This window comes from Gossypium raimondii, chromosome 12 (assembly GCF_025698545.1).
Source record: "Gossypium raimondii isolate GPD5lz chromosome 12, ASM2569854v1, whole genome shotgun sequence".
Lineage (NCBI taxonomy): Eukaryota > Viridiplantae > Streptophyta > Magnoliopsida > Malvales > Malvaceae > Gossypium > Gossypium raimondii.
Genome location: NC_068576.1, coordinates 45,288,835 through 45,355,265, shown reverse-complemented (window position 1 = coordinate 45,355,265; position 66,431 = coordinate 45,288,835). Strand labels below are relative to the sequence as shown.

The window sequence follows — 66,431 nt, the reverse complement described above, 5'->3', positions numbered from 1 at the left end:
TACTCTAAACAACAACTGTTCTAAATAAGAATTGTTACTTCGGAAGAAATACGCTTGGAAGCACAATTTCCTGAAATATAATAGTATGTATTTCAAGGAAGAAATAAAATGTTAGTAACTAAAATTGAGTATCTACAAAGGGCTTGGTTAATTGAAGTGGGATATCCACCACTACACTAGGAACCTAAGACAGGTTAGTGGACGTACTAGCAACAGTCGAATTTTTTGTTCCAATGGCCTAACTGACTTCCATTTGATTGTAATAATTGACCCATTGCTTGTAATGTTGTTGAGTGGGATAGAAATATTAGGATTGAAAAATAGATTTGTATAAGAAAATTAAGCATGTTTAAAATATAAGCTTAACTTAGCTTGTAACATTAAAGGTCCAAGCTTGACACAATTCGACTCGATCTACTTTTAAATATAATCATATTTTTTATATTTTATGTAATTTATATCATATAAAATAAATATATGATAATATATAATAATATGACATAAGCATTAAAAATAGGTTCTCTATGTTTAAAATTTCATAAAAAAAATATTGAATTAGTAAATATTAAATTATAGTATAGTATAAGTTAAATTTTTATTAAAAATTATGAAAATGAATGTGTATAAATGGAAATTGGGCTACCTATTTATATATGAATAAATTTAGATAAAATTTGAAGTTTATATTTTAAGTCGGACCAAACATATAATGATCAAGTACAAAATTGATTTGGCATGACCCATGAACATAACTACCCATATATTGCTTTCACTGAAGCTGAATAAAACTATGGTTGCCATCATTTATCTTTCTTTGGAATAGATCTATTGAACTTCTGGACTATATATTGTCCTATATGTATATTGTTATACCATAACACGAGCTAGACACATAGCACTTTTAGAAAGTGCTAGCTAGACACCTGAGAGCAAATCTTTATTTATCATCCGACAAGTTGTCCTCAATTGACTGACTTTTTGGATCGACTACCCATAGTAAGCCACCAGTTGATAAAAGAGGCAACTCCTTTCAGGAACGACTAGAACCCACATAAATGTAACAACCTCGTACTACCTGAAGGAATAATAGGATTGCCCCACTATACACATCCCTCATGTATTCTATGATGGCAGCCTCCTTTGTAACAACTTACTACGTCACACTAGCAGACAAAAGACCTCTCTTACAAATACTCTCCCAAATAATGAGAAAGGGATACTTTGGCCCCTTAAGCAATTACCCTTTGCAACCTAGCTTCCTTAGCTCTCATAGTCTTCTCCCTATCCTCTTGTCTTTCTTCAACTCTTTGCTTATTTAGGTGAATTAGTCTTCTTCAGACCACCACAACCTTCTCTTTATCTTGCCCCTTGTAGTTTGAATCAACAAATATCATTATTAGCTAATTTAACTGAATTTCTCTTCTTCTTTTTCTGGAGAAAAATTGAAATTCAATTTTTAAATATTTAAAATGATGGCATCACTATGGCGAAAAAAATTCATGGCGGTACGAAGATATGGTAATTAAGGCAATACGAAAATATGATCCGTTCCTAAAATATAGTACCTTCATTCAACACATTATCAACTGCTTTATTTATAGTAGCATTAGCTAATCATAAAATACACAGTCATAAAACGCTAATAAAATTAGAATTTAATAGACAATTGAAGGATGTATATTTAAGTTTAAAAGGACCAATCATTAAAGATGAAAAAAGTACATTCGAAAATAATGATGTATTTGTCTTTAGAGAGTTGTGTTAATGGCGAAAACAACATAAAATCAAGTTTCATCATTTTATTTTATGTTTTGGAGGCAGAGGATTGTAAATCTTAAGCAATCTTGCAATTATTATCAAAGAGATTGTAGTGATAGTGAATAAAAGAAATTAATTTGTAAATTTGTAAGTATGCATTGTTGTAATACGTAAAGCCTAATGTAATTTCTTTCACTTAATCAGCCTTTCTGCTGTGTTGTTTATTTATAGCATAAAATACAAATATAACATTGACAAAAGCAAATCATGATTGGCAGTCAAATATCGAAGATTTGCTTTGTGAAATGCATTAAACATTTTGTTTTTAATATTCAAGGAAGTTTAACTAAATCATAATCTAAAAAGGAAAAAGAAATTAAAAGGTGCCAGTTAATAATTCCAAAGGAAAAAAAGGGTTACTTCAAATAAAATAAAGGTCATTGTTTGCTGGTAGTAAATATTTCTTTTATCTTGGGAAAGTCAAATCCCGAACCTCTAACTCTTAAACACATGACCATGCAAGGTGCGCTCTTGACTTCTCCCCCATATTCTAAAATTCCAAAATTCCTCAATCACCATTCTTCTTAATTTAATTACCTTCCCTTTTCTGCACCCACAAAACATGCACTATTCAAATTTATGTACTTCATATCTCCAAATCTATTTACATAAGCATGTATAGAAAACTGCAAGGTAAAGAACTATGCTAACATACCTTGGTACCTAAACCATGAAGGCTGTGCCAGTTCATGCATTCTCGCATGATAGAGAAGCTTTTATCCTTTCAACCGTACATGCAATCAAATTGTTAACTGTCGCAACCGATCCAAGAGATAGTTTTGCAGTAGGAACTGAGTCCACCAAAATCTGAAACGCAACAGTTAGAAGTGATCCACCAGAGCTGCCACCCGCATCAGCCATGCCGCTTCCAGTGCTCCCACTACTCCCATCCGGAAGAATAGCGAAACCCGATGGAAGAAGGGCGACATAGTCAGGGTCGCCACCGTTTAGAACCACATTCATTGCAACAATGTCGACAGGAGCATAGATTACAAATGAAGCTGTTGGATCAGTGCAACTCTCTTGTAATATCAGCATGTTGGTTTGGCTTGAATTTGCACTCTGCATGTAATCATTTGATATGTTTTCAAGATTCATATATTATTCAAAGTGAATTTGGACAAACTAATCAAAGAAATGGACCTACATTGACTCGAAGTAGTGAAACACAATTGCCTGTATCCCTGCCATTAGCAATGTGAGCCATTTCTTGGGCAACTCCACCATTAGAAAGAATATCCCACTGTATCCAGACGAAACCAACATGTAATTTTATTTAATGGTTCTAAATTCGAATACCAAATTAAAAGACAAAGAACAAATATGATGTTAACTATCATACAAGGTTTCCATATTCGAATGCCTAAAATAAGACAAGTCAGATAAAAACTATGCAAGCCAAACAAGAAACACAAACAAATTGAGTTAAATTTGTGTCTTTCAATATCAATCATGGAATATGAAGCTGCATTGGAATACCTCATTTCGAGAATTCTCATCTCTGAGGAAATCGAATACCCTCTTGGGTGAAACTGGAAGCCAGAAGGAAGTAGCAGCACTTAGCACAATCCCAGGAGGTCTGCCTGGATCATCCACACTCTTTCTGGTCATTACCCTTACATCATCCGCCCCAGTTCCCGATAATGTCGTCCATGTGTGAGCTGTCGAGGCACCCACTCCGGCACAGAAACTGATCACCATTCGCTCGGCTAGCTTCAGCATGCTCTTCCTCCCATCTTGGTTTGTTATGACTGACCAAAATATCACAATATTAACAACTAGCATTTAATATTTGTACTTAAGAGAAGTGAAATTTCAGTGTATAATTAAAAGACAAGAGATGTAGGATTAGTATTTACCCCCAGCATCACCAGTAGGAATGTTAGTAGCCATGAGACTTGCAAGCCTCTCACACTGTCGATCCAAAGTAGCAATCCAACGTTTGGCTCCGAAAGCATGGCCCGAACTTACTAGCTGCTTGTAAAGATTGTGAACACCTCGATCGTCAATTTCAACATGTTCAATCCATGTAACCTGTTTCGCATAAAAGCCATTGATTGAGAGCTATGATGATGAATACAGCACTTTATTATTATTAAGAATCAATTAAAAATGATTGTTTATAACCTTTGAGTACCCATTGGGCATTTCTTGAATTAAACATCCAGATGGTCTTCGTCGGCATCTCATTGCTGGATTAGGGCGTATATTATCCAATGAAACATCAACCACAGCCCATGTTCCCTCTGCATCATGTTTGCAGTATCTTACATAATAACTCTCTCGGGTTGGAACAAGAGGTGAAGGAACTTGGAATTCAGCTGTCATCTGTGAAATTAAATATCATTAAAAAACTGTCACGAAAATGGAATAAATTGGCATTTGGCAAAGTAAAATATTGAATATTTACCACTTGTAGGGCTCCGTTATAGTTCCCTGCAATCCCTGTTGATAGGACATCCAAAGTGGAAGCCTTTGAAACTATTGCCGAGAACACAGTAGACCACTGGTGCTGAATTTCAATTCAGAAACCCAGACATTAGGGCTTAGAAATGCTTTCCGGCATGTTAGAATTCTAGGGTATTGATGGGTTCATATTATAAAAAGCTTACCACATCCATGAGAATCTCAACGAGGCTAATGTGGTTCATGATAACAACACAAGTTTCTTTTGAAGCTTCGCCTTTGAAGCCGGTAGGCTTTGGTCCAATTCCTCTAGGAAAAGTCCTAATATACTCCTCTTCATTAAGCACGGAGGTTGAGCCATCAAGACTGGTCATCCACAATGGTTCACCCACTTGAGCCATTTTAACTAGTTCCTCCATAGCTGCAACGGCAAGCTCAATAATCATTGGCTTATCAGCCTCCGCAGGCGCATTTATCGACCTAAGAAGTTCCCCAGCACCATACATCTCTCCGGAGCCAGTTTGTGAACCGAAATCAAGTGGTCGAGGAGTCATAGGAGAAGAGAGAAGAGGATAACTCACCACTGGCTTCCCAACATACTTTGCAGCTATTGCTGATATACGATCAATCTGGAATGGTGCTCAAAAACAAATACTAGTAAGTATATTTCAATATATACACACACAGAGTGAGAGTAATAATTTCATACCTCTTCTCTTAACCGAGCATTTTCAAGCCTGAGATGATGTTCATCAAAGGACATTTGTCCTACAGCAGTTGGACCACCACAATTCGGGCATGAAGCGGTGCTAAGAGCTTCCCTATATCTCATGTTATCAGCCCTTAGCTTTTCGTTCTCGGCTCGAAGTTGCGAGTTCTCTTGCCGTTCATGCTGGGTCTGCAGAACAAAAGTATTGACGTGTGAAGACAACATGGGCTAAGCTAGCTTGAGTTTCCATTGGGGAAAACCCAGAAATTATAACTATTCATCAAGCTATTTCAGGGCCTTAAAGAATGGTAAATCTCAAACCAAAAAGGCTTAATCTAAAAGGGCAAACGAAACATGTGTTTATATACCTTCATTTGGGTGCGCTTGTTTTGGAACCAAAATTTAACTTGCAATGGTTCTAACCCTAATACACGCCCAAGTTCCTTCCTTTGCTTGTCATCTGGGTGCGGGCACTCTTTGAAAAACCTATTAGCAAGGTACAAATTTGGCCAAAAATAAGCTTTTGTTGTTGTTGAATAAAAAAGTGTTTAAATTACATGGGTTTTTTTTAGCTTACGCCTCCATTTCTTGAATCTGATGCTGGGTATGTCGATGGTAACGCTTCTTTTTGTTAGGACGAGTATCTTGATCATCATCCCCAGACACACCTTCATGATTTTCGCTGCCAGATTTGAGTGCACTGTCGAATTCTTCATCTCTCATTCGAGCAATTTCACTTTCAGAAGTGTTTTGGGTCATCTCAAAAGGGTGGAGCTGACCTTCCATCATGTTGTTATTAGGCTGCTGGAACATATTATATCTACAGATCTTTAAGATTCCGAAGCTTATGGTTTTTCAATCTAAACAAACATAATGGAAAACTTTCCCACTCAAAGATTAAGCGAAAACGAACCCCAAATATGGAAAAGTGAAAGGAAAACCATTTGAGTGCTGGATTTGAGGTAAAAAGTATACAAAATTTTTATGAGATAGTGCTTGTTTATGTTGGTAAAATGAGTAAATAAGAAGCACTGGAGCTAAGTTCAGAGTATATTAAGCTTTTCTCAAATACCGAGGAGGATTTTGCTTCTAATAGTCTAAGAAGATCCTCAAAAAGACCAAATTACTTGGAAACAAGTTCCAAACAGTGGATTAGGAGATAAAGATACGCGGTTTAGTTTAGAGTGTGAAAAAGAAATGGAAATTTGAGAAAATACCCATTAAACTATTAAGGTCAATGATTGTGAAAAAGAGGAAAAAGCTGGAAAATATTAATCACAAAATGAAAACTGAAAAAGACTAAAGTAAAACAAACAAGATCATCCCTTTAGAAAGCATAGATTAGATTTAAAAGGGAAGATATATAGTTCTAACCTGACCAAGGGTAAGTCCTGAGATAGTTCCGAAGCCACCAACATTCCCGTTTCCACTGATCATTGACGGCATGTTTCTCGTCGGAACCATTACACCGGCCGGCATAGTCCAGAAACAATATTTATTCACTTATAGGTAGCTTCTTCACACTTCTTAAAACTGTGTTTTGATTTAAGTGAGAGAGACTACGTTCTCTTTAGATTCTCAAGCAGTGAGAGACAAAGTTGACTCTGGTGTGTTTTTTCTTTTGGCTCCTTGGGATTTATATATAGTATATATTTATCCTCGAAGATTCTTATGTGCTGATGTACGAAGCGAGACAGAATCTACAATAATAATAATAAAAGCTAAATGATGACAAATTCGAGACAGTCCTTGCAAGACAAAAATCGGGTTAAAAGCCCCTCAAAATGAAAAAATATATAATATTTATAGATTACGTCCCGACGACGATCTAAGGGAATCCAACTATGCCTTGTCTGTCTACATATCTCTCAAAACCAGCTTCTTCTTCCCTTTCTGTCTTGGGATTTTGCCTGCATCGTTTGGGAATAAAAAAACGTAAGATAGAAAAAAAATTGAAAAAGGTAACCAAAAAACTTGGTTTCAGAGAAACTTTGACCTAACAAAGGAAACTCCCCAGGAAGAAGAGGAAGTGGTTGGCAGTTGTGGCTGGAGTTGAGGTTTAATGGTATAAGAAGTAGGTGGTGAGGTGAAGCAGGAAAGTGATATAGATATAGACAAAAAGCAGGAGTAGGAGATGGAGTTGGAGAAGGATGGAAGAGGGGGAGATAAAAGGGGGAAGAGATGAAGAAATTTGTGGTAGCAAAGAGTTATTGCAGAGCGTATTGCGAGGGTGCAATTGCATTTAATGGAGGGTAAGGTGTAAATGCTAGTGAGAGAGAAAGAAAGAGAATTTGGCCTTTAAAGCTTACTCTTTCTTTTCCCCCGCTTAGACGAGATTTTCTTGTTTGGTGCAACGAATAACGGCTACCAAACTTGGTTTATTTTTTCATCCCTACCTTCAATTTTAAGTGAAATCTATTGAATTAAGAGTCAAAGCACATTAGCATATATTCATCTTCAATTACATTATCTCATGGCTACATATGTATAACATGAAATATTAGTTTAGAAATATTGTCATCTACCCAAACCTTACTTTATTATTATAATAACATGGGAATGGTTTTAATGATTTTTCAATCTATACTGTAATTCAAGCCTTCGGTATAGTTTCAATGTTACATGCATCATGGTGAAGAATAACTTTGATTTGAGGAGTAAAGATAAATGTTTGAACATGGAAAAACATGAAAAGGAAAAAGGAAATGTTAAGCAGTCCTAATCACACTAGTTAAGGTAATATTTAAAAGAAATACAATTGAATAGATAACCTTTTCTTGAAATTCATAGAATAACGTATTAAAGGATAAGTAAATAATGATTATAGACATAAGCAAACCCTAAAAGTTCGACATGCTGTCTTAATTTATCATATATATATAAAATAAAGTGTTGGGTTTGGCTTGTAGAATATTCCATTTAAGTTGTTTACTTGCTGTATTTGTCTAGAAACCATTGACTATGCCAACAAACTTGTATTTAGACTTTGATATTTTCCAAACCAAGAATTGGGTCGAGAGATGAAATGAGCAGAAAGCAAATAAGGCAAGGAATAAGGTTAGGTGGGTGAGTCTTATGCCGCAAAAAACTTTCCATTTTCTAAAAATTATTGCTGAAACACACAACAATTTCCTCAGTTTATTAAAATTACATGATCAGTCTTTGCGAGGATAGTTGCAACTTGGGTATAATCTTTTAAGCTTTGTAGGTGGGCCTTTGCAAGTTTCAACTTCCACCATTCAACCCAACAAAAATAAATTAAAATTGCATTTTTATATTCTAATAATTCCACTGTCATACTTCATAAATACTTTGTGTTGTATGTTGAACTTTATAAATTATATATATGTGTGTGCGCTTTGCATCTTCACATTAAATGCCTCTGAGCCACATTGCCTCTGCAATGCCGAAGGTTCATTTACTGCTTTCATGCCTCCCTTGCACACCTCCTTATATTCCATATCTACCACTATTTTTTTTTTAACTTTTTTCTTTTCATTTCTACCTATATTAATATTTAAGTTATTTATTGAATTGGTGTTTGGAGCCAACTAAACATTAATTCGATTAAAAAAATTACGAAAATATCTTTTCATAATTAAAATAAATTATATTATTCAAGGTACAACCAAAAGTTTATTTTAATACTTTTTATATATACATTTTCATTTTAATATGCATATTTTATTACTTCAATCGATTGTATACGTATTAATATATTTATATTTTACCCAACATTTTACTCAAGCTCACCCAAATTTAAAATGCTAAACTCAATCCGTTCAGATTAATTTTTTAGATTATTTTATGCAAAAACAAATATAAAAATATAATCTATCAAATACACTAAAAATTAAAATTATATTAAAAAAATCTTTATACTTAAACAAAACTAAAATAGTTGCAACTTAGCAATATAAAATAAGAGTTGTACAATAACCAAACAATAACAACAAAATAGTAGCAATATAATAACAAAATGGTAGCAAAACAACAAAATAGCAATGACAAAACAGCAAAACAACTTATTTGGATTGGGTCGGGCCTGGGCAAAAAAACCTACCCAAGGTTCAACCTATTTAGAAAAATGAGTCTTATTTTTTTGTCTAAATTTATTTTTCGGGCCTATAATTTTACCTAAACCCTCCCACTTTTTATGCAAACCTTCAAGTTTGGGTAGGTAGCCCGATTCATGATCAGGTCTAGCCTTAACTTTTATGTTGTAATCAATAAATAAATGATGCAAATTCTATGAGAACCAAGGGCGAAGCTAGAAATTTTTTTGGGACAAAATTAAATTGTATATTTTTATGATAGTAAAAATACAATTTCACCATTTTAATAACCTATATTTTATAATTTTTAAATGATTAAATCAAAATTTTTATCATTTTAAGGGCCAAAGTGTAAATTTACCATTACAAATTTAAAATTTTATAAATCATAGAAAGACCTAAATGAAAATTTGTTTATTTTAGAGGGATGAGACCCCTACCAGCCCGCTGGCTTCACCATTGATAAGAACAATTTAGGGTGTGTTTAGCATCACTTCTAAGAAGCATTTTTGGAAAAAAGTAATTTTGAGACAAAATCATTTGCTATTTTTTGAGAAAAAAAATATGTTTCTCCTAAGCCAAAAAGTGGCCAAAAACATATTTTTAAAAAATTAAAAATTTTAACTTATCCCCAATTTTTTTTTGAAAAGCACTATTAAAAAGTATTACTAAACTAAAACACGTTCTATCATATTGAAAATTTTATATTCGAACCGAGTGAGTCAAATAAAACAATATAATAAATTCTTAAATAATTTTATATTCCAATAATCTAAATAAAAAAAAACTTTTTAAAAATAATACAGTGCAATATACTAATGTCGATTGTGAAAGCCACGCGCCATCTCTTATCGGAAGTAGCATTTGTTCGCGTTGATGGCGAGTGCGTGTTGTGCGCGTGTGGGATTAGTATGGGTCTATTCTATTGACGTAAATGGGTTGGTAAAAGTCAAAACGCTGCGCTTCACTAGTCGAAAAAAAGGCTAAAAGGAAGGGGGAATGATTTCTATGTTTTCATGATGTTTGCCACAGAGAAAATAGTAAAACTTGGAGGCAGCGTTCAGTGTTTTAAAACTTGCTGCCAGTGTCAAACTATTTACATTACCACTCCTAAACTTTTTTTTCCAATATTATATAATGTAATATTACAAACCTATAAATAGGAGGATGTGCTTCAATGTACTTGAATTTACGTTCTCTTACATTGACAATAATATTTATGCCTATCGAACTAGGACTCAATCAACCAAAATTAATTAATTTAAATGCTAATGAATGTGTAATTAAAAATTTAATAATAAAAAATATATTATGTAAATGTTAATGTAATAATATAATAAATAATAAAACGTATTTTTTATAAACTCGATTTTTTAAAATTTATGCTTTTATACAGATTATAGATAATTCATTACCAACTAAACTGGTTCAAATTTTAAGACATAAGACAAATATGGTTTTTTTAAATAATTGTTATTTTGTCTACCATTACAAATTCAAGAAAGGAGACCAATTACCAAAAATTAGACTTTGGATCATGTTAACACACAACAACTTTATAACTTCAAGTGCAACTATTTAGGCAAGACAAATATAATTATTTCATATTTAAGGTAAGGAAACTAAATTAAAACTAGAAGGCAACCAATACAAATGTGACAGATGGTGTATTCTTATTGGATATCATACATTTTGTTTTTTTTTTTTTTTTGGTAAAATGAGAAAATTTATAGTTCAAATACAAAAGAATCATCAACTCTAGACATGTGGGAAAATGGAGAGACGAGGAAAGCAAGAGATTAATTATAAAAAAAAAAAAGTCCGACAATGTGAGGATGATCCTCTCCAAATATCAGAGATGAAGCCACCGATTCACCTATGGAAGAATCGATGTCATTTAAAGACAAACTCCTTGGCTAAAGAAGTGATACTACTAACGTTGAAAAGAACCAATGGATATGTTCATACAAAAATCGTAGATAATCTATTTCTCGGAAAGAATCCATACTTTCATAGCTAAAAGTTTGTCTCAACTGATAATCATCAAGTTACTTGGTAGGAAAATAGGCCTTAATGCTCTGTTAAATAAGATTGATGCACAGCGATCCATAAATCTTATGGATCTTGACAACAATGAGTACCAGTGAAAACTACAGTTGGCGGATGATTAGGCAAAATTTCTAAAGGTCTATAGGTTATTTATGGACAGTATTAATAATACAAGCATGGGCACCATTGTTTTCCACGTTACAAGATTATTACCCTCACAATGTAGTTGTTGGACACGATTATTGAGGTCTTCCAAGGGCCATGTACAAGAAACGTATTTTGACGGCGATTGGAGATGTGTAGTAGGTTTAGAAAAAATTCATCTCGGATGGGCCACTACAAAGTTTCAACTCTTTGCCATTAAATCTGTGGTTAATGGAAAACTTGCAAGCTAGGGGCAACCAAAAGGTGTAGGATACGTTTAGAATTATATGTTGGTATGTATGGGAACATAGGAATTGGATAGTCTTTAAAGGGAGTCACTTCTCATCGGAAGCAATCGTGATCAAGGGTGTAGCCTTAGCAAGAGCTACGGAGACTGCATTCAGCAAACAACAACTCCATAGCCATCGGATTGGTTTTTGCAGGAACGTTGGTTTGTGTTGAATCATTCAAGTTGAGTTATGGGCACTCCTGGTTGGGATATAGCTCGGAAGATCATTGTAGAGAGTGATAAAGCTAATGATAATGGCCTTGCAATGTTGAGACATATTAAGCAACTTTGTTTGCGACAAATTGAGTGTTCACTTTAGGCTTGTTTATAGGAAGGCAAACCTTGTGGCAGACTTCACGGCCAAATACAAATTCAGGAACAACTATGGGCTGATGCAGTTCAATCAATTGTTAAATGGAATGGGGGAAATCCTTACAAGGGATCGGCTTGGAATTTCTCAAACTAGGAGTGTTGCCCTTATTAAAAAAGCTAATATGGAAATTGAGATACAGTTAAAGGATGAATTTACTAATAAAACTTTGAAAAAAAAATAATATTATAATACAATCATGACATGTAAAAAGTGCACTTAATTACTATATGAACCAATTGAGATGAGAAAAAGGGGTAAAAGTTCATTTATTGTATTGTTTGCTCTGCATATAACTGTATGTCTGGGAAGTATGAACACTCAACCGGTGCTGAGCTGAAAAAGTAAACATAAAACAAGTAGGGCCATTGAGTATCGGTGCAGCATCGATGATGGGGTCAAGTTTGTTGGTTTTAAGATCATGCAGCTGCAGCAGTGGCAGGAGGATTGTATTGGGGCATCGGGCCTCATGCGGCATTGACCTTCCCAACCACCCTAACCATAACTCATTATCATATGCACTTTCACCTGGCTAATTTTATTTTATTTTTGTCCATTTTAATTACAAAATAATGAAAACATTAATTATGTATTGAAGTACTAATAAATTAAATATATTTTAAATTTTTTCATAAAAATATTAAAATATATAAGAAAAATAAAGAAATAAAGAAAAAACTAATCTCAAAAGTAATATATAATTAAATTAAAACTATGGTTAAATATTTAATATGTATTTACATAAAAAATTATTTAGAATAACAAAAGCTAAAAGAGAAGGATAAAATATTTGGCATAATAATTTATTTTATTCTTTTAGCCTTACAAAAAAAATGTTAGTCATTCATTTAATTTTCATCTTTTTAGCCTTTAAATTTGTGTTTTTTTATCAAATCATTCCAAAATAGATGGTTGAATTGATAAAACAATAGAGGCTAAAATGAAAACAAAATAATAATTGTAAATTTGGTCACTATACCTAAAATTAATAGATAAAAGAGAAAGTCCCTGAAATTGATTGTATTCCCAAATTAATTATGAACAAATTGGTGTATTTAATTGGTGGATGATTCATCACTTTTTTTAATAAAAAATCACTTTGTTTATTTGTGGGAGGCAGACAATTATTGAGTATTTTGATTTATGCTCTATCAAGTAACAACTTGAGCTTTTAATGAAGAAAATGACTTGTTTTTTATTGATGTTTTATGTTTATAAAAAAAGAAAGAAAGAAAGAGAACACCAATTTATTAAAATATATATTTTGTTAATGTTTATTATTGTACAAAAATCTGGTTTTAGTTTTAAGGAACACTATACCATTAGTTAAAAGACTAAAAAATCTCACGTTATCTAGGAACAAAAGAGAAAAGGATTAAGAATCTATATAAACCCATATAACACGTTTCTTAGGAAAATAAGGAAAATGTGATTTCCGATTTATTTAAAGACATGTGTCACCAAATTTCAAATCTTTTATTTGATAATATTTGGTTTCTTCTAAGCTTGCTTATAGACTGGGTCATTTGCCTATGCTTAAAGGGTCGCTCGAAAAATAGAGAGCTTGAAAAATGGACTTAGGTCAATTTTAAGGCTTGTTTTCTACATGGGTCAAGCTTTGGATAATATTTTTTTATCTAACCTGGCTCGAATATATTATATTATAAAAAATATTATATTAATTATATATGTTAAATAATAATTATGTATTTATATTTATATTTATATTAAATCACTAATCCAATAACAATTAAATCTATTACCCAAAACCTAAAATAAACTTACCCAATTAAATAATACAACCCAAAATATAAAATTTTAAAAAATATATTTATTTATGTTTTTTATATAATAAAACATTTATTATATTTATGATAGTGTTTTTAATATAAATTTTAATTTGATCTAGATACTTTGCATGGGTCCGATAAAAATATCTCTAATTTCTTCTAATTCTTCTTTAAATATATTTTTATTATTTATAAGCATTTTTTCATTTATATATAAACTTTATAATTTTATTAGAATATTTGGTTAACTAAATTTAATTAATAAAAATATTTATGATTTTTATAAATAAGAATTCTGATTACGCCAAAACACCTCTTTTTTTTTTTAAGTTTTGAAGTACCTTTATTAAATATTTTATATAATAACACATAAACAATTAAAATTTCTATTGATTTATTTAATAACTAAAATAAATTTATTTTCATTAAATAGAAAGGAAAAAAGAAAATATATTATTTTAATTTTAAAAATCAAATTTTAATTATAATGTATTTTCATAACTCAATAAATATTAAGAATTATTTTTATAATATTTAAATTATCAAAACAATTGATATATTTTACTTATGGTTATTAATTATTATTTTGAATAATGTTATAGTGCATTAACTATATAAAGGAACACATAATATCACGTGTAACCTATGTGGTAGTAGAAACTACTGATATATAAAAACATAAGTTTTGAGAAACTTTTCGAATACCTTTTCTTTTTATCATATTACTAATTTGGCATCTAAAATAATTATAATTTAATTTAACGTAAAATAAAGACAAAATTTTAATTAAAAAAGGTTGACATAAACAATTTGGATTTATTAGTAAATTAAAAATGGTGTAAATATTTATTAAAAATATTTTTAATTTAAATTCATGTAAAATTGAGTTTTTAAAGTTGAATTGAATTCTATATATATAGAATTGATAATGGGTTAGGCTATTTACTTAGGCTCGAAGACTCGCCTGAAAAGTGGAAGAGTTTGGACAAAAATATAAGCCCGAAATATAGATTTAGACAAAAAAATAAGGTTTGTTTTCTAAACAGGTCAGGCTGAGTGTAGGATTTTTTTTGTGCGGACTGAATTAGCTATTTCTATGTTGTTTTGCTGCTATTTCACGGGTAGGATTTTAATGTATTTTCAATTTGTTGGGAAATATTTATTTTAAAATTTTTAATTTTTTTATATAAAAAATAATCTAAAAAAAATTAATACTAGCAGGCCAAGCCGGGTTCAGGTTTAGCATTTTTAATTTGGATCAGACTTGGAGTAGAATTTTAAGCCCATTTTTCGAGCCGAACTGAGCTCAGGCTTAAAAAATGGGGCTAAACTTTTGCATGACTCAGCTCAAACTATGATCAGGTTTATATACAAAATCTAATTTAAATTTATTAATTAGTAAATAAGTGATTGTGATAATTTAATTTGTAATTATTAACTAGATGTAAAATTGTGACAAAATTTATGGTTTTAAACTCAATTAAAAGGATTGATGAAATATTGAGATTTGACTTTTACATAATTCCAAGCATAAAATAGAGGAAATGATTTTATCACATAATGAACCAATTAAGTTAAGTTTAGCTCAATAAAAAACATCCCAATTAAGTTACAACTAATAAAAATTGACTGTAAAAATAATAGAGATGGTTAGAGTTAATAAATTATAATTTATTTAAAAAATGATGGAGTATTAGAGTAATGGTTCTTTAAAGAGGTAATATCGAATTATAGTTGAACAACAATGATGACACCAGAGAGATGAAAGATTATATTAATTAATGATGAGGTAATAAAATATTATGCTCTGTGTGTGTATTTTTTTTAAAATTTAGTTCAGAATTGCTACATTATGTACTAACTTAATGTTTAATTCTTAATTTTAGTTAAAATTTTATTGATATTTGGGCTTCAGCCCAACTGAGGAAGCAAACATAGGCTCCTCTTCAACTTTTTATCCATAAATGAGAAGGAATTCCTCAATTTTCGTAAGTTAAAATATAAAATATTTATAATTAACTTACTTTTTATCACTCACCCTTAATTTCTCATTAATTACACTCATTTTACTCACCCAACTTTAATAAATTTTCATTTTCGTTATTTATTTTCTATTTTAGAGCTAATTTGTTTTTTTTTAAATTTAGTTTTGCTAAAGAATTAAGTTATTCATATGCCGAGATGAAACACAAGTTTTTCACCTATAACTCAATTCCATGTAAAAATTCAAGTTTTTCCCAAGCCTTTTAGAATTGAACTGATGGTCAAACTAGTCAACCCATCGGTTTGTCGTTTGAACAGTTTGATTAAATAAATTATTAAAATATTAATAAAAATAAAAACAAATATATTAAAAATTGGTTTAATCGGGTTTTTTTTAGCTTGGTTGAACTAGTTTGTACCGATTCTCAATTCAATTGGTCTAAAGACTTTCTCTAGATCGATATCCCAGATAATTCTCAATCCAACCAAAAGTCCAATCTAATTCAGATAACCGTGATTTTTGCTAGTAAAAAAAACCCAAGTAATCCCTTGTAAAACCCTAGGTATTTCTCTCTTTTTTTTTTTTTACTAAAAAATTAAAAAATTAAAAACATAAATTGATTTTTCCTAAAATAATCCAAGTTTTTTCTATTAAAACCTCGATAATTTCCTATAAAACCTCACATTTTTCTCTTTTATTATAAAAAATTAGAATAAAAAAGGGACAAATTGGCTTTTCCAAAAAACTTTCCAGTAAAAACTAAACTTTTTTCCTATAAGACCTAGGTAATTCTTCTTAAATACCTACGTTTTTCTTTCCCTTTATTGAGAAACTTTCCTTTATTGAGAAAAAAATAAACTAATTTCAAAAGGAAAAAAATTAAACGAAACTAAAAAGATAAAATGATTTTTTAACCCATATTTTCTTTGTAAAATTCCATGTTTTTCCTTACTAAAAAATTAAAATGAATTCTTAGAAAAGAAATTCAAAAGATAGAATGAGTAACAAAATAACAATTTCTGAAGTTGAGGGATTGAAATGAGTGTATCTAATCGCAAATTAATGGTGAGTTACTAAAATGATACAAGCATGTATGTAACGGTAGTGTCTAAATTACAAAGTTTTTATTTTCAGTGCTCAAAATGAAAACTTATGAATGTTAGGTGACCAACTGTGTAGTGTAATTTTTTTATTACCAAAAGCCTATTTATTTTCTAATTTTGGGTGCTAAGTTTAGTTTTTTTGGTTATTTATTTATTTATACAATTTGAAGTAAGGATGGGGTGATAGAGTTTAAACTCATGTCAAACGGGTGTATGGTAAGAATTTTAACCACCACTCCATACAAGTTTAAATTACTACAGCATGAATATCTTGTATCCAAGTTGGGAGTTTGAAATATTTGTAACTCACCAACTCGAGGGGGAGTGTAAAAGATTAGTTAGTAACTTGTAATAGAAATTAGGGAAGTTGCCGTAGATGCTAACAAATTATTGAAGATAGTTCTATTCATCATAATATTCTACTTTGGAAATGTGTTGTTAGAGCAAAGCAACCTTTCTTATTAGGGTATGGGCTACTTGCAAATAAGACAACAAAAATCATTTATTTGGTTGTTCAAGACATGCCTTGATTGTACGTCAAGTTCTTATCCTTCTGTAACCTGTTATCAATTCTGATCAATGCAAAGCCATTGAAAATGCAATTATTGAGGTTTTTCCTAAATCATATTGTTATACCCATTTTGCCCGCCCAATTAACAAATAAAATAAATAAACTAAAGTCCAAATTACAATATGAACAAAAATAGCCCTAACTAAACCTAAACCCTAGCCCAACAAAGACAGCCCAAAACATTTTCAGAAAAAGAAACAGGAAGAAATCCTAAGCAGGAAAAACAGCAGCCACCTTCAGCAGCCTCCAGCACGGCATCCAGCTGTCGCACGACTCGGAACCAGCCCTCCTTCACGTTTGTACCTGTAAAAGGACTAGGAGAGTCCAATAGCAACACAAACAGTGTAAAAGTAGGGAAAATAGGAAATTTCGGGCTATAAAAAGGCCCCGAATTTATGTATTTAAAAACACACGAATGAATGAAAAGAAAATAGAGAGAAATCAATTCAAGTACAGACCATTTTCAAAGGTAGTAGTGTCGTTTTTATTTTTATTTTATTTTTATTTACATTTTTTTTAAAAACGAAAATGAAAATAAGAAATATTATGATGGAGGAGCCGATTCCGATGAAAATAGGTATTTTTTGGGTTTGGGAGTTAAAAAAACTAATTTTTTTATTTCCGTCCGCAAAAAAACTAAAAAATATTTTTTTATTTTTCGGCCACCGTAGACGGCGGTGCCGTCGCCAACAACTGGCGGCCGCTGCGGTGGTCCAGCGAGCTAGGTCGGTCGGCTTCTAGACACTGCAAGAAGAGGGGAGAGGTTTTTTTTGAGTTTTTTTTTTGTGAAAGGGAGAAAATGAATTTAAAAAAAAAAAACTTTTTGGTTTATATAAAAGATTTTTGGGCCTTAATCTCAGTAGCCAAAACAACGCTGTGTAATAGCCCAATTTTTAGTAGTGTCAGAACAATGATTTGAGATCACTAAATTCGATGAAAAAGTTAGAAATATTAATCAGTGAATTTTGTGATTTAAAAGAAATTATTAGGTAAATTGGGTCAAAAACGAGGTATCGAGACCTCGATATCATAAACTGAGCCGTAAATATTTTTATAAATATTTACAGAGTGTCAATAGGATAATATTAAAGTTTCGTTAAGACATTTTAACGTTTCGATAGTTAATTATGAAAAAGGATTAAATTGCAATAGGGATAAAAGTTTAATTATAGATTAAAGAAAAGTTAAAAGGACCAAATAGGCAATTATGCCTTTTTCCAAAGTTCAGGCGGCATAAGTATAAAAATCTGAGATTTTTATGTGTTAAAAAAATATTATTATATTATAGTAATGATTATGTTTTTATATTATATTATTATTAATATATTATATTATATTATATATATACATAAAACAAAAGAAAGAATAGAAAAAGAAAGAAAAGAAACAGAATAGAAGAGACGAAACAGAGAAAGAAACAGAGAGCAAAACGGGCAGAGAAGGAAGGAAAGAAAGAAAGAAAGAAAGAAAGAAAAAGAAAAAGGGAAATTTAAGGTTTTAAGGTTCCAAGCTCAATTGGTAAGTCAAATTAAGTCTTTTTCTTATAATTTTTGAGTTTTTGGAATCTTAGAGATAAATACTACTTGATTTATGTTGATATTTTGAAAGTTAGTAGATTGTTAGATATGAGTTATGTTGAATTAATTGATGAACTAGAGGTTAAAATGATTGAATTTTAAGTTAGAAGTTAGTAAAAGATTGATTTGTAAAATAAAATATAAGTTTTGAACTGATAGGGATTAAATTGAAAGAATCCCGAAATTAGGGATTTATGGGGAAATTGAAGAATTAAACTGAGTTTATAGTAAGAATTAAGAGAGAATATAGAGTTAGAATGGAAAAATAAAATTAGTATTGATAAGGGATTAAATTAGAATTTGGGTAAAGTTTAGGTATACGGGAAATGTTTTAATGAAATTGTGTATTAATGATTTTTAATTGTTTAATTACGTAGCTAATGTCGTGCACGAGTCATTGTCCGAGAAAGGAAAGGGGAATGTGGACAAGAAGTGACTCGAGAGAAATTTCGGTTAGTATTACCATAATTTGAATTTAATTATTAATCGTTAAAATTTAAATTAATATACATGATAAGAAAATTGAGGTGAGTATCATGATTGAATCGAATGAAATATATATATATATATATATATATATATATATATATATATATACGTATTGATATTGAATTTATTGATAGTAATTGTTGAATTTTGAATAATATGTTTAGTAAATAAAAATAAGGAGAATATCGATATTTAATTGAATGAATTAAAATATGAATTGAATAAAAGTGAATTAAATTATGAATAAGTGTGAATACGTGAATTGAGTATTGACTGAAAAGTGGTTTGATTCGAATCGAAGTATGATTTGTGAAATATGTATTGGTACTGAACTGTACATTGATTTGAAAGTGGGAAGTGAATTTGCAATAGAAAAATGTATTGAATCAAATGGTGATTAAATTGGAATGATTTGAATTGAAAGTATGAGAAAGTGATTGAATTGAAATGTGATTCGGAAACCCTATTAACTAGTCGGGTGAGTCGGATATAGTTGGCATGCCATAGGATTGGAAGTGTTCAGGATACTTGACCTTGAGTCGATGAGACACTGGGTGTCATCTTGTTACTTGGATAGATTCGATGAGGTCTTGGTACCAACTTACTTGCTTTGCCGATGAGACACTGGTGTCAACTATTGCTTGAACTATCCGATGAGGCACTGGGTGCCATTCGGTGTGTTTGGTTGGATCCGTGTATCCGCCAAGGTCCGAGTCTTGTTAATAGGGTAAATAATTGAAATGAGAAAATTTGAATAAGTGTGACTGATTGGGATATGGAAAGAAATGAGAAAGTGAAATTGTGAATTGATATGTGAATTGGAAATCGAGATATGAGATTTAAATATATGAACCCAAAGTTCATAATATGATAAAGAGTAAATTTTGTTATATGATATTAGTGAGTAAAAATTGCAATAAAATTGATATTGAATATAAATTAAATGAAATGAATTGTATATGAATTGAAATGAACTATAAGAAAAAAATCCCACGGAATTGAGATAGTGAAATAAGGTATGAATACAATTAAATATAAGATTTGAATTATTGCTTATTGTTATTAATTATCAAGTTGATTTAATGTATGAGATAATTAATGAATAATTGTAGACATAAATAAAATATATATAATTTATCGATTAATGTTATTAATTTGAATTATGGTAATACCACTGAGTATACCCATACTCAGCGTACGGTTGTTTCCGTGCGCAGGTTAGTAAAAAAACCAGTGTTCGATCCAGCATCCAAAGTAATCCCGACCTCAGAGACATTTTAGTGATGTACCTTTCTGTTGATAATGTGGCATGTACCTAGGTAATGTATAAACCTAAGTGATGTATAGGGATTAGTCATTTTGAATGTTGTATCTATGAGATTGCTAAAGAAAGATGTGTGAGTATGTGATAATGTTTGGCTTTTAAAATGGTTAAGTATGAAAATCAAGAAAGGGTAAACTTTGCAAAGAAACAGAATTCAGGCAGCAACAGTGACGTAACTTTGAAAAATCACCTAAGATAGTATAAAATGAATTAGAGGGTGAATGATATATTAAATTAAATCTTGTTAAGTCTATTTTCATATAAAAATAACGGTTTAGCAAAAAGAATTTTATATTTTAAGATATGTGAATTTTAGTGAGACAGGGTCAGAACTGTTTTTGGAGTCCCCTGTTCTAAGTTTAGAAAATCACTAAAAATGGTACAAAAATAATTATGAGTTGTAGTTTATATGTATAGAATACTTATTGAGTCTATTTTCTGTAGAAACAAGTAATAACTTCATATGACAATCCTACAATGAGAAATTTTATTTTTAGTGACAAGAGGTCAGGGCAGTCAATTGGTGAAATAGAGCTTACTTTAACTAATAAACTGTACTAATTGGCTGGACCAAAAATTATGAAATTTTTATGGTAGGAAGATATACGAGTCTAGTTTCAGGGAAAATTTATGGAATTAAATTTCGAGTTCCGTATCTAAAATTATAAGTAATTTAGTAACTGCTGCGCGATTGGGCAGATTTGTTGTAAACTGTTTGATACTTCCGGTAATGCCTCGTAACCCTATTCCGACGACGGTTCGGGGTTAAGGAGTGTTACACGCTGTATAAGGAGTGACCCGCACGGTGACCCGACCCGAGGGGAGGATCCGCATTTTTTGTTAGTGGGTTATTTTCGCGGGCGGTCCTTCCACATTTTTTGAATGTTTCAATTCAGTCCTATTTTCATTATTTTATTTATTTAAAATTAGCCTGCTTAATTTTTTGCGCATTACAATTTAATTCCTGGTATGCTGCGAAGAAGACACATTCCAGAGGATGGTTTATTTTTCCATTTGGTCCTCCCCTCTTTAGCGTGTACTCAATCTAGTCCCTATTCGTTTTTTAGAATCCATTACGTTTTTTCCTCCAAAATTTGTTCTGTTTTCAATATGGTCCAATATTTAATTTAATTTGTTTTTTAATTATTATTTTATTACTCTTTAGGGTTTTAATGTTTAAGCTTTATATTAATTTAAATTCATCATTAACGTGCTTATTTTAAATTTATCGTGTATTATTTTATATTTTTTATAAATTCAATAAAATTTGTACACATTTTTTGTTTTTAATTTTAAAGTCATTTTTTATATGTTTCTATGTTTTAAAGATTTATATGAAGATATTTTTACAATATACTATTTTATAGATACATATATAATTCATATTAAGTTATTTCTTATTATATATATATATATATATATATATATATTATTGGTACTCTAAAAGTTTTTATATATTGTTTACTCAAATAAATATATGTATATTATCTTGTGTACTACCTATTGTGGTTTTCTTTTTATCCGATATTTATCTTAAAATTCATTTAGATATTATCATTTCACATAATATTTATTCTTTATCTTTATTTTAATTTATTTCAAACTCATATATATATTTTTTGTTTTAAAATATTATACATATAATTTATTGTTTGTATTAATGATTTAAATTTCCTTTTGTATATTTTATTTTATAACTTGTTGTACTTTATTTGTGTTAATTGGTTCAGTATTTCTTTCAAAATTGACTTTAAATTTATTATCTTTAATGTTAGTATTTGCATAATGTATGGTTGAGGTTATTGTTGCTATGTTTGTTTGTATTTATCTATTGATTATTTGTGTTCACTAGTGTACATTTTAATTTCGAATTATCCTTTTGCATTGTATGTTATCACTCCATCGCATTTTAGTTCTTTTAAAAGGTTGCATTTGGTTTAAATGTTGAAATTGTTTTTATCCATAAGTTTTCGATATATTCGGTATCACAGATTCTCGAGAAGATTGTGCCCTAACTCACTGGGCTTCAATTTTCCCCGTTGAATTTAAATAACCGAGTATTTCTTCTTCAACAAGAGCATAAAAATTTCAAACCAAAGTTGATTCTCAGGATTTCAAAATGTTGTGTCCTAACTCGCTGGATATGACATTTTGTTACCTTCTGTTAAGGATTGCTAAAAATAAAGGCAATATTTGGTATTTGGGAATTTTGAAAAATTGAACCCTAACTTACTGGGTTCTGATTTTTCATTTGACCTAAATAACCGAACATCCTTCTCAAACTTAAATGCATGAGTTTTAAAAGTCAAAAAACAAATTTAGTTTCGAGAATTAGAAATGCTGCACCCTGGGTGTAACATTTTATTTTTTCGAAATAAGAGGGTCTTATCATCTGAGTTAATTTATTCAAATTTTCTTTTAAAAAGGATCATATTTTCAAATATTTTTCATTTGACCTTAAGACAATAAATAATTAATTTGGTACCAATTATGGGCGTTATGAGGGTGCTAATCTTTTCTCGTACGTAACTGACTCCCAAACCCATTTTTTTCTAAAACTCGTAGACCAAAATCATCTTTTAGGTGATCCAATCACATTTCAATAAAAGATTGGTGGCGACTCCAATTTTTATTTTTAAGTCGACAACTAATTTTTGTTTTCAAAAAGTGGTTTCGACACAGTACAAGCTTCCCCAAAAATTGAGCGGACATCATCAATATGAGTCAATGAAATTGGCATCGGAGGCAGCAATATATGATTCTTTTAGAATAAATGAATTTGAAAATGCTTCAGGTTTTTGACCTTGGTGGAAACCAGGGGCTCCAAACCTTGTATGAATTGCGACAAAAGTGGGTGTCTGTATATTTGAAAGGTTTTTTGCTGGTATGTCCACCACACAAGGAAGTGAGAGCATGAATGGTTTTCTGATGGTTATGTGCATAGATAGACAACTTTGAGTGATTTTGTTAGTCAATACGAGTTAGCACTCCAGGATAAGCATCAAAAAGAGGCAAGAGTAGATTCTGGTTCCAGGCATGTAGAACCAATGATAAAAACAATATGTTGTTACGAGAATGAGATGTCCAAATTGTACATTGCTGCTATATTTAAGAAATTTCAAGTAGAAGTGGAGGAAATGTTTTCATGCTTTAATACAAGAGAAGTGTGCAACAATGGATCAATCAAAACACACTCATGGGGTGACATGAACAAAGTAGCCAAAATTAAAGGTTTTTTTATAACTGGGCAGAAACAAAGTGCATTGCATATGTAATATGTTCAATTTCAAAGGCTATTTGTGCAGGCATGCATTATCACTTCTCCATTATAATGGTGTTAATGAAATATGGATTTTCTCATCACTTCTGACAATCCTACAGAATGCACTTCAAGTTATTAAAGAAGAATCACTCTTTTTAAATTATAAAATAAAAGTGCAGGTATTATATAAAATTTGAATTATATTTTGATTAATTTGGAGTCTTTTCTAGCTACTATTTTAAATTTAAATAATATATTTAATAAAAATATATTTATTCCCTTATAATGCTATATATTTATTCTTTATAGGACATAAAATTGTATGGCTAAGATTAAGGGTCTGTTTGATAGGGGGAAAACCATTTCCGGAATTGGTTTTCCCTATTTTCCGGTGTTTGATTGGAGGAAAATGATTTCCTATTGTAAAATATTTTACAAAACACGGGAAAAGGAGTTCTTGTTTGAGGAAAATGTCTTACCGTTTTGAATTGGTAAGACATTTTCCTGAAAATGACCCATTCTTCTCCCTTTCCCTTCTCCTTCCCTTTCCCTTCTCCTTCCCTTTCCGTTTGAAGCCTACAATCGCCTCCAAGCCATGGCGGTGGCCTTCGAGAGAAGTTGCCGATTCTCGAAAAGTGTAGCCCTCGGCAATCAATCGATGGAAAAAGCTCTCCTTGAAGCTTTGTTTGGATTCCATTTGCTTTTGCCCAAAATCCATTCGATCGTCGTTTCCCCGCTATGGGAGAAGCTTTAGAGGATCCGGTTACGTAATGCCCAATGCGTCGCGACCTCGATCTCTTAAGCCCAAGATGGTATCCATCCCGTCCACTTCGTCGGTTCGGGCGAGGCAAACGACTCGGCAATCAAGATCCGAAGGAGCAAGTGAATGACATCGAGCGTAGTGTTTCCAAGACGAGACCGTGGAATTGATTCGAATGACCCAAAGCGAGATTGAAAGTGAACGAGAATCGATGAGCTTGCTTTTCAAATTGACCCAAAGCGAGATTGAAAATAATGCGAAGTAATTGACCAAAATCAAGGTATTATCGATTCTTCGGATAAAAGAAATCAAATTTTAGAGTGGGAAGCAACAGAGGATCTTGAATGTGTGGCTAATTTGAGTGAATCGGAAGGAAGTTTTATTGCGATCGGAGGGAATGAGGAGAGGATATTGGAAAGCGATGGGAATGAGAGTCAAAGCAATTGGTTAGGAGATGAAGAAGGTGAAAATAGAAGAGGCGGTCGATAATTGCTCTCTTTTGTTCTCTCGATAATAGAATAGGCGATCTGAAAATAGAAGTGGAATGAGAGTCAAAGCAATTGGTTAGGAGTCAAAGCAATTGCTCTCTTTTGTTCCAAAAAATCAAGAACGAATCATTGTATACACACCCTAGAATATCATGTCTTATGTCCAACATCATCTTTTGGCATCACATATCCCATGTCTTGAATCCAAAATCATATCTTCAACCTCAAGTAAATTGGGCTTATTGGGATCCATCTAGAGTTTATAATTTCCCTTATTACTTTTATAAGTAATATATTTTAAGAAATAATATTTAACTTTTATAATTTCCCTTATATTAATATATTAAAAAATAACTTTTCCGGAAAATATTTTCGGGAAATCTGTCAAACAGTAGAAAATATTTTACACAGATTCAATCAAACACCAGAAAACATTTTCCAGTAAGTCATTTTACAGAAATGTAAAACATTTTCCAGAAATCATTTTACGGAAAACATTTTACTGCCAATCAAACAGACCCTAAAAGTTAAAAACACTTTCTTATTTTCAATTAAGCTAAAACATTAAAAATTTTGTTGGAACATACAAACTTTCCTTAATTTATTTTTCTGGTTTGACTACAACCACTACACCAAAACAGGTTTTTAGCGGTGTTTTTTTATGCATTTAAAGCGCTGCTAAAAGTATTTGTGGTGTTTTTGAAAGCGCCGCAAAAAATGCCGCTGTTGTCAACGCCGCAAACATTTGCGGCGTTTTTAGAAATAAATGCCGCTATAGATCATGACCTTTAGCGACACTTTTCCGACAAACGCCACTACAGATCAAGATCTTTAGATCAGGACCTTTAGCAGCACTTTTACACAAACGTCGCTACAGATCAAGATCTTTAGCGGCGCTTATCCCACAAACGCCGCTATAGATCATGACTTTTAGCGGCACTTTTCCCACAAACGCTGCTATAGGTCATGACTTTTAGCGGCGCTTTTCCCACAAACGCAGCTATAGAACAGACCTTTAGCGGCACTTTTCACACAAACGCCGCTAAAAACATATCTTTAAAAAAATAAATTTTTTTCAAATAAATTTTATTTCTATGATAAATATTATATTATGTTTTAAGGATTTAAATTTTCTACGAAAATTTTAACTTTAAAACTAAATATAAAAATTAATGAATTTAAATTTAGAATTTAAAATAATAAATTAATAACTGCACAAATGTTTAGAAAATATTAAAGAATCTTTCATATCATACTTATAACGAGGATGCTTTTACAAATATCATGCTCCATAATTAGTGTAAGAAGAGCAAATCGATATAGATGGCAAATCCACTTCATCAAAATGAGATCTACATCATGTGGTCTTCCTTTCAAGCATCTCCCATGCCTTCAAGCCATTAGGAATAGCAAGAACTACTCAAAAGAAAACCCATTTTCAAATCACAAATGTACAAGTTAATATTGCAAACAGTTTCTTATTTTAAGCAAGAATCAACAAGAAAGTTTCCATTTTAAAAATGTAAAATAATAAATTGAACCACAATCCATAATCAAATATTTGTTACTTACATTTAAGGGTCAAGCGAGCACTTATAGTACAAAATAAAATATCAAGTCAAGCCAACATGCACGATAGTGCACTTTGATTCTATCACCTTTGTGAGCTTGAAACTCGCATGATTTGGGCTTATGCTGTGAAAAAGTGAAGAAAAAAAAGACATAATAAGACAACAAGCAACAAAGAATGGCAATAAAAATGGAAACAATTTCTAATATATCAACAGAGTTCGAGTGCTGCAATTTAAGTTTTAACGACTAGTGTTCAACTTGTAAGTATTTAGCCGAATGAAAATTTCATTGAGGAGATGTGAAAATGATGATAGCTGCTAAGTTACAAATAAAGCTTTAATCCTATATTCCTATTCCTAGATTAAAACTTTAACAATAACTTATAATCCTAACCATCCATCCATACCTCCAACAATCAATAAATAAGACTGAAACAATATAATATCATAGTAGCAGCTCTTGCATTACACAAGCATATATATAATACAAGCTGGGAGAAGCATGTAGTGGGGATCCAAATTAAGGTCAAAAGCAAAGTAAGCATCGTGATATACACTTACCATCTTCTTTTAAACTAGGGGAGAAGCCTCTTTAGAGTAAAACCGGACAGGAATGGAAACTTCTTGCCGCAGAATAGCTTGACTACCATAAAGCTGTACAAATTACTCAAAGATTAATTTCTAAAAGATGCAATATCCTAGCCAAACATCAAAGACCAAAAAACATATTATACCGCGGATTAGTAAAAAAAATTCAACCAATTAACAACAAATAATCCTCCTTCTGACCTCTGCAAAAAAAAAATTCAACCACATTTAATAGTTCTTTAAATATCTTGAACCAAAAAAACCTAAAAAAAAGTTTAAAAACTCAAGCAAAAAAATCTAACTTTTACTAACTTTGTCATAAACAAAACAAATTCGAAACACTAAAAGGTCAAAACAAATAACCTATCAACATGGTATTTTTCAGTCACAAGCAATCAAGTAGTTTCTCGAGAAACAAACAGATAACAACAACAAAAAAAGAGTACCGGAGAATCGAAGGAGAGGCAACATTCTTGCTTGTAGATACGATTGGTGGGTTTAGGGATCCGAACCCGAGAGAGATTGGTCAAAAGCATTCAATGTCTATTATAACCTTTGCAAAAGAAAACTTCTCATGTGGAATAAGCTTAAGGCACTCCCTGGAAAATTTTTAAATTAATGAGGAACCATTCAATGTCTATTATAACCAACCACAAATATGAATGGTGAAAAATATCCACAAACAGAATGATTCTTTAGAATACACCATATGCCTATGGATGAGGGAGACAAGATACAAATCAAAATAACATTTGATGCATGCTGTATGAGGTGCCACTTGATACTGTCACAATTTTTGAGCTTAGATTCCCAGTTTTCTAGTCAATGCTGACTGCAGAAAGGTTCAAAGTGTATATAACATTGAATCCTAATGTTGCATGTAAGGGTATGAGGTGCCACTTGATCCATTCACAAATTCTGAGCTTAGATTCCCAGTTTTCAAGTCAATGCTGAATGCAGAAAGGTTCAAAGTGTATATAACATAGAATCCTAATGTTGTATGTCAGGGAAAGCAGTTGACGGGCCACCAAAAACAGATTATGCTTAAAAGTGCAAATGATGTGCCAAACCAGATTATGCTTAAATGTGAAATTCGTAAATCTCTCAACTGAAGAAACTCATATGCTTAACTGATGTGCCAAACCAGATTATGAATAATGTCTTTTTAAAAATCAACAATCAGAAAACCCTATACACAGAGAAGACTATTTCACTTCAGAAAACCCTAAAATTCATCCAACACCGTCAAGAAAGCAATGTGCGCATTCCCAATATAAAAGAAATGAAAGCATTATAGTACCTTGAAAACGATGAAGACAAATGAAAGCCCCGAACAAACCCTATACACTGAGAAGATGATTTCAGTTCATTCAACGGGTCATCATCAAATTACAAACAACAAATTTAACAAAAACAATAAAATGCAAACTTTAAATACGCAAAATAAAGAAATCGAGCCTTAAATATTGATTTACCAATAAACAGAATTTGACTGCCACCTTCTTCGTCTTCTCTGTGTGGGTTATGTAAGTTTGCAAGAAATCGAAAAACTAAAGCTTTTCCTTGTAACTAAAAAAACCAATCGAGGAATCGGGGGGTAAGAAATCGACGAAGTGCTTCCTTTGGCTCTGACTGATTAGGGATTTCGATAGATGGGGGATTTGGGGCTAGGGGCGAGGAATTAGGAGAAAGAACCCGATTTATGTTCAAAACGGCATCGTTTTCTATTTTAACATTTGCAGCGCTTACAAAAAAACGCCACTAGTTTCACAACTTTTGCGGTGTTTTGACAAAAAACGCCACTAACATTTAACTCGTCAATGAAGCGGTGCCGTTTTGTTTAATTTTTTATATGTTTTTTGCGGCGTTTTCTGAACAAATGCCGCTAATATTTAGATTTTGTGGCGTTTTTACATGGAAACGCCGCTACTGATTAACTTTTTATTAATATAATTTATAAATTTTCAAATTATTAATAGCTTTATGAATTTCATACATTCTTCTAGACATTATTTTTAATTGATACATTAAAATGACATTATTAATATTATTAATAATATTATTTAAAATTTTATCTGATTTATTATTTTTAATTGTTAAAATTTTATAAATTTTATAAATCTTAGAGAGTGTATAATTTAAATATTATCAATATTCAAAATTATTAATTATTAATTATTTATATTATTCAAATAATGTATTATAATTTTAAAATTATACTCTATTTTATGTGAATATATAAATGATTAATGTAAATAACACAATTAATTAATTTGTTTCATCATAACATATATGCCATTTGTCAATTAATAAACTAAGCATTTGTGTCACTTAGAACCCTAGTAACGTAATAAGAATTAAAAAACAACAATTATTTGTAATTTTTTTGAATTCGGTATCAAAAAAGTAATTAAATCCTAAAACTCATAAACCTAATCCCTAAATCTCAAAACCCAAAACCATGCATTGTAAACCTTAAATTATAAACAGTAAATCGTAAACCATAAACATCAAGCCCTAAAACACTAAACTTTTATATCTTATAAGCCTTAAACACTAACCTCTTAACACTAAACCGGCCCAAACTTTAAACCCTAAATCTTAAACCTTAAACTCTCAAACCCTAAACCAAAAACACTAAACCTACATCATAAACCCTAAACTCAAAACTCTAATCCCAAAATAATAAACATTATATAATGATTAACCCATATACGATAAACTTTAAATTATAATAATCACTAAACCTTAATCACCAAACTCCCAAGCCCTAAACCCAAAACACTAAACCTACATCATAAACCCTAAACTCAAAACTCTAATCCAAAAATAATAAACATTATATAATGAACCCTAAAACCCTAAAGCATATATAATAAGCTTTAAATTATAATAACCCCTAAACCCTAAAATTATCATTTTTGCGGCGTTTTCACAAAAAAACGCCGCTAATGCAAGTAATCCTCAAGATAAGCGATGTCGTTTTATGAAACTTTCCGCCAAAGGTGAACACTAAACGAAGTCGTACTGCACAACTTTTTGCGCTGCTTTCTCAAAAACGCCGCTAAAGCCCTGAGCATTAGCGACGCTTTCCTAAAAACGCCGCTAAAGCCTCGAAAGCTCAGAAAATGGGCTTAGGTTTTTTGCGGCGCTTTCTGGAAAACGCCGCTAGTGCTTATTTTTAGCGGAGTTTTCCAAAAAGCGCCACTAATGCTCGATCTTTAGCGGCGTTTTCCATAAAGCGCCGCAAATGCTCGATCTTTAGCGGCGTTTTTTATCCAAACGCCGCTAAAAACCTGTTTTGGTGTAGTGAACAAAAGATTATATAAGCCTTCAAGGATAGAAACCAATTTCAACAACCTACCATCAACAAGCCTCTTAAAATGTCCCCCTCTATTGAATTCGTTTCTCAACAAGACAAGCTCTTGTGTGACGGACGATGAGCAAGAGCTTTACTCAAATTGTTATTGCCTTTCTATTTGATATTTATGTTGAAAAAGCAAAACAAGGCACACCCTCTTCAAGTGTGTTGCCATTTGCAAAACATTTAACGTTTCAACAAAATCATTTCCAAGCATTAATTGCCCTGGGGTCATTCCCAAAGCAAAAGTGTGGCATTTGAAGTTAATGTCAAAATGGCATTACTTGCATCGGTGTATATCTGCAATAAATTCAGAAACAGCTTATGAGAAGATTATTTTGTAGTTTGTAACTTGTTTAAAAGTTTTACCTCTCAAACCAAGTTATTAGAAATTGGATAATAAGCTAGATGAAACCAATGAATGAGTTTATTTGCAAATAAATTTCAACTTGTAAATTCCTTCTTAATTATGTCTACCACTCTTTCATTTATTCTAATGGAATGAAAAGGAAATTTTAAATAAGGAAAGCTTGTCTTTGCCAGAAACAAAAAGAAAAGTTTTAATGTTTTACCTTGAAACATACTTCAACAAAAATTAAAGAAAAAGGAAAGATTGAAAACTCTAATCTAACTTTTAATCTCAACCATAATTTAATTTTAAAGTTGTTAAAACTAAAAAGAAATTCCATTTTATAAATTTACTTTCACTAAATAAAACATAATATTTATGTATTTCATCTTTTTTGAAAGAAAAACATATTCATTTCAAATTAAAAAGACCGGAAAGACAAAACAAAGTGACAGCAAACAGAGGCACAACTAACCCAAGCCAATAGGCTTAATTTTTATAATAAATTTTATTCTTAACAAATATTTGGATTAAATATTTAATAATAAATTTTAATTGATAGTTTTCAAATTTTTATTTATAATGTTAATTGAAAGTAAAATTGTTTCAAATTATAATAATGCACATACAAAAGCATGCATATATAAAATTTATTTTTGAATAAATTAAAAAATTATGTATATATAATGCTTGCAAAGAATCCGTTGAAATAATAGAAAAATTAAGTATAGTAGGACAAAAGAAGAAGGTAATATAGCTTCTTCCTTTTACGCTTATAAATAGACTAATACCTAAACCAATATAGAATAGGGTTAATTTTATTTTAATATTTTTTAACTTTTCAATTGTTTTCACGGGAATCACATTGTCGTGTTTATGGGAAAGTAAATAAAATTTGATATACCAAACATTAGAATTACTTTCCAACTGACTAAATTACTAGAAAAGTGATTACTTTCCATCATATCAAACGCTACCTAAGTGGATCCCTCTCCTTTATTCTTTATAGGATGTAAATTACATAAAATTGTATAAAATAATATATCTATACTACCATATATAAAAGAAAGGCCTTCTTTGAGACCTGATCTCATTGCTTCTTCTTTTCTCTTTTCCCTTTACGTTTTTAACAAAAATAGATAAATTTCAATTCTGGTCCCTCTACTTTTAATTATATAAAATGATTAAATTTTAATTTTATGTTTAAATTTTGAATTTCAATATTAATAATATTTTATTTTAATTAAAACAATCACATAAATTCAAAGAATTGTTAACAATATGCTTTTAAGTTTGAAGTGAAGGTGGAAAAGAAGTTTGGATAGAGTTAATTTTTATTTAAACCAATTTTTGGTTGAAATATCTTTTAATCTTAAAGCCCAACTTGAAACATTACTAGGCTTAATAACCAAACATTGAATTTGTTGCTTGCATGTTGTTATTGGGATAAATTCAATTGACTTATTCATTGTTTTTGGTTGAAAGGTAAGTCCTAACAAAGAAAATGGCTGCCATTGTTGAGTGCCAATTTAAACCTGAAAGGTCAACCTCTTCCCCTTTAATTAATTATATCATATGAATATAAAATTAACTTTCCTTTTGCACGTCCTCTATTTCTCTTTCTCAGCCTTGGTTTTTATTTCTTTTCTTTTTTTTTTTTTTTTGTTGTTGCAACTGCTGCTTTAATTTCCTCAAACTACCCTTGGCCCACGCTTGGGTCGCACCAAGATTCTAAATTATGGGTTCCCTTGTCTCTATTATTTTAAGCTAATCATCATCATCCTTTCCATTATAAATCCTCCATTGCTAAGAGCTTCACGAGTTTCTTCTTTCCAATCTATAGAGTCCCTCTTCTCTTCTGCTTAATTATACTGATATGGAAGATTACTCTATCAATTCATCTATCCACAAATCTGCTATTTCTAAGGACGACTCAGTTGAAGAAAGTGGCTGGACTGCTTATTTTGAAGATTTCTCAAACAATAATCATCATCAGCAGCAACAAGATAGTTATTCTTATAGTTTTGATTGTGGTTCTTCCTTGATCTCAGATGCTGCTACTGCATGGAAATCACCCCACAATATTGACCATCATCACCATGTTTTCCCCAAGAAATTAAGGTTCAAGAAAACAAGAACTAAAGAGATTTATGAGGAGGATGATTCTTTGGAGGATACTGCAAGCTCACCTGTCAACAGTCCCAAGGTAAAAATCATTGAACAAACAAACTCACATATTTCTGCATTTCTTTATAGATGAGGTGTTTCTTAATAACATGATGCTTCAACAATTCTTTTTCTTTTTTCTTCTAATAGGTTAGTGATGAGTTGAAACCAAATGATATGAATCCCAGAAAGAGAGAAGACCAAGCCCATAGTTCTCTGGTAAACTCATGAATTATTCTGAGAATCATATATTCATGAGATTGGTTGTTCTGGTTAGATAGTTGACCGAAAGAGTTGAACTTGTTGGTTTTTTCTTATTAGGGGAAGGAAACTGCCACAGACATACAGATTGAAGAAGAAAACAAATTGAAATTTCGTTATGGGAAGAATGATTGTACAGAGTTAAACAAAAGAGGGTTGTGTTTAGTTCCTTTCTCAATGTTAGCTAACTATCTTGGTTAATACCATTAATCTGCCGGCCTCATCGTCTTTCCAATCATCTCGTATATCTGGTGGTGACAACATAACGGGTTGCGGCCAATTGCAATGAATTTCGACGACAATGAAACCCGAAATAAAAAAAAAAAGGGGAAGGGGGGTTCAACAACTCTCTCCCTCTCATGTGTTCCTTGTACCTAGTAGTGCTTGTCAGAAAGAGAGTTTCATATTGCTCACTCTGTTATGAACATATTTGTATATTATCACATGATGAAGTTCTTTTTCTTGTATAAAGATACACCCCCTATTATCTACATTCAAAATTGAGTAAAGTATGTGTCGAACGTCGTAAATATAATCCATGTTTTATTTAACTTTTAAAGAGGTTATATTTTAATGTATTTTCGAATACTTGTTAAAGAAATTTATGTGTAATAAGAATGGTGAAATATTAAAAAAAAAAAAAGCAACAAAAAAGTAGTGATGAAATGAGATTTATCTATTAATGGGTATCTCTTCAATTTGAAAATGCTGTGATTTATGATTAAAAAAGAGTTTAATTGTGTGACCCAATTTGTACTTTCTCCCAAATAATACATAATTTCCACTGATTTTCAAGAAAATAAACATAAATCCATCCATTTAGATGCTAAATTGGGAATAAATGGAAGCATTGTGAAAAGCTTTTTGAGTTCAATTTTCAGAGGCTACTTATTAATTTGGATTCAATATGTAGCCGTAAAGGATGTGTATTCAACTCTTCCATTTATATTTGATTAGGGTTTCATTATTAAACAATCTTTTTTAATTAATTATATGATTAAATATATTTTAGAGGAATTTCATTTATTCTCTATTTATTTATATTATGTTCAAGATTTTAATTTATTTGATATCACAAACCAATTCAGCAGTAACTCAATTAAAAAATAATTTTTTTTCATATACAAAATGATTTATATTATTATAAAAATTGTACTTCTTTTTAATATTTTTATATAAAATTAATTAATTTATAATAAATATACTTTCTTCTTCTTCTCACAGAATCTAATATTAATTAAATATCATATCTAACAGTAACTTTGTTATTTATGAATTATGAGGAAAAAGAAATTAGTGGTCCAGCTTGTGATGGGATAACAAGTCTTCAAAAGTAGTTGATGTGGCATCTAGTGAGTGATTGAAAAGCAGATCAATCCAAAATAAACAAAAATTCGGTTTATAAAGAGATTGCCATCACATAAATTGATCTTTTTCCTAAAGCTATATTTATTTTTTCCTCATGTAATGCATTAGTCTTTTTTTTCTTAAATCCAATACAAAGCAATCTATAACAACCACCTGCTATAACAATCAATTATTTAAAATAATTAATTTTTAATGTTTTATTTTAACTTTTATATCAGTTTTCACTTATAACAACAAGATCTATAGTTATAAAACTATAAAATACATTCTTTATCAAATTAGTTCTACATATTAACATATAATCTAAATTTTCAAGTAAAATTATAATTATTTCATATAAGCAAGCTTATTAGTTATCATTTATTAAATGAAAATGATCTCGATTAAAATATTATTTCAATAAAATGATTAAATTCCACATGAAGAAATTTATTAATCATATTCTATTAAATGAAAATAATCTTTAATGAGTGGAATTAAGGACACCAATTCAAGAAATATTCTATTATGAATTTGAAACATCATAAACTTAATTTAGCGACTCATGATTAATTAATTAATTTAATTTGATAACTCATATTGAACTTTATAATTAATCATGTGAAAAATGTAAAATAAAACATGCACAAAAGTAATAATACGTCTTTTAATTTTGTTGATTTGATTCTCACTTTCTTTCTTTTTGAGCATACTTCTCATTTTCTTTATTTGATGGAGATTCAAGACATGAATTTTATTGTAAGTTTACAACGATTATGCCTCTATAACAAATAAAATTTAAACAAACAAATTAGATGGTTATATAATTACAATTTTTTTTTATAAATTTCAATTCAAGACCAGTATGGTTAGCATTTTCTACTTTGAAGTTATTTCTTTTTAATTGGAAGAAACAAAATCCAATGCGTATTAGTTAAAAAAAAAGAAGAACAAAGAAAAACTGGCCTAAACATTAGGGATTCTTTATTGGCCACAAAAAAAGTTGGGGATTCTTGAGACACAAATGAAATTGCAAAAAGTATAAAAATTAGTTTATCTAACTTTGATTTGGTACCCTAAAACCCAAAATAAATAAAAAGGTTTAAATATTAATAAATATCCAACACCGCTTGCAGACCATTCATTTAAATATTTCAGAAGGGGCTGCAATGGAAGACCCCTCCATGTGCTCAAGCATTAATGGCAGGTTTATGCACACTTGGTTACAACATTCACCTCCATTTCCTCCTCTTCTTCTTCTACTTGCATTTTATTATATATCCTTGATCCAAGGATTATGAAATGTCTGTTTTTGCTGTTTTATAAGCAAGCCCTCACCTTCATCTTTAAGCCATCTTACATTTCTTGATTAAACAAGCATATCACTATATTGCTACTCTTTAATCCCAAATATGAACCGTACAATAAATACGAAAATTATTATACGTTTGTGTGTTTGGATACTATAAAGTAATTGTAAAAATATAATTACTTCATAATCTTATAATCATAAAGAATTCTAATTTTTCAGATGTGATTGATCAGTGTAATATCTAATGCACCCAATTTCTAACTTATAAGAATTAAAGAGTCTAATTGGATGCTAAATTTAATAAGATACGTCAATTTATTCGCTTGAAATTATATAAAATAATATTTTGTATCCCCTTTTCTCAGTATTTTTAATTTAGTATCATATAGTGAATAAATAAATTATATAGATAGTTTCCACCAAACATGCAGTATTTTCTTTGAAGTTATAAGTTTGAACTACTGTCTAATTAATGTTTTTTCTTCTTTTCTCTAAAAAGCTAGGTTGTGACATAAGTCATAAGAGGGCCATACTTTACTTACATAAATATGTCAACTTGGATAATAGCTTTCAATTCATGTACAGTTAAATGAAGTAAAATTTATAAAAATTAGTGTAGCTGATTTTGGTTCCATGACTAAGGAAGATGCATAAATGGAGAGACGCATCTTAATTAATTGATAATTGTTGGTGGAAAGGACATTAATGGACACAATGTAGTGCAAACTAAGGAATTAGATTTTATAATAAAAGTGGAAGGAATTTAACCTGTATTTTCAACTTAAAAATAAAGATTTTCGAGCTGTAACCTGCGGAAGCGTTTAACCAGAATATGGATTTCTTTTCTGCACATGGCCGGCAACTCCATGATTGGATTAATATCATCATAATTTTCAATTTAGTTAATTATTGCTTGTATGGAATCATATTTGGAGGATTTATAAAGAGATTATAATTATAATTCTTATAGCTAAAGTTTAGAGTTTAAGATGTTAAGGTGTTGGAAGTATTATTTGCTTATGAATCTTATGCAAATTCTTTTATTTGCATTACTTCAACCATTTTTAGTAGGCTGAAAATAGTAAAATGAGGTACAAACACTACACCAAAACAGGCTTTTAGCGGCGTTTTTTTAAGCCTTTAGCGGCGCTTTTTAGCGCCACTAAAAGTATTTGCGGCGCTTCCTAAAGCGCTACTAAAATTGCCGCTAATGACAACGCCACAAATATTTGCGGCGTTTATTTTTAAAAGCGCCGCTAAAGAACATGTTCTTTAGCGGCGCATTTTACACAAACGCCGCTAAAGAACATGTTCTTTAGCGGCGCTTTTACACAAACGCCGCTAAAGACTATGTTCTTTAGCGAACGGCGCTTTTTACACAAACGCCGCTAAAGAACATGTTCTTTAGCGGCGCTTCTAACACAAACGCCGCTAAAGCTAATGTTCTTTAGCGGCGCTTTTTACACAAACGCCACTTTTTGTTTGGTTGTTTTAGCGGCGCTTTTTTAAAAAACGCCACTAATTTTGGGGTTTTTTAAAAATACCAAATTTTTTTTCAACCCTCCTGTAGCAACAAATCAAAAGCAACTAAATCTATACCAGCCAATAGCAATAAATTTATATAATATTTCAAATTAAACGAATAATATAATATTAATATCAATATTCTATTATTTTCACAAAATGTTAAAATGATAAAATATTTATACAATACACTATGACGACGGAGGTTGGAGTCTTTGAAACATCTTCATCATACTCTGAAGCTGTTGTTGGAGTTCGTCGTACTTTCAGTTCTGCTCTGCTTCTCTCGCTGCAGCCTCTGCTTCTCTGGATGCCGCATCAGCTTTAAGTTGTCGCTGGAGTTCTTCATATTTCTTTTGAACCTCTGCTTCTCTCGCTGCCGCATCTGCTCTAAGTTGTAGCTGGAGTTCTTCATATTTCTTTTGAACCTCAACTGTGGTCGCTTGCATCTGAGCCATCTGGTCTTTTAACCTCGAACTTGACTTGAGCTCGACTCCCCGACGCATGTATTCTTCATGAAATGGATCCAAAATATTGGGTTGGGCTAACAAAAGATCCTTGAAATCGAACCCGCCATACCTTTCAGGACCCATAACTTCAGTAATAATCCGGTTATCAATGTCTTCAAGATAAACAGAACTATCACTAGCTTCGTACTCTGCCTTTTTATTATTTAGTTTCTCCTAATAAATAAATCACATATTTAGGAACACAATATATATTAAAAAAAACAAATGCAACACAAGTTAACAATAGTAGCATTACAAGCAATGAATTAAACTATTAGAAAATCGTATTAAGTAAACGTACAATTATTTCTGCAGCTTCAGAAGTCATAGGAGATCCATCTTTCTTCTTATGTGTAATCTCAAAAAGTTGAAGGCGTCCAACTTTTTGACCGGACGACCGCTCCTACAATATAGTAGTAAAAATATTATTTAATGGAAAGTAACACATATTTGACAAGATCAAAAATTAAAATACCTCACCTCATTACACAAGCAAAACTTTTCAATTCGATCGTAATGCGTGAATTTTGTTTCTCCTCATTGTTTTTTCCAACCCGTTCACGATCCTACGTTATGAAATTATTAGTACGTAAATAGTAAATACAATAAACCAAAATAATTACAAGAGTTTAGAAGTACATCATACCTCACCTTTCTTCGAATGCCAAAATCTAACCGCATCTTCCCATTGGTACCTTAGCATACCCGGCGGGACATTTTGCAATTTCTCATCGAGGGTTGTTTTTACCTTATAATAATCTCTCTTTAAAGTACTTTTATGGTCTCTCCATCTTTTTCCCAATACCTTCTTTACATAGGCATCCGAGACCTCTAAGGCAAACCTCGCCTACAAAGAACACAAGTTAAGAAAGTAAATATAAGTGAAACTAATTCCCAAGTATTACAGATGACATTAACGTTTTGTTACCTTAATATTATCGAGGGCTTGATTTTTGGTACTATCGAGCATTTGATGCCATGAGTCGTAGTTGATAGGCAACATATTCGCATTTCGTGCTAAAATGCCCATGTATCCTGCTAATAGTCGAGCTTCTGTTCCAACAGGCTGACCAAAACTGTTTCTGCATACTTTGACACGCTCGATTGGATCTAACTCGTACAACTCGCTAAGTAGCGTCGATTCGACTCGACCTCTGCGCGTCCTACCATTTTCAGCTGAAAAATGGTATATTATAATATAAATAAATTGAAAAATAAACCAATTACAAGTCAACACGTATGTAAATTAAATGTAAAATTACTTTGAACTTCAGAGATTCTCGTATAATCGAACATTCAAGATCCAATTCACATCTGTTCTTCACTATTTATTTCTTGAGTTTGGAGCACTTTGAACAATGCCTACCTCTCGCATTTTTCTTCTGGGCATTTTTTCTGCAATACATATAAGATAGTTGAAAACTTAGTAACTAATTACAACAGTAACAGCGAATATCAAATAGTCGAAATATATAATAAGACCAAGATTTAAATTATGATATACATATAATTAAACAATCGTATATTCTTACTACATCATTATTCGTAAATATCTTCATCTGCATCCTGGTGAACCCATTGAAATTGCGTACTAGTACTAGGGATATTTTCGTTTAAGTGTTGTTCCAGAAAGGGCACAGTTTCTGATCTATCATCGATATTATCTCTACTTCCACTGCCCATGTCAAACAAGTCTCTAGGGATATTACGAAGTACAACGTACCAACACTCGCCGGTTGGATCTTTTGAGTAAAAAACTTGTCTGACTTGAGATGAGAATACATACGGCTCATCTATCAGTTGTTGTCCTGTGTGAATCAATCGAGCGAAGTTGACCATTGTAAAACCAAATTGATCTTGCTTAATTCCACGAGCGGATTAACATCGCCCAATCACCTCGAAATAAGACAACTTTCCATTTGCCGTAGTAATCTAACTCAATTATGTCAGTAAGAAGTCCGAAATATTCCACATTTCCCTGGACAGGATTATTGTCCCTAGCACTAGCATAACTTGTAATTGAGGAATTAACAACTATTCCACAATTTTGCGTTCTCCTCAATCTCTCGCGATATTTTGTATGAAATCTGAATCCGTTGATGAGGAACGCACTATATCTTTTAACCACTCGATTTGGACCTTGGGAAAGCCATTTAACTTCGTCATTCACATTCTTCCCACTCCAAACCTATTGAATGGAAAGTAAACTGAGTAATTAAAAATGTAATGAGAAAACTTTATTATTTTTAAATGAAGCTCCAATTACATATCGTTTGGCTTAACCATTCATGAAAAGTTTCAGTGAACAACTTATTGATATCTCGATGTTGTGTTCTTCGGGAGCGCGAACGAGATCTCAATATTTGTTTGTACTCACTATGTTAAAAAAATGTTCACTTTGTTAGAATATAAACAATTTTGGATTGATGAATATTTATCAAATTTCTACAACTTACTTCCGTAATGGTTCCATTGATTCATGGTGAAACAGAACATATCGATGTGCTTGTACCCACGATAAATCATCTAATTCAGCAATATCAACTTTGCCGATTGGTTCTCCAAAACTTTGGAACAGATAAGAATCGGCAGAGTTATGTTCCGTGAGTCCAGCATTTCTACTTGGTCTGTTCAACCTTGTTTCAACATCTTCCAAATATCTTGAACAGAAGGTCATACATTCTTCTGCCAAGTAGCCTTCAGCAATCGATCCTTCTGGATAACGCTTGTTGCGGCAATAAGACTTTAGTTTGGATAGGAACCTAAAAACAATATACAAATTAGCAAAAGTTGTACCTAAAACAACTTTAGGTGAATGAGGAAAAATTTTAAAAATAAATTAACACCTTTCTATGGGATACATCCATCGATAGAAAACGGGTCCGCCAAGAATTGCTTCATGCGGGAGATGGATTATCAAGTGAACCATAATAGTGAAGAAAGAAGGTGGGAAGATTTTCTCTAAGTTGCATAAAGTCAAAGCAGCTCGATCTTGTACCTTCTGAAGTTCTTGAACATCCAAAATTTTGCCACAAATGGCTTTCATTATATTGGACAGTTCAATTATACAAGACGTTACCTTCTTCGACATACAACATCGTAGAAACAACGGCAAGAAATCTTGTATCAAGATGTGATAGTCATGTGATTTTAGCGAATATAATCTTGATCTTTAACACTAACACATCGAGATATATTTGATGCATACGCATCTGGAACCTTTATATCCTTCAACACCGTGCAAAACACTTCTTTTCCGTCTTCGACATTGAAAAAATAGAAAGCGCGAACCGATATTTCCCATTCGGGAGTGGATTGGGATGAAGATCGGTCGGATTCTCATTTGGACTAAATCAAGTCGACTCTGAAGATTGTCTTTTGATTTTCCGTCGACGTTCAAAATTGTACCCACAGTATTCTCGCAGACATTTTTCTCAATGTGCATAACATCAAGATTGTGTCGTAAAAGGTGAAGCTCCCAATAAGGCAACTAAAAAAAATACTTCTTTTTTTTCACAAGTCCGCCTCATTGGGATCGTCCTCTTCGTCAGAGCTTTCATCAGCTTCATCATTTGATCTTCTGTTTCTCTGTGTGTTTGGCGGTTGGTTCATCTTCTCATATATAAAATTCATATCTTCCAACATGAACAATATTTCAGAGCCACCGGTGCGGAAGGAGCTTCTCGAACTCTTGGTCTTGTCAAATACGAACTCAAATCTAAATCTATGATTTTTCGGCAACCACCGACGATGCCCCATGTAAGAAAACTTCTTCCCATTGTACAACCATTGCGAACATGTTTGTGCAGCACAACAAGGACACGCATAACGACCCTTGGTACTCCAACCAGATAAATTAGCATAAGCGGGAAAGTCATTAATGGTCTACATCAAAGCCGCACGTAAATTAAAGTTCTCCTTTCTCACCACATCATATGTCTCGACACCAGCCCATAATTGTTTTAACTCTTCAATAAGTGGCTGTAAATAAATGTCGATATCATTCCCGGGCCCTTTCTCACCAGGGATAATCATAGATAATATAAGGGAAGATTGCTTCATGCAAATCCACGGAGGCAGATTATAAGGAACAAGCACTACTGGCCAAGTACTGTACGCAGTGCTCATGATCTTGAAAGGATTAAATCCATCAGATGCTAGCCCAAGCCTCACACTCCTAGGATCGCTTGCAAAGCCTGGAAATTTATTGTCAAATGATTTCCAAGCTAAAGAATCTGCCGGATGCCTTAGTAATCCATCATCCATTCGTCCATCATGGTGCCACGTCATTGACTCTGCTGTCTTGGACGACATGAATAGCCTTTGAAGCCTTGGTATCAGGGGAAAATACCGTAAAATCTTGACTGGCTTCTTTCTCGACTGTGCACCATTTTCATCGTCCTTCCCATCTTCTGTGTTTCTACTAATCCAACGGATTGGCGCGCATACATGACAAAGATCATTGGTCATTTCTCTCGCCCCAATACAACATACAGTCATTTTGGCAACTATGGATTTTGTTGTACCCAAGGCCTAAATCTTTTATCATTTTCTTCATATCTTTGCATGACTGATGGATTTTTGCAAACGGAAACATTTCTCGTAAAAACTCTAACAGCATTGTCAACGAGTTTCCGGTCCACCCTCCCAAACATTTTAATCGAAAAAGACGAACAGAGAAAGACATTTTGAAAATTTTGATCCCTCATACGCTTCTTCGTTCATGTCATTAAGTAGCGTAGAACTTCACCGCTTCTTCATTCGGCTCTTCATGAGGTACACTACTTCCGGTTCGGTAAAAGCATTTCTCCCAATATTACAATCATCGGAAGCCACAAAGTCCGCTGGAACATTGGACACCATGATTGTGCATATTAAATGCATCCCAACATACCTTCCATGTCATCCCTCTATCGGTGATGGTAAGCGATGCGAATAAGACACATCCATTCTTGAAGAGGAAGTACTAGGCGGACATTCTCCATGAAATAACCATTGTTTATAACCCGAATAAACCCATCAACAATTAGATGCTCGTATACAACCTCACGATAATGCCAGTTTATGTTGACACACTTCTTACAGGGGCAAAGAATCATGTTCTCTTGGCTTGCATATTGAAATGCAAAATTTAGAAAATACTGTACTCCATTTCGATAGTCGTTGCTAACCCTTGACAAATTCATCCAAGACCGGTCCATTTCTTAATTTGCACGGGTAAGTTACTTAATTTATGTAAGTTATGTAAGTTATTTAATTTATATAGGTTATGTAAGTTATGTAACCCATTGAAATTTATGTAGGTTATGTAAGTTATGTAAGTTATTTAATTTATGCAAGTTTATGTAAGTTATGTAAGTTACTTAATTTATGTAAGTTATGTAAGTTATTTAATTTATGTACGTTATGTAAGTTATGTAAGTTATTTAATTTATGCAAGTTTATGTAAGTTATGTAAGTTACTTAATTTATGTAAGTTATGTAAGTTATTTAATTTATATACGTTATGTAAGTTATGTAAGTTATTTAATTTATGCAAGTTTATGTAAGTTATGTAAGTTATGTAGGTTATGTAAGTTATGTAAGTTATTTTATTTATGTAGGTTATGTAAGTTATGTAAGTTACTTAATTTACGTAAGTTATGTAGGTTATGTAAGTTATGTAAGTTCAGTAAAGTTACTTAATTTATGTAAGTTATGTAGGTTATGTAAGTTATGTAAGTTATTTAATTTATGCAAGTTATTTAATTTATGCAAGTTTATGTAAGTTATGTAAGTTATTTAAGTTATTTAAGTTATGTAAGTTATTGTTTTTGTGTGTTATGCGTAGAACTTTTTAATTTATGTAGGTTATTATGTAAGTTTTTGTAAGTTATTATGTACGATACTATGTAAGTTAGGATATTATGTAGGATATATAATTTTAAAATTATATGTATTAAAACTATATATAAATATTAATAAGTTATGTAGAACCAAGTATTATATATTTAAATTTTGTAAATTATGAATTATGTAAATTATGTAAAATACGTAAGTTACAAAATTTGAACTTTAAAAAAATATATTTTAAAAATTAGTGATTAAAATAAATTAAAATATTTAAAATATAACTTTAAATAAAATTTATTTAATTAGGTAAATAAAAATAAAAGAGAACAAACCAAAATATATTTTTGGAAATGAAATAGTTGACAAATGGATTTTGGAAATGAAATAGTTGACAAATGGAAGAAGATTTAAACAGGTATCATAATCGATATGAATGAAAGTTAAATGTGAAAAGAAATTAGATTAGAAAATGATACTCCCAATTTTATACAATTATGTAATTTAATTATTTATTTAATTTGGGTCATACTGAATCCTATGCAAGAACTCTTGTGTAATTAACGGCAATCTTGATGGCGAGGCACATGAAAACATTATATTTAGATTCCTTTAGTAAAAGTATCATCAATTAGTCCCTATACATTAATATACAAAATCTATACAAAATCAAATCAAATATTCCACATTATACTATTGTCTAAATTTGCTCCATTATCTCGAGACATTTTTCCCAAAATATTTATAGTATTTGGGTGAAATAAATAAATGTGCATTCTTTCCTTAAATAAATTAAATAGAGACTTGTAATAGATGAATGATTATATATTAAAAAGAAGCGGCAGCAGAAGATGCACCACCATAATACCACCATATCAATTAGTCCAAATAATTGAAAGGAAATCCAACAATTAAATCTATACATAATCGAGCCCCAAAAGATTAAATTTTTAGAAATCATCATGATAAAACTATTATTGATTAGAATTTTGAACTAAAAGGTACCTTAATAATTTCAACACCCTGGACTACTCCACTCTCACTGGCAAACAGAGGCTGCAGTCAGAAAAATGGTATTTGTTGAGTAATTTAAAGGGAAAATGCATATAAATAAGCAAATAAATTTTGCAACGAATCGTGTACCTGCCCAAGCAATATTAATTCAGGTGTATTCGGTTGCACCAAATATTAATTCAGGTGCTCGATAGTACCTAGAACAGATGTAAGATTATACGATTAGCACATGAAAATATTATGTAAGTCAGTTGAACCAAATATAAAAACTTTATTAATATCACTACCATTCCACAATTCGAAGATTAAATGCCAGCTTCAGTTGAACCAATATAGTTGCAGGAGGAGCAAGAACAGTAACTGATTAAATGCAGCAGAGGGCTGCCGACAAGTATTAACAAGTCAAAATATATACAAGAATAGAAAAAATATTATAGAGGATAAAAATTAGTCAAATCTAAGGGTAGAAAACTACTAAGATAAAACTTAGTCAAACGAAAATAGTATTTGTTTTCGGTAGTTCGGTGCATAAACAACTGCAACTTCAATAATAATTCCCATTAACATATAAAATAGACATACGAATGCCTCTAGTTTTATGATATACTTAGACCTACACATGGTAAATAACAATAACCAATAACAAATAAACAGTTTTACGATTTCCAAAATACAAAATACAATTAAAGCATCAGCAATTTCCTTAAACATCAGCAAAATACAGTTTTATAAATAGAACCAACAATTTCCTTAAACATCAGCAAAATAATTACATTAAAGCAGAAAGCAAGGCACCATGCTACAACTTACTTGAACCTTTCTTACTTGTCATTTTACCGAAAATGAAATATAAGAGGTTTGACTTTTGTCCACAGATGCTTAGAAGTGTTTCTAAGGTGTTTTTAAAATTTAAAAAATCAAATTACAATTCAATTTTTAAATCGTAAAAGTATTAGGTTTTTGATAAAATTTACTCAAAATTGATATGCGGCTTAACCTGCTCTAAACTTATAATATTAGATGAACTATATTTTTCATTGCAATAAAAATAAACTTTTACACAAACGGATTGTTGTAGATAATAATTTAATTAAGTACAACATTTAACTAATTAACTGCAACCAATATTTATAACAGAGAAGGGATTATTATAATGATAATACTAATTCAACAAAAATTAAATTAAAATTCTATACTACCGGGAAAAAGAAGGAAGAACACTTACACCCCAAAATCGAGAATAAGCAAGGGGTCGAATGCAGGAACCAGAATAGAGTAACGGCGTTGTTCCTGTCTTGTATGCGACGCAGTTCCAACACCTTCGGGTTAAAGATTCGAGCTTTACGGCGGATTGGAAGATTTAAATTTTGAAAGGAAACAGTTTCGGTTTGGGAGAAAATGGAAGTAGCATGGACGAACCGGATGAGAAATAATGGGATTTGGGGAATTGGGGGTTTGGATCACAATGGGATTGCAAGTTTCGGATTGGGGAAAAAATTTGGGGAAGAATAACCTAGGGAAATTTAGGGGAAACAGCGAAAGGAAATGGGGGAAATTTTGTCGATCGGGTAAATCTGAATTGGGGGACAAAGTAAAGGAATTCGGGGTTAATAAAACGACGACGTTTAGGTTAGTATAATTAAATTTTGTGGCGTTTCTTAAAAAGCGCCACTAAAGCATAAGAAAAACGGCACCGTTTGGGAAACTATTAAAACCTATTTGTGGCGTTTTCTGCTAAAGCGCCATTAAAGCATAGTCCTTTTACGGCGTTTTACAAAAAACGCCACTAAAATTTTGCATCAAAACGTACCGTTCCGCAGTATCAAGGCCTAAATTTGCGGCGCAATTTAAAAAAACGCCAGTAATTTCTATCCTCTTGCGGCGTTTGGTAAAAACGCCACTAAGAACACAGATCAAAACGCACTGTTTAGCCATTTCTGAAACAAAGTTGCGGCGTTTTCTATAAACGCCACTAGTAACAAAATTTAAAACGTCATCGTTTTGCATACTGTGACATATTTGTGGCGTTTTTTACTAAAACGCCACTAATGCATCAACACTAAAATAAAATCAATTCCACATGTCTTTTTTAATAAACACTAAAATAAAATTATTTCTAAAAAAAGGAAATTATAAAAATACGTATATAAATTGGTTTTTCTGTAGAAATTCAAATAATTCCTTGTAAAATCCAAGTTTGTACCTATAAAATCCAAGGTTTCCCTTGACTTTGGTTCATTTTTAGACATGAGGACTCGAATTCGATCCTGAACGATTTTATTTTTGATTCTGAATCATAAAAAAATAAAATTGAAATTAAAGCCAAAACATAAAAACTAAAATTGAAAAAAGATAAAATAAGATATTAAAATGAAAACTTATAAAAATTGGATTACCGATTGTATAATTTACCTTATTAATGCCATTTTAAACTTAAACTAGATTCATCCTATTAAATTATTATTATTCATTTCATTTTATATTATAAAAGTATACATATATATATAAATACAAAACAACTTTTAAAATTACTCTCCATATATTCAAACAAGCGTTGAACATTCAAAATCGGGAAATCGACATGGGGAAATTAAAGGAAATTGGGGTTAATAAAACGATGCCGTTTATGTTAGTTTTAATTAAATTTTGTGGCGTTTCTTAATAAGCGCCACTAAAATCATAGGAACAAACGACACGTTTGAGAAACTATTAAAACCTATTTTGTGGCGTTTTTACGCTAAAGCGCCACTAAAGCATAGTCCTTTAACGGCGTTTCTGAAAAACGCCACTAAATTTTGCATCAAAACGTCACTGCTTTTGCGATGATCGAGCACAAATTTTGTGGCGCAGCTTAAAAAACGCCACTAATTTCTATCCTTTTGCGGCGTTTTGTAGAAAACGCCACTAAGAACACATATCAAAACGCAACGTTTTGCCATTTCTGAAACAAATTTGCGGCGTTTTCTATAAACGCCACTAGAAACACAAAATAATACGTCATCGTTTTGCATACTGTGACATATTTGTGGCATTTTTTACTAAAATGCCACTAATGCATAAACACTAATATTAAATTAATTTTTGTCATTTTTTATAAACCTTAAACCGTTACAGCCATAAACAATAAGACACTAACAATTAAAAACTATACCATAAACCATACCCTAAATCATAAACCCTAAATCCAAATAACAACATTAACCACTGAACCTAAAATACTAAACACAAAATGTACCCTAACACCATAAACTTTAAACCATAAATATATATTATAAGTTACAATTAAAAGTAATTAAAAAGAATCTTATTGCTTGTTTGAACCCTAAAATAACTTTATATTTTTTACCAAAATCCCTAACCCTTAAACCCTAATACCCTAACCGGCCCTTAAAACCATAATTAAACACTAAGACTCTGACTATAAAAACTAAACTCCAAACTTTAAAACACTAAATCACAAACCCAATATAACAAACCCTAAACCCTAAACTATAAAACCCTTAAACTACATACTATAGTAAACATTAAACCTTAAACTATAAAACCCTTAAACTATATACTATAGCCCTTAAACCATCAATTAAACCCTAAACCCCAAAATTTATAATCAATATTAAGTATTGCTTCCACAATTTTTATAAACATATACAAGCTTCTACATTATTATATATATATATCTATGTATATACATGTACATCATGTTTATAAACATATATAAGCTTTTACATTAATATATTTTTTTGAAATTTTTAGGGGTTTAGGGTTTTAAGAATTATAAATTTAGGGTTAAAGGGTTTTGAAACAGCCATATGGCCGGCGTTGATTTTAACAGCTTAATGGTAACTTAAATGAAAACATCTAATTTTAATTAATATAAATAAATCAATTAAATAATAAATAGGTAAATAATTTTTTTGCGGCGCTTTCCAAAAATGCCACTAAATGAAGAGCATTAGCGGTGTTTTTTAAAAAAGCGCCGCTAAAGGCCTGCGAATTAGCGGCGCATCAATAAAAACGCCGCTAAAGCCCAGAACATTAGCGGCGCTTAACTAAAAACGCCACTAAATCCTAGAACATTAGCGGCGCTTAAATAAAAACGCCGCTAAATCCCAGAACATTAGCGGCGCTTACATAAAAACGCCGCTAAAGCCCAGAACATTAGCGGCGCTTACATAAAAACGCCGCTAAAGCCCCCGAAAAGTCAGAAAACGGCGTCGTTGGGTTTCGATTTTTGCGGCGTTTTTTAAAAAAACGCCACTAATTATATTTTTTGTGGCGTTTTATATGAAGCGCCGTTATTTCTCATTTTTTAGCGGCGTTTTCTATCTAAACGCCGCAAAATGTACCGCTAAAAGCCTGTTTTGGTGTAGTGAAAATTTGGAGTAGTTGATGTATAACATGAACACAAGTCTCTCATTTCTTTTGAACCGGTGATATATTTAGGAATTCACTCCAAAATTAACCTAAATAAATAAATAAAACCTGAGTGAGTAATCAATACCATGCATGAATAGCTAAGGATGAACGGACATGCAGTCTGATAAAAATGTTATGTTGGTGGGATGGAACTTAATCCAATATTATCTTGCCAACAAAATGTATAGAAAAGGATTAGGTCATCAATCAAATTGATTAACAAACAATAATGATGTGATTTGGATTTTGAAGTTCTAACTCACCCCTTAGTTTTGAGTAGTAATGTCATTTATTTCGTTCGTAGGGCCTAACCCTATACTTTTGTTTATCTCCAGACTTCGGAACAAACATCATATCAACTTTGTGAGACATATCTTCAAAAGAAATATATATTTTTTCAATTTTTTATTTTATTGATTGAGAATAATATATTTTTAATATATATTTAACCATTAAAAGTTTGTTAAAATAAAAAAAGATTAGATATTTTTAATATATTTAAAACTTGACCTACATTATTTATATGAATAGAAAATAAAATACGATGATAATTACACGAAAAATTATAAAACTATTATAATTTTATAGTAGATTCCTTATGCGTGTATATATATATACATATACTATGTTGTTACAGCTTGAAATTAAGACTAGCACTCTTTAATAATAGATTTTGTAAAGGTAAGGTCGACTCCTTCTAAATAAGTTTCTCGAAATATCATCCATTTAAAACCGGTAGACCCCTAAATGGGTCAATATTGTCCCTTTATCTCAACTCTATTGAGAGCCTAAGTGGAGGCAAAGTTCATAGAGTGGAGACACTTTGTTGGATCAAGTTATGCATGAAATTCTAGTTTGAAATTCATATTATTGGGTAAACAATTCCAAATTTACATTCTCATTCATGTCGTGTACTAGCAGTTAAGAATTAAGGTTATTTGACCAAATGATGATTTTAATCAAACACTGCCAACTCTCATGGTGGAAACATCAAACAGGCAAGCATAAATTCATGACGGGAATTGGTTCAGTTGCATGCAAATATGAAATCAAATTAAGAATAGTGTTTATATTTATTGCTGTAACAATTTGAAGTTTGTGAATATTTTTGTATTTAGGAGATTGAGGGAATTTATACATATATATCAAAAATGTCCACAAGTAATTGCGCAAATAATGAGTCTAGGTTGATATATATTTCAAATTAATTTGTATTATAATTATTCCAATACATTATACAGTTAGTCCTCTCTATTTATGATAAAATCCTTTACCTATTAAATTAAGTGAAACAAAAATTAATAATATTTACATTTTATTTAAAAATATATTTTATTAAACTACAGTAATTAGCAAAGAAAAAGAAAGTAGTCGTGGTTTGCGTGATTACCGGTGTACAAATAAGTGGGCCAGAATTGATGAATTAAAATGAGAAGAATCACTTTTAGTTCAATAAATTTGAAATTTCGCAACATCTGCTATAATTTGGGTCTCATGTCTACAAGCTAATCAAGATTTCAGTATTGCCTAGTGCCTACACCTCAACCAACCACAAGTACCTCACTTTTGTTGAGGGTTTACGGTTATACCAAAAATTCTTTTTTTATCAATCGACAAACCATAAATCTAATCAAAACATTTTTAAATAGTATTCGTCAATTCTTATTAATTGAATAGAGCGTTTGATGAATAGTTTGATTTCTGTTTCTTTATGTTTGCTTTTCAAGCTAAATAAATGAATATGAACAAGATTTTGAAGTTCGTTTATTAAGCAAATTGAATATGAATAAGATTTGTTCAGATCTTTTATGTTCATGAACAAACTCGTTCAATAAAATTGTTTTTACTATTTGTAATCTAGTTATTAATATTCATCTATGATCATTCACTGCTTTTTATTATTATACGTTCATTTGATATTCACAAACAGGAATTCAAAAATAAGTAAGAAAAATAAAATAAAACCCTCTGCCCACTGGATTAGTAGGCCGAGAACCTCACTATATTGACTTTGGGTGAATGTGGGTCCGGTGATAAAGGAGAAGAAAATGGGTGACGCATTTTAACTTGGTCTCGTGACCATAATTGGATTTTAAGCAAAGGAGACTCCTAATGATTGAGAATTAATTCGGTGGGGAAAAATTAATTAATTGGTTGAATTTAAGATGTTAAAATGTAGGCATTTGAATTCAACCGTAAATAATTGTACCCATGACAGTGGCAAGGCAGAACACTAAATTCTCAAGTTGCCTAACTTGAAGAAAACGACCATCTATTTTAGCATTTACTCATGTCAAATTATTGGTTTGATGGGGGCGATCTCCCTCCTGAATACCATTCAAGACATTACTAATTTCTTAATGTTAAAAACATTGTATAGGGATCAGTTTTTCAGTTTATTTGCCGGCCACCAACCACCTTTTTACTTAAAATAATGTAATTGAAGAGAGAATAAAATCTTAGAACAGAACCCCGTATCTTCATAAATGTATTTTATATAAACAGAAAGCAGAATGGAAGCGGATGATATGCTACACATTCAATCATTTTTCACTCAATTTTATATTATGCCCACTTTCTTTATATGTTTCTATATTAATCATTTCTTATAAATGTTTAACTAATTAAAATTGGATGCCGGGATTTCCTATACATTTATGAAGTCTCTTATTGAAAATCTCGAATATCAAACCCAAGCATTGGAGCCTTCCCTCAAGTTCAGATTTACAATTAGTGTAAAAATAATAGTGGCTGGAAAATTAAATATTGTAACATGAAATCAAAATATATAACTTGTTTACCATGCTTTTTGTACATCAGCATGAAGGACACGTGTGATACCAACTCAATTAATACCTGTGAAATATAAATATATAATTGCTTACTCCAATTATTTATCATGTTTTTGTCAACAATTGCGAGTTACTGTCGAGTTGATTTATGACATCAACTCAATTAACACTTCATAAATAGTATAAATATATACCTAATAAAGATAATAACTTGTGCATATTAAAATAATAATGTATATAATATATTAAAATGAAACTTTTGTTGAGTGGCAAATATAAGATTTTATTAACTTAATTGATGTGTAATCAAATCCTACCATATGAATATTTTAATTAGTTTTTGTTAAAATGAAAAGACTAAGGGTCTGTTTGTTAGGAGTAAAACATTTTCCGGAAAAGCTTTTCAGCCTTTTCCAGTGTTTGTTTGGCTGAAAATGTTTTCCTCAGGTAAAATCAATTACAAAACACGGGAAAAGAAGCCCTTAATTTTGGAAAATGTCTTACGGATTTCATTTCTGTAAGACATTTTCCGGTTCCTCCTTCATCCAGGTAAGGCTTATTCTCCTTCTTCCTTTCTTCATTCCTTTTCCTTCTTCCGTTCTTCATCTTCTCCTCCAGGTAAGTTGCAATCCAGTGTAGCGCCCAATCCTCTCCATGCCACGTTGATCAACCGATTTACTGTATTACAATGCCTTTTTGGGGGATAGCCATCAATTTTCTGGCTCTTTCGATTTACTAACATTTTTCTCCAAAATTCTCGAGCAATAGTAATTGACATTTAGGGCCTAGTCTATAAATTACAGCAGATGGCACCGTTCTTTTTCATTTTTCTCTAGTTCGCTCGCGCAGAAGCCATGACTAACTCATCCGATCATTCACACAAGGGTTCTATATTTTTTCTAAAAGAATTTTTATGTTATCTATTTTCCCTAGTTGAGGTTGCGTCTGCCAATTTGTTTGATTTATTTTCTTTTTTGTTTCTCTATTTGTTTGATTTTTTTTTTACTCTTTTTGTTTGGAGTATATGCTTTTCGTAGGCTTTGAGCAAGATCGCATGTAATAGACTCCAGAAAGAATTAATGGAATGGCAAGTTAATCCACCCACTCTCCTTTATGGTTACATTGTTTCCATTAGTCATGTGGTATTTGTAAATTACAATTCAAATTGTCATGATAAATTTCAATAAATGACATCTGCATAAATGAGAGGTCATTTAATGTTCCATTGGTATTGCATATGATTAGCACTTTTCTTGGATGTAAGACTAACTACATAATCGACATAGCATCTTATATCATTGTTCATAGTAGTTCTTGAGCCATCTATTTATATTGGAACTATTCACTTATGGTGTTATGTTGCCATTTCCATCATTCGTTTTTCTAGTCAAACTGTGAGCCTGAGAGTATATTAAGGTTTGCTTAGAAATGTCTAGCATATTATATTGCTAGACTGATATAGGATAAGTTTCTCCCCATGTTTTTCTTTCAGAGGTGACTTACTAGAGAGTTTGAGTTTTTTTGTTGCTGTCCTATGCTTGGAGATGCTCTGTTCTAGCATATTACTAGTTATGAAAGATGTCTAAGAGAGGTTGCTTGGTCACCTAATGGAAATATTAATTAGGAGAAAAATATTCACTGGAAGGTGTCTAAGAGAGGCTGGTCATCTTTTGCATTTAATGCGACTAACTGTTTAGCGAAGTACTTGTTTTGAGCAGTTTACTTATCATAGCCATGAATGAGTCTTGACCATCTAGAATGTTGTATGTATCACACAAGAAAGTAAAATATGGTCCGTCTTAAAAGTTTGTCTTTCGTGTCTGTGGGCTTTACATGATCCTCAAGGTGTTGGTGATTAGGTAAATTTTCATGAAGACTTTGAATATGGCACTCTGGTGTGAACTGTTCTTTCTTTAGGTGTTGATTAATTGCAACCTTCCTGGCCATTAAGAAATCTATTTTGCATTGTTTTGTTAGTGTTGTCTAGGCATGTTCCTAGGTGTGCTTGCACCTTGGCACTAGACAACAAAAGTGCCTTAGACCTTTTTGAGTGAACCTCATTTGGGTGCACCTAGGCAATCTTTTTTGTAAGGCAATAGGTGCAAAAAAAGAAAGGCCTACTTGATTGTAGTTCTCTTTAATTTAATTTTTTTCTCACTTATTCATTAGATGTACCTTTGCTAGTAATAAAGAGAGTGTACCAAACCCTCTACTTCTTAGTATTTGAAAATCAAATAGAAAACCTTGAACATAAGGAAATCTTGCATATTGAACCAAAATAACTACATATGTCAATCATCTTTTAGAGAAATTAGTCCACATTCACACACATACTGTGCTTTACTTTCACTTGGATTTTTTTTTCTTTTTTGCAACTTGTCTCTGAGTCCATGTAAAGGGTCTAATGTAGAACAACAGGAAAGGCTGCTTGATCATTAGCATCCATTTTGCACTTCTCTTTTGTGATATGCATGTGGTCTATTATCTAGCTACTCAACATTCAAAATCTTGCATTGATCCTATTTTGCAGATATTCTGTATGATAACTGGTCCCCAGCCATGACTGTAAGTTCTATCTGCATCAGCATTCTCTCCATGTTATCAAGCTCAACTGCCAAGGTTTGTTGGAATTATTAGCAATTTGACCGTTTGTTTTGCTCCCTAAGATCTGGCCTTATATGTTCAAAGGTGGAATACTGAATTCACTCTCTAATTATGCAGCAAAGGCCGGCTGATAACGATCGATATGTTAAGAACTGTCGCAATGGCAGGTCTCCCAAGGAGACGAGATGATTGTTCCATGACGATAAAGTATAATAATATGAACCTATCATCTATAATCTGTGTATAAAAACTGAGGTTACAGGGATAGGTAATCGTTTACATTTGTCACGTTGTGTATGAAATTATGACTTAAATGTAGATTTATTTTGAATATTTTTACCTAATGCAAGAAGCAGACTGAACAATATAAACCTTTCTTTTCTTCTATTCCAGTTATGCATACACTTTGTTGTTTGTTTTCTCTCTTCTTTAGTTATTTTGTAGTTGTTGACCATTTTGCATTTGGTCTCCAACATTTTAAGGGAAACAATTTAACATTCGCTTTGGATATTCTTTTTGGAAGCTACTGTAGAAGATTGGGGTGAGGATATACATGTTTAGTAGGTACTCAGTTTTTATATAAATTATTACGGGAGGGAAGAGTCTATTTGTACTTGTGTATTAATTTTAAACACTTTCTTAACTTTTTTTTATGACATTTTAACAATTTAGTTGTTAAATTTATCGTATTGTCATGTATTTGTCATGTATGTAAACTTTTAAATCAATTTGATATGTAAAAACAATTTAAAATATAAATTTATTAATATGTGTAAAACAATTTTTTGGAAAATATTTTGAAATCACAAAGCAATGAAAAATATTTTACATGATTCATCCAAACACCGAAAATATTTTCCAGTAAATCATTTTACAGAAAAGTAAAACATTTTCCAGAAATCATTTTACGGAAAACATTTTACTGCCAAACAAACGGACCCTAAAATACCCTCAAATAGTATGACTTATTTTAATTACAAAAGGATATTTTGTAATTTCCTTATTGATATGGTGACCAAGTTGAGGGTGACACCAAATTAGTAAAACACTTAGTAAATAGTATATAAATACACACATTTTACTATATTTTACAAAAACAAAATTTGATTAAAGAATTTATTTGGAAAATCTAAGTGATTTTTGGGAAAATTAATTTTGATCAAATAAAATTAAATTAATCAAATTAATCAAAATTAATATGATACATTTGGAAATTAATTTTCAAGTCAACCAATTGGCCAAATGGGTAATTGAACTTGAAAATCAGACTTGAGATAAAAAAAATTGGACCCAAGAATATAAAATCGAGAACAATACCCGAAAATTGGTCGAACCGAGCCTGGTATGTGAAATTGGGCCGACGGTCCAACTGGTGAAAGGACCAGACCAATTGGACCGTCATTGGCCCAGACTGAATCTACAACAATTGAACCGGCTCAGGGTGCTGTGCGAGTGTCCTACCTGCGATGGCACAACTAGACACAACAATGTTGGTGACGACGACATTCCAGTGGCCAGTGAGTGGTCCTTCGGCAGTTGAGCAGTGGAGAAATCACACTCCTTCTAGGACTCTACCAAATAATTTGATTTTAGATTAACCATTCCAAAAATAATATTATTTTAATAGTTTTAATATTAAATTTAATACTTATTTTAATAGTATTTTATTAATTTAATATTAAATTAATTATCTTAATATTAAATTAAATTTAATATTTATCTTGATAAATATTATATTAATTTAATATTAAAGTGATTAAGTGATAAGCTGTAAAAGTAACATATTTTAATCCTATTCTTAATGCAATTTTGGATGATTAATGATGTAAATTAGTGAATTTGATGCTTTTAATCCTTTAAATTCATGTTTCTATACTTAGGAGAGAATTTGGGAGAAAAAAGAGCGAAAAACAAGCAAAAATTTGACGAATAGAGTTATTTTCAGGATTCACACGGCCAAGGCATTTCCACACGGGCTGTCCACATGCTTGTGTGATCCACACGGGCTGGCCAGAACCCATGTGCCATCTCGTGTTGGTATCGCACCCTGTTTCCCAAACACGCGGAAAAACCTAATTTTTAGGCTTTCTGAGCATTCTAAAGTCTATAAATATCAATTAGAAGAAAATCTAAGGGAGCACTCAGAGAAGATTGAAGAAATCACTTGAAGAACACCATCGGAGCCAACTCAGAAGTGGATCTCCTTCAAGATTGAAGATCTCCTTTTAACTTCTTTCGAAGTTTTATTGAATTTCTTTATGCCTTGTGGTTTTTCTGACATTGAGATGTTTTCATTTCAAATTATGAACTAAATTCCCTAGATACCTAAGGAAGATGAAACCTATGATGAATCTTATAATTTGATTTCTAAATTACATGATAAATACTTTATTCTTATTCTCAATTATGTATGCTAAATTCGTGTTTTAATATTATCAGGATATTAATTCATGTTTAATTTGCTTATTTCAGTGGAGTAAAAGTCTATTTTTTAAGAGTAGATCTAGCATAATTGGGTGGAGTTGCATGCAATCCTAGAAATAGGACGACATAAATCTACCGAATTAGAGTCAAATCTAATAGGAGAATCCATAGATCGAGTTAATGCGACAATAGGGGTTTTAATTAGAAAGAGATTTCAATTAATTAACCTAGAGTCAGTTGTTCTTACTCTCGAAAGAGATATTAACATAATTTAAGGATTTCTACGGATCAAGACACAAGTGAATAAATTGTTTAATTCTGATTCAGAATAATAGGTGAAGTCTAGGTAGATTCTTTCCTGTGTATTGTCTTCTCTTTGGTTATCTTCGATTATTTCCTATTTCATTTTCTATTGCATTCTTAGTTAAATTAGATTTGTAAATTTAGATTAAAAACAATCATCCCACGGCTAAATAATAGAAAAACGATAATTACTAGTACTTTTAGTCCTCGTGGATACGATATTCCCTACTCACCATAGCTATACTATTGTTCGATAGGTGTGCTTGCCTTTGTCGTAATTATTAAGTTTAATTATAGTTGTACTCTCTAAACTCTCTCTATATAAAGAAAGCTTTAGGTCATTATTTACACACACTTGAATTCAAAATAAAGTTGTAGAGAGAAAATTCTCTGAAGATGTAACGCCCTAAATTATTTAACTTTATTTTTGTGAATTCTATCACAAATATGTATCTACTTCAGTGGCTAAGTGTTTTGACTGTGTGTTTGAGAACTTGGGTTTAAGTTCCACTTTTGGAAATATGCTATTTTTTTATCCTAGCCTTATCTTCAATGGTTGGACTTATATTTTATTTTCGGTCAACTCATATTAGAATGAACCTGTTGGTGCAAGTGGTAAGGTGTTAGCTTATTCTAAGGTCTCGTGTTTGAATTCCTTTGTAAGTGTGGATGATAATTTTTGCTTCGGTTGTGTGATAGAGGTTTGGTATAACTGAAACTCTGAGGTTGTTGGATGAGTTGGTTAGTGGGGAGTTGGGATTTTGGTTACTTTAATTTTAATTTTTATTAATTTTTAATTTTTTTCCCAAAAATTCCTCCCCTTTTTGACGTTCTCTTTTTCCACATTTTTTTCCTCTCTCTTTCCTCTCTTTTTGACGTTTTTCTTTTGCCTTTGATTTTCCTTCCTTTTTGGCTCTTTTTACTTGTCTCCGTTGACTTTGATCAATCGTGTTGTGGTGGTGGTGCTGTCAATTTGCCTTCTTGGATTCATTCGAAATAGGTATGCTGTTGGACAATTCGTTATTTGTGTGTTTTGGGAATTTCTAGTTACTTTTGTAACATAAACTTACCATTGGTGTTCGTCTTAATGTTCAAATAGCGGAAAATCAAGATAGGTTTGGTGCTCCTTCAACAAATTGAGTGTTGAGTGGTTTTTGCTCGTTGGCGGTAAGTGTATTGCGCGTAGTTCGATTTTGAGAGGCTTTAATTGTGATTAAATCCTTGTTTGAATTCGTAAATTAATTGCTAAAATGATGTTTGGGATACTATTTTTAGGTTTTGGAGGTCTCAGGATTGCTACAGCATCAAAATCGAACTAGGTGTGTAATGACAACACGAGAAAATATCGATCTACGAATGCTAAAAATCTGGCCTGTCGACACCACACAGGCGTGTGACGAGTGTGTGTGTGAGGCCATGTGAGTTACACGACCTAGGCCAATTCGGGCGTGTGGGCCCACACGGGCAAGCCACACTAACATGTGGGCCCAAATTTTAGAATTTTTCCTTAGGGTCGCACGCGTCGTTCCAATCGACTGTGGGCTATCTGTAGGGTCGGTATGGGTAAAAAAAACCCTTAAGCATGAGACATGTTACTTTGTTAGACTGAAAATAGCTTAAATAGTGTTTATGTGAGATGTATGAGACATGGTATGTATGATCTGTTCTGTCACACTTATGTGTGCATATTGTCTATTATGTATAAGCTTGCTTATTATCTATTATTCTGTTATCTGTATCTGTGCATGGGGTGGGTTATGTATATGTGGAGGACGTAATCTGTTAGGCAATATTTCACCATTATTCTGGTAGCATGACTGTGATTATTCTGATAAGTATTGTATAGGCACTATGTGGTGTATAGGGTTGGGTGAGTGTTTTATATACCCCACGTGGTGTGTTGGGATGGTCGGAGTTGGTGTGTAGAGGATGGGGGTAGGACTTTATATGATTATGTTGATAATTTGATTCTATTAAGGACTTATGTCCGTATCTATTTGGTTATGTGAAAAATCTGAGTATATATATATTTTTGTTGAGTTACACACTGAGTTTTTAAAACTCATTTTTCGTTTGTCTATTCTGTTCAAGTAATCCTCAGGCTTAGACGGGTCGATGCGAAGGAGGCTCAGAGGTGTCCACACGTCCGTAAATTTCATTTATTTAAAAAATTTTATTTGAATTTCTGGTTTATTTTGAGAGTTTTGTAAACATGGGACTCTTTGGATTTTTTTTTTGGTTTTGTTGTTGGTTTTGGATTTGATTGAAGTTTCTTGCGACGCTCAACAAAATAATTTGCAAAAACAACAGTTTTACGTAAACAAACATTTTTTAGAACACAAACTCGATTTTTAAAATATAACAACTCTTAAACTTCCGCTGCAAATTATCGTTTTACTTAAAAGGGAAAACAAAGGATGGTTTAATTAAAGAACATAGTAACATGTTTTTGCAAAAAGTGGATTCTTTTGGTAACAAATTACTCGGTGTTTTCAATACAATAATGTTGAATTTAAAATTCTCCTTCGTAACATTTCCAGACTCGACTATAAGGTCTAGGCTAGGTTTGGGGTGTTACAGAAGAAATTATTTTAGAATATTTCTAACAATATTTTTATTATTTATAACTTGGCCTAAAAGTTTAAGGAATAAAAGTTTAAAGAAATTACGAAATTACCCCACTAGTAATTTTGTGGAAAATTTTCTGATTCGAAGTGAGCCCACACCTGTCAAATGTAAGCCTGATGATAGCGGAAAAGGCTACTCAGTCGAAGCATTAATCCTAAACGAATCGAAAAGGTACAATTTTGATTAAGTGTTTATTAATTTAGATAACACAACCAAGTTCTTGTCTGTTACTTTTGGTTAAGCGTTTTCCAAACCCGATTTCAACAATATGCACATGCTTTATGAACACCATACAGTTCAGGTTTCATAGAAAAGATCTTACCCCACTACTACACACCACACTGTGAGTCCCCCAGAATTCATCCAACCTTATAACTTTGGGTTGTCGATAAATTACCGCAGATTTGTAGTTACTACCACTTGTTGTGGGTGCACAGCATATTTGCAAATTAAGCAAACCGCCACTTGGTTCGTGATCAAACCACATATTTGTATATTAAACAAACTGCCACTTGGTTTGTGATCAAACCACATATTTGCAGTTACTGCCACTAGTTTTGGGTGCACAACATATTTGCAGATTAAACAAACCAACACTTGGTGTAACAACCCGTTTTCAGTGGAATCAAAATAGTGGTTTTGGGATCACAAATCCGAGGATAAAAATTTATTTTTATATTATTTTGTGATCTACAGTATGATAGTATTTTCGTATAAAAATTGCGTTAAGAAATTTTACCATTTGCATGTTCAATTTGTTAAAAAGGACTAAATCGCGTAAAGTGCAAAAGTTGTGTTTTAATAGCTAAAAGTATTAAATAACTATAGAAATTTAAAGTGGAGATCCTTATATGATAATTAGTCCATTAATTGAGTTAGTGGATGTGCATGGCTTGGTAATTATGAAAATTTTAAAATTAGGTAATGGTAATTTGATAATTAGGTAATTAAAGGTAAATTAAATAAAAGAAAAACCTAAAAGCTATCATCTTCTCCCATTTCACTTGTACTAGCCGATTTTCACCATTGGAGAAGAATAAAATTTTGTTCAAGCTATTATTTTGCATGTAAGTGAAAATTCGTTCTGTTTTTAATGATTTTTATGTTTTCGAGTTCGTTGTAGCTTAACCTAACTAGCCTAGGGACTAATTTGAAAAATGGTTGAATATCTAGGGTTTTATCATGAGTACATTTTAGTTTTTTGTGAAGTTTAATGAAAGAAAATGAATCTTTTTTGTGAGATAAACAACTTTCGTTAAGTGATTTTTGATGAAATTGTAAATTAGGGGTTAAATTAAGAAATGTGATAGTTGTGTGGTAAATGTGTGAAATTGTGAAATGTATGGAATGCTATAATAATCTATAGAATTTTGCTAGGCTTAGGTATGGATGAAATTGTATGAATTTCATTTTACGAGTCTATGGACTAAATTGTAAAGAAGTCAAAAGTATAGGGGCAAAATGGTAATTTTTCCAAAACATGATTTTTGGATTGAATTGAATAGAATGAGGTTTAAATTAGTTAAATTTGATTATATAGATCAAGAAAAGCAATGTACGGAATTAGATTGAGGAAAAGATAAAGTGTTGGAGTAATCGCTCGATTTTATCCGTACGAGTTTGAGGTAAGTTCGTGAATTTAATTAGCATTAAATTATATGTGATTTAAATGTTTGTGTGTTATATTATTGATGTTGCGACTCTACAGAAATATTCAACGAAGTTCGATAACTTACAGATCCCGGTTGAACCTTAGAAATAAATAGGAACAAATGACATGTCATTAGGGGTTACCATGTTTTGGATGCTGGTCTCGTACGTCCTACCGGTGGCTGAGTTTCTAACATGTGTTGTGATTACTTTACAGCTTGTGTGAGCAGCATCGTGTTGCTACGTCTGACTGACAGCTTGTGCGAGCAGACCCATTTATGGCTCGAGAGAGAGCATCGAGATGAGATGAGATTGTAGTGGTTTCGATCACGTGTTGGCACAAAGTGTGCAAGATACCTGCGTATTCGATATTATTTTAAGTGGTTAAATAGGCACAGTTCAATTATGAGGTTATATGAGTTCGATACGAACTAGTACAGGTATTTACGTGAATTACTTGGAAATGGTATTTATATGACAAATAAATTCATGGCTAACTTAGTTTATGGATATGTGTTAGGTTTTTGGGGCCAAATTGAATTGAGATATGCCTTAATTTACTTGCCTATATTGTGGTTGAATGGTAAGTTATATTTTTAGTTATACGAACTTACTAAGCTTAAATGCTTACTCTGTGTTATTTTTCGTATTTTATAGTGTTTCAGAAGCTCGTTCGGATTGGAAGTTTTCGGAGATCTCATCACATTATCTATCGACTATGTTAGTACTTTTGGTTATATATATTTTGGTTTTAATGGCATGTATAGGTCTTTTTGGCTAATGGTAGCCTATATGTTTTGTTATGTTTTTAGCCATTTGAATTGGCTTGTATTGTGGGTATATATTTTGTTATGGAAATATGTAAATGACCTTATCATATGTGGTGTATGGTTGTCATGTGAAAGTCTAATTGGTGAATTGAAATTTAGGGTATCATGTTGATGAGCTTGATAAGTGGCATGTATGTTCAGTTTTGGTAAAAATGATGCATATATGTAATTGACCATTTAGGTATGTTTGGGATGCACAATTTGCATGTTTATAAATGGTCAATTGAGGTGCCTATAGGCATCATGGTTGTATGTATTGATATCATATGTTTTAAGCTTAATTTTTGGTTGGTTTTGAATGCTTATTTGTGTGTTGGTCATATGCAAATTGTTGATTTAAGTTGGTACTAAAGTTCGGTGAGAAATATGGCTTGAAACATGACCTATTTATGTCCACACTGGCAGAGACATGGGCGTGTATCTCAGTCGTGTGTGACATAAGGCCATGTGACATGGTCGTGTGTGACATACGACCAGGTGACATGGTCGTGTGTCCCCTGTAACTTCTAAATAAATCAAGTCAGTGGCCTCACACGACCTAACACACGGATGTGTGTTTTGGCCGTGTGACATGTAACAGCCCGTTTTCAGTGAAATTGAAACAGTGGTTTCGGGACCACAAATTCGAGTTAGAAAGAAAATTTATTTTAATAATATTGCATGGTCTACATTATAATAGGAAAGACGTATGAAAATTTTGGATAAGAAAATTTTACCGATTTCATGTTTAATTATAGAAAGGACCAAATTGCATAAAATGCAAAAGTTGAATTCTAGAAGATAGAATGATTAAATAGCTATAGAATTCAAATTTGAGGTCATTATATGACAATTAGACCATTAAATGTAGTTAGTAGATAAGCATTCTTAGTCATTAATGAAAAATTAAATAAAGAAATGAACTAAATTGAAAAGATGAAATAATAAAAGATGATATTTTAATTAAATAGAAAATATCATCATTTTATATCATCTTCCCAAATTTTCTATAGAAATCCTAGATAAGAGAGAGAAATTCAAGCAAACTTAATTGGGTAAGTAATCATGTCCTGTTTTTAATCATTTTTATATTTTCGAGATTGTAGTAACTTAATCTACCTATTTTGAGGATTAATTTGTAAAGTTATCAAAGTATTAAAAGTTTTTCATGGATGAGTATGCTGAAATTTTGAAATTTATGGTAGAAAATGAAAGGTTGTTGATAGATGAATAACTTTTGTAAAGGAAATTTTCATGAAATTATGATTTAGGGACTAAATTGTAAAGGTGTAAAATTCATGGAAAATTTCTGAATTTTATGAATTACATGGGCTTTAAATATTATATAAAAAATTTGGCTAGACATGGAATAATGATTAAATTGCATGAATTTCATTTTCTGAGCCTATGGACGAAACTGGAAGTAATTAAAAGTATAGAGGCAAAATGGTACGTTTGCCTAAGATGTAAATTGGATTGAATTGAATATGAAATGTGTTAAATTGATGTTAAATTCATTTATATAGATCTGGAAAGATCAAATAAAGAGTTAGATCGAGGAAAAGAAAAAATATCGGATTAGTAGATCTCCATATACGAGCAAGTGACAAGGTAAGTTCGTGTAAGTAAAATGTATGTTTATAAGTTTAAATTGGATGTTATGATTGTGAAATGTATTGTGAAATGTATGATTGACATGTATAAACATTAATCACATATCTGATAATGTCTAACAAGTGCTAAGTCTCGTTTGAATAAATGAAATTCGATGGATATAGGATTTCCCATATTGGTTATGATCCTGCATATGTTGCGACACACCGTAGCTCTTACGAGCATCCTGTTATATAACCTCTCGAGCTTTCCGTTACATGGTTCCTGCGAGCGTCCTGATCGGTATTGATGCTACATATGTTGCGGACATACCGCACCTCTTTGTGAGCATCTTGTTATATGATCGGTATTGATCCTGCAAGTATTGTAGACATACCACAGCTCTTTATGAGCGTCCTGATATAGGCTCTTTGCGAGCTTCCTGATATGGCTCGCTTGAACTTCCTGTTATATGGTTATCTGGAGCTCATTGATAATAACTACTCGGAGTTACCTGTGAAGCTCAATAAGCTTCCTGTTTGAAACTCTTATTAGTTTCCTGTTATCGCTTGGATAAGCTTCTTGTTACATGGCTCACATGAGCATCCTGTTATATGGCTCGAGAAAGTGTTTCCTGATTATATGCCCTAATAGGTATCCCTGAATATGAGTTGATGGATTACAGTTTTGTACACTTTGAGTGTACTACATGTGTATCCATCGATATTTCAAATAAATTCACTGGCAAAGTTTTGACATGGTTAAACTGAGCTTAAGATGATTTGTCATGAAAATGCACATGTTATATGGAAATAAGATATGAAAAGCATAAATTGGGTTTTGAGGGCCCATTCAAGGGACATTATGATTGAATATGTTTGATTTCGGTTATGAATAGTGAATGATATGTATAAACTATTTTTAAAGATGTAAACTCTAGGGATACTTTGTAACCCTGTTTTGGTGACGGATATGGGTTAGGGGTGTGACATGGCACAAGTCAGTATACCCACCATTTTTCACATGGCCTAGCACACGGGCGTGTGGCTTGGCCGTGTAGCACAAGTCAGTGAGTTACATGGGTACAGACACAGGCTGAGACAAGGCCGTGTGTCCCTATTTTGAATGCCCACACGGCCTAAGACACAGGCGTGTCTCTAAACCGTGTGAGACACACGGCTTGGCCACACAGGCGTGTGTGCTCTACATCTTTGAAAAATTTCAATATTTTTTGAAAATTTCTTTAAGTACCCAGTTTAGTCCCGACTTATTTTTAATGTTTATTTTGGGCCTCGAGGGCTCGTATTAGGGACGATATGACTGAGTTTGATTAATTTCTTATATGAATGTGATATGAAATGAATTGTCTGTTTGTTTGATCTGTACGTCTGGTAATGCTCCGTAACCTTGTTCCGGCATCGAATACTGGTTAGGGGTGTTACACTTGGTTCGTGATTAAACCACATTTTATGCAAATTAAACTGCTACTCTTCCTCCGTACATATCATATCACCCCATGCAATGCACTATGACATGCTTTGTAATAGGATAAATCAACACTTACAGTGATCATGCATTAACAGGAATTCAATAGAGTAGTGTCAAAATTAATTCTAACAGATTTTCTGTTTCACACTGACACTAGCATGTAATATACCTTTCACATACGATATAGTCATAACACTTCAACCATTAAATCACAAATTCCAGAATATCATAATATTAGGGACTTAATTGAGCAAATAAAAACTCTAAAAATAATTCAGAACATATATAAAGACTAAACTGAACATATCATAAATTTTTGGGTAAAATTGTAAAAATTTTAAAATAGGGGTCATATGATTGTGTGGAAGGCTATAGGCCGTGTGGAAGGGTTACACAACTATGTGGCCAAGCTGTGGCCATGTGGCAAATGCCAAAATTAACCTACAAGGGAGATAAAGCCGTGTGGAAGGCCTTGTGTGAGGGTCTAGGCTGTGTGGTTCACTAACTACACTAGGGTTTCTAGGGCACATGGTCGTGTGGTGGGCCGTGTTGTCCACACGGCCATGTGGCAGATCGTGTGACCCTAATCATAGGCACGATTTGTCCCGATTTGCTTGTAAAAGAACACACACCTTTCACCAAAAGTCTGATCGACATTCCTTATGATCAAATCTTATTTGATTCACCTAAATCAGGTCCTTCAAA

At 31.8% G+C, this 66,431-nt stretch overlaps 2 protein-coding genes and 2 long non-coding RNA genes across 8 annotated transcripts; 3 read left to right on the top strand and 1 right to left on the bottom strand.

The window, feature by feature from the left end:
* Positions 1–2,477: 2,477 nt before the first annotated feature.
* On the bottom strand, positions 2,478–7,190 carry LOC105764421 (homeobox-leucine zipper protein HDG2). Of its 4 annotated transcripts, XM_052625447.1 has the most exons (13): positions 6,930–7,189; positions 6,748–6,843; positions 6,308–6,633; positions 5,511–5,737; positions 5,302–5,419; positions 4,934–5,122; positions 4,431–4,853; positions 4,229–4,330; positions 3,946–4,146; positions 3,678–3,852; positions 3,298–3,569; positions 2,966–3,061; positions 2,478–2,880 (listed from the first exon to the last, which is right to left on the bottom strand). In XM_052625447.1, exons 3-13 carry the CDS (start codon positions 6,410–6,412, stop codon positions 2,506–2,508), a joined length of 2,283 nt encoding a protein of 760 aa, XP_052481407.1. In that variant the 5' UTR covers positions 6,413–6,633; positions 6,748–6,843; positions 6,930–7,189; the 3' UTR covers positions 2,478–2,505. The 4 variants fall into 4 exon arrangements, with proteins under 4 accessions (XP_052481407.1, XP_012438429.1, XP_012438430.1 ...); XM_012582975.2 differs by having other exon boundaries at positions 5,511–5,734; positions 6,308–6,843; positions 6,930–7,190; XM_012582976.2 differs by having other exon boundaries at positions 5,511–5,753; positions 6,308–6,843.
* Positions 7,191–18,650: 11,460 nt separating this feature from the next.
* On the top strand, positions 18,651–22,012 carry LOC128035392 (uncharacterized). 2 transcript variants are annotated; one of them, XR_008191840.1, is made up of 3 exons: positions 18,651–18,806; positions 19,243–19,317; positions 20,572–22,012. It is a non-coding gene; the product is annotated as an uncharacterized LOC128035392 (long non-coding RNA). The 2 variants fall into 2 exon arrangements; XR_008191839.1 differs by lacking the exon at positions 20,572–22,012 and having other exon boundaries at positions 19,243–19,396.
* A 10,736-nt stretch (positions 22,013–32,748) lies between these two features.
* Positions 32,749–33,984, top strand: LOC105764417 (vascular-related unknown protein 1). Its single transcript, XM_012582972.2, has 3 exons — positions 32,749–33,263; positions 33,374–33,442; positions 33,545–33,984. Exons 1-3 carry the CDS (start codon positions 32,934–32,936, stop codon positions 33,683–33,685), a joined length of 540 nt encoding a protein of 179 aa, XP_012438426.1. The 5' UTR covers positions 32,749–32,933; the 3' UTR covers positions 33,686–33,984.
* An 18,635-nt stretch (positions 33,985–52,619) lies between these two features.
* On the top strand, positions 52,620–55,218 carry LOC105764419 (uncharacterized). Its single transcript, XR_001124636.2, has 3 exons — positions 52,620–52,776; positions 54,758–54,846; positions 54,949–55,218. It is a non-coding gene; the product is annotated as an uncharacterized LOC105764419 (long non-coding RNA).
* The last annotated feature ends 11,213 nt before the right edge of the window (positions 55,219–66,431 follow it).

Bases quoted from the DNA above. Each gene is read 5' to 3' on its own strand.
- LOC105764421 (XM_012582973.2), bottom strand. From the start codon at position 6,412: ATGCCGGCCGGTGTAATGGTTCCGACGAGAAACATGCCGTCAATGATC. The intron at 5,738-6,307 runs GTTAGAACTATA...AATATGTTCCAG, and splicing joins CAGGACTTACCCTTGGTCAG to CAGCCTAATAACAACATGAT. The intron at 4,854-4,933 runs GTATGAAATTAT...GCACCATTCCAG, and splicing joins ATGCTCGGTTAAGAGAAGAG to ATTGATCGTATATCAGCAAT.
- LOC105764417 (XM_012582972.2), top strand. From the start codon at position 32,934: ATGGAAGATTACTCTATCAATTCATCTATCCACAAATCTGCTATTTCT. The intron at 33,264-33,373 runs GTAAAAATCATT...TTCTTCTAATAG, and splicing joins CACCTGTCAACAGTCCCAAG to GTTAGTGATGAGTTGAAACC. The intron at 33,443-33,544 runs GTAAACTCATGA...TTTTCTTATTAG, and splicing joins ACCAAGCCCATAGTTCTCTG to GGGAAGGAAACTGCCACAGA.